We start from the raw sequence: 52062 nt of genomic DNA, 5'->3' as shown, positions 1-52062 counted from the left end.
ATTTTGTGACCTGGTCATAGAAGGCCACCAGGTTGGTCTGACAGGACCTGCCTCTAATGTACCCATGTTGGTTGCCCCTAAGCATAATCTCCCCTGCCGGCCCCTCGTGGACATGAGCCAGGATAATTCTCTCAAAAAGCTACCCAGGATTGAGGTAAGACTAGTCTCCTTACCTCATTGAAATCCACCCTCTGGAAGTCCAGGGTTGTTGCCTTGATGCAGGCCTTTGACACCCTGTGCTGGATGGTGAATTCCAGTAGGCAACGGTCGCTATCACCCAGGTGGTCGAGCACCTGCAGTCCCCTCACCAGGTCATTGCCTGTGGCCAGGACCAGGTCCAACAAGGCATTTCCCCTGGTGGGACTGTGCACCTCCTGGGTTAGATAAATGCCCAATAGGCAGAATAAACTCTGGCCCCTAAGTGCATCTTTATTTGATGTGGTATTTTCTCTGAAAGTAGACCTAGCTCCTTAAAATTTCAGGGGCACCTCCTATTTGAACATCTTCTCCTATTCAACATCTTCATCAGTGACTTGGGTGAGGGGGTAGAAAGCACACCTGTTCAAGTTTGCACGACACTAAGATGTGGGGTGAAGTGGGTACGTTAGTAGGAAGGAACATGCCGCAGGCAGATCTAGACAGGTTACAGGGGTGGGCAGATGGGAACAGGATGGGGGGGTCAACACTGACAAGTGCAAGGTGCTGCACCTGGAGAGGAAGAACCAGCAGCACACCTACAGGCTGGGGAACTCCCTTCTCTAAAGCACAGTAGCAGAAAGGGATCTTGGAGTCGTTATTGATGCCAAAATGAACATGGGCCGACAGGGTGGGGACACAGTCGGGAGTCCAACTATACCTTGTCGTGCATCCACAGATGCATCTCAAGCAGGTCCAAGGAGGTGATCCTCCCCCTCTATGCGACACTGGCCAGGCCGCAGTTGGTGTACTGAGTCCAGTTCTGGGTCCCGCACTTCAGGAGGGATGTGGACAACATGGAGAGGGTCCAAAGGAGGGCTACCTGCATAATAGGGGGCAACAGGGCAGGCCCTTTGAGGAGAGGCTACAGGGCCTGAACCTGTTCAGCCTCCACAAGAGTAGGCTGAGGGGGGATCCAGTGGCCTGTTACAAACTAGTCAAGGGGGACCAGCAGGCATTGGGAGAGTCCCTGCTCCCCCGAGCACTCCCGGGAGTTACAAGAAACAACAGACACAAGCTAGCGGAGGGTAGTTTCACTAGGAGGCTCTACTTCACTGTCAGGGCGGCTAGGATCTGGAACCAACTTCCAAGAGAAGTGGTGCTGGCTCCTACCCTGGGGGTCTTTAGAAAAAGGCTGGACGAACATCTGGCCAGGGTCGTTTGACCCCAGTACTCTTTCCTCCCATGGCAGGAGGTCGGACGAGATGATCTCCTCAGGTCCTTCTTACCTGACCAACTATGAAACTATGAAGGAATACAATGGATGACCAGCTTCTTCCAGAGAGCCCAGCCCTTATGAATCATCCCAGTTGCAGCATCTCTGGATGATTTGGAAGGATTTTTTTGAGGTGACTGCTTGACTTTTTGAAAGGCTCTTGGTTGGAGTCTTCTCAGGAGTCTTGACTGCAGGTTTTTCTGGAGTCTTGTCTGCTTTTGTAAAGAAAGCGTCCAAGAAAGTTTGGACAGATGTTCTCCAGGGAGATGAGCGATGCAGCGAACTTGTTCATTGGCGTTGTGTCGGATTAAGTGTCGTGAAGTTGAAACTCATGTCAGAAAGTCGAAACAGGATGTCAGTGTATAAAGGTCGTAAGTGCCCTTCTCTGGAGAGGGTCCAGAGAAGGGCCACTTGTATGGTCAAGGGCCTGCAGACCAAGCCCTACGAGGAGAGACTAGAGAAACTGGACCTTTTCAGCCTCCGCAAGAGAAGGTTGAGAGGTGACCTTGTGGCTGCCTATAAGTTCATCAAGGGGGCACAGAAGGGAATTGGTGAGGATTTATTCACCAAGGCGCCCCCGGGGGCTACAAGAAACAATGGCCACAAGCTAGCAGAGAGCAGATTTAAATTGGACATTAGGAAGAACTTCTTCACAGTTCGAGTGGCCAAGGTCTGGAACGAGCTCCCAAGGGAGGTGGTGCTCTCCCCTACCCTGGGGGTCTTCAAGAGGAGGTTAGATGAGCATCTAGCTGGGGTCATCTAGACCCAGCACTCTTTCCTGCCTATGCAGGGGGTTGGACTCGATGATCTGTTGAGGTCCCTTCCAACCCTAACATCTATGAATCTATGAATCTATGAATCTCACGGCTCCCGTTTGGAATCTGAATCTGCTCCTTCCCGGGACTGACATCTCCGATCTCTTGGGGGATGCATGCCAACCACCAGGACTGACCAATGGTCCCTGAAGAGATGTTCTCTCCACTGTCCCTCCCAGGGAGGGGAGAAGGGGCCTTCAACTCAGGTTCAGAGATGGGTTGGAGTCCTACAAGGCAGAGGGTGGAATTAGACCTTGGGTCTTCCATACTTTTGAGATCATAGAGGTGTCAGGCTAGATAGGGAAGTCACACCTGATCCAACCCCCCCCCACCCCCCTGCTGCAGCCCAGACAAGGGTTTGTCCAATCTACACAACAGCCTCAACTTCCTTAGTCAGGCTGCCTTAGGGTTTAGGAGGCAGGGGTCAGAGACAGAGGTCATGGCGGGGTCCAATAGATGAAGACACGAGTGTATGGAGCTGTACCTAGAAAAAAGGGAGGAAGTGACATCATTCCACCTACTCCACAAGGGTGGGGGCCTTTATTGATTGGCATTGATGGATCCCCAATCTATGGGGCTGTACAGGCTGGTCCATCTCCTGTACCACCTACAAGGTCCACCACAATCTATAACCATCACATGGAGGGACAAGACACTTTTTCCTGGTGTGGGGGATGTTGGGTAGGGCATCAGTTGTTCCTTATGGTGTCCTCAATCCACTTCTTGAACCTGCAGACACTGGTATAGACACCAGGATAGTTGGGGTCCCCGCAGACCTGAGGTCCCCAGGAAACAATGCCTTGGAGCTTCCCATTGCAGACCAGAGGTCCTCCAGAATCACCCTATGGGGGTAGAAAAAGAAAGGAGAGAGGGCATCAGTGATATAGGCCCAAGTGCCAAGAGAAACCCCCATATGGCCACATGAATGATGAGAGATTTTTCTGGCTGGAGAGAAAGAGCCAGGTTGGAAAAGGGGCATCTTGAAGGAAGAAGAGAAGGAGAAACACCACCTGGTTTCCAGAACACACAGAGGATTATCTCAGTGGTGCTAGGAGCTGTCACGTGTGGAAAGGGCTACAAAATGGCTTCCCTAGCTTAGCCCTTTCCATTGGGTCTTGCTCTCTTTAGTTCCTCACTAGGTTTCCCCAGAGGCTGAGGTGGGCGGGGGTGGTGAGGGACATCCTCTCGCAGCTAGCAGAGAGGTTCCCGGGAGCCTCCAGGAAGGCCTTTTCCTATATCTCATAGACAAACCAGCCATAACTTGGTGGCTCAGTTGGTTGGGATGGACACAAGACGTGGCCGAATCAGCACAGAGCCTGAGGCAATGTCCTCACCACCTTCCCACAATGCTCTGCTCACCTCCACCCCTGGCCTGCCTGGTTCTTTTCACCCCAGAGTCAAGCTGAGATAGCCCCTACCTTGTCCTTGCAAGGACAAAGAGGATGCTCTTAACGTCCCATGCCAAGATGCGCCTTCTTTCAAGCTACTTAGACATTGCATCATAAGGAGCTGATAAACCAACCCAGCCCATAATAACCCCTCCACTCATTCCCTGCTCTCCTCCCCCAGCTCCTGAGAAGTCAAAGTTCACTCCCAGTGCTGCCATGCCTTTGCAAGACCTGTGGTCCTTGATGCTTTTCTTCAACCCCCAGCTCCAAGAGTCCTGAGACTGGGACAAATCCAAGGTCCATGCATTGGTTTTGCTATCCTCTTTCTGGCTGAGATATACGATAATATTGTGTGCCTTAGTTTCCCTGACTAGTTTCTCTCAGGGGAAAGAAGGGACTGCAGGACTGGATGGTCTCTTCTGGTACTGGAAACTATGAGTTTAGGAAGAGGTGGAGTTAAAGGTGGACACACCCATTAGGCACAAGTAATGGCACACGTAAGTGGGGCATATATGGGGAGAACAGTGAAGGGCGCACATCAGAGGACTGCATCCAATTGACCAATGGGAGGGGCTGCATGCTAGGAATCCCTGCTGGGGGAAGACTGTGTAAGGAGCTGAGAGGGGTGGAAAAGAGAAATCCCTCCCAGCCCCCCAAAATTCGTCCAGAATCTCCCCAATTCTCCTCTTCCCCATCCCAGTTGCTTCCACGACCCTCCAGGACATCCGCATCCCATGCCAACCCACTCACCTGGCATGCATCCACCTTACCCCCGCTGGCACACACTATGTTTTGGTTGAAAAGGTTGGGGTAGATGACGTGGCACACCTCTGGGCGAATGATGGTGAGATTGGCACACTGAAGGATGTTTGGGTAGCTTACTGGAAAGAAACAGAATACTTTGCTTACAAAGTCATCCAGGTTTCTCAAAAAGTCCTGAGACACATTCAAATTAAAGCTAAAAAAAATCATAGAATCATAGAAAACGAGGGTTGGGCCTCAGGAAGTCACATCTAGGCCAATCCCCTGCTCAAACCAAGACAACCCCCAGCTAGATCATCCCAGCTATAGATTTGCTACACATTTTCAAGCACTTCATAGCTGGATGGACATTTTTGTAGCTGGACAGTCATTTTTATGATGTGATAATTATTGTGCATCTCTGGCTGGTCTCATTTTGCACATGTGGCCACACTACATTTATTGCATGCTTAACCAATGAGGTACCTAATACAGGCAATGTGTAGCACAGGCCTGAAATTTGAATTTATAGCCAGAAAAATAACCCTGCAGAAGAATGAGTTACATTTGACAGCTTGTCGGACTTTATACCAACCCTGCAGCAGTCCAATAAAAGATACTCACCCCACCCACAAAAAATTTTGCCTCTCACTTAAAAAAGAAGACACTGAAAATCATAATATTACAGAATAGAGGAGGTATTTTTTGGCAATCAAAGAGTTGGCATTATTTAATCTGGAGAAGAGACAACTATGGGGGGATTGAATAACAGCTTTCAACTACCTGAAGGGTGGTTGGAAAGAGGATGGAGCTGGACTGTTCTCAGTGGGGGCAGACGACAGAACAAGGAGCAATGGGCTGCAGCTGCAACAAGGGAAGCTGAGGTTGGATATTAGGGAAAAACTCTCTCATTAAGAGGCTGATGAAGCACTGGAACAGGCTCTCCAGAGAGGTGGTGTGATTTCCATCTTTGGAGGTTTTAAAGACCCAGCTAGACAAACCCTTGTCTGGGATGATGTAGTTGGAGCTGGTCCTGCTTTGGGCAGAGGTTGTACCAGATGCAACTTCATAAGGTCCCTTCCAACCTGAATTTTCTATGATTCTAATTTTTTTTTAAATCAACGCCAGTTGAACAAAATCTTTTTTTTTTTATTGAATAAAAAACTATACCCTTCTCCTGGTTCTTATTTCATTTTTTTTAATCAGTTGTCAAGTAAGTCAAGAGATCACTTGCCTGCATGACTTATAAGCAAGAATGAACCACCTGTTACTTACACACTATACTTATCAGCAGTGCATGTATCACGTCTCTTAGCACGTTGATGACTTGCATAAACCCTTTATAAATAAAAGATCTGGGGAAGAGGAGAAACACCAGGTGCTTTCCTGCGGAAATTGCAACATTTTCCTCAAAAAAAGAAAAACCTCCATATATGATCCGTTTCTTAATATTTTAACCCCTCCTCCTCCCTGCCCCTCCAAAAAAACCCCACTGGATGCTTGGGTTTTATCTTGGGGTTTTTTGGTGTTGTTTTGGGGGGCATCCTGCTGTTGTCTGGGGAGGTTGTTGGCAACTAGGAAAGGGTTGTTTTGCTTTGATTTGGGGATTTGGGAGGTTTTATAACCAAAATTTACTCTGGTTTCTCAGGAACAATGGGTCTGATTAGGGGGTGGGGGGGAGATTTTTTTATTGGTATTTTAACACCTTTTTATTTTATATTAATTGTACTATAGTAATATAGTGATCTATACCATACATTGATATTTATATTAATTGTTATGTAATTTATACTGTGCCTTAATATTTATATTTATATTAATTGTAATATATTGTATACAATTGTGTATGTAATTGTATATATATCTATGAACTGTGGAGGTCCCTTCCAGCCCTACTTCTCTATGACTCTAGGATTATGGATTTGTATAGGATGGTTTGGATGGGGCTGATCCTACCTGAGGCAGGGGACATATATATTATAATTATATATATTATGATATACAATAATTAACATATTATAATATATTAATAAATGTATTTGTGTATTAATACATGTATTTGTTATTTACTTTACATTATATTCACATTATTTACATTACATTTACATTAATAAATGTAAATAATGCATTAATAAATATATGCAGTTAATGTATTAATAATATATATTTATTGTGGGATTTATAATAAATTATTATATATGAATGATGTTAATATGTATTCATATACAATACTTATAAATAATTATTAATGCAATGTAAAGTGTAGTATAGGATCAGTCCAGTCTTAGTCTCTAGTCTTAGTATGTAGCCTTATATAATAGAATCATATTATATATAATAAAACTCTGCCTTTCCAAGACAAGTTGTGAATTATACACCAGGGTATGTTGCATATGAGATAATACAGTAGGTTTCTCTCTCAGGTTGTTCCAACCCTTCTTGCTGCTAAGTCCCCATCCTAACCCCAAAAGCAGACGCCCATTACTGTACCTTCTGGGCTGGTGGTAGTACCCCATCCCGACACCTGACAGACCATGCCTGGAACAGGGCAGCTGGCAGCAAGTGCAAGGGACTGGACATTTTTGTTGATTTGAACTGGCCTGCACAGCTTGACCAGCATGATATCATTGTCTTTGGATCGGGGCTTGTAGTCGGGATGACGGATTAATCTGCAGGGCAATCTCAGCTGCTCTGTCCAGTCCACACCTTTGAGGTTGTGCTCTCCAAGGCGTATGCTGATGAGGCTGTAGCAGAAGACATAGTTAGACACTCAGGGAGCAAGAGCGGTGGTGGGGCTGGGGGGAGTGTGCTATAGGCAAGTACTGGCTTCAGGACTAGATGCAGGAATCATAGAGAAGTTGGGCTAGAAGGGACTTCTAGAGGTCATAGTGATCATTATACAGTCATAGAGAAGTGGAGTTGGAAGGGACCTCCAGAGGTCACAATTAGTCCAATCAACCCCCTGCCTTAGACAGGATCATTCCCTTCCAAACCATTCTATGCAAATCCATAATCACGGAGTCATAGAGAAGTAGTTCTAGAAGGGACTTTTGAGGTCATAGACTCATATTCATAGAGTCATAAAGAAGTCAGGCTGGAAGGGACTTCCAGAAGTCACATCTGGTCCAACCCTCTGCCTGAGGCAGGAACTTTCCCTTCCAAATCATCCTATGCAAATCCATAATCACAGAATCATAGAGTAGTGCTAGAAGGGACCTGTGAGGTCATAGACTCATAGTCATAAAGAAGTCAGGCTGGAAGGTACCTCCAGAAGTCACATCTGGTCCAACCCCTTGCCTGAGGCAGGGACATTCCCGTCCAAACCATGCTATTGAAATCAGGAATCAGTCATAGAGGGACCTTTGAGGTCACAGACTCATAGTCATAGAGTCATAGAGAAGTCAGGCTGGAAGGGACCTCTGGAGATCACATCTAGTTCAACCCCTTGTTGAGGCAGGATCAGCCCCATCCAATCTATCCTATGCAAATCCATAATCCTAGAATTATAGAGTCATAGAGAAATAGGACTGGAAGGGGCCTCCAGAGTTTCTAGAGTCATAGTCATAGAGTCATATAGTAAAGGTCACGTCCCAAGCTACAGAGGAAGGCAAACCACCCCCGTGCCGCCTCCCCAGAAACACACCCAGTCTGTACCAATCTCACTGGTGGGGGGCAACCTTCCTGACCCCAAATCTGGCATCAGTCTGATCCTGAGCACAGGAGTAAGGCCCTCCAGCCAGGACCCTCTGGGGTTGAGTCCCAGCAGGAGCGTTCAGTCACCACCCCTGTGGAAGAATGCCATCCCAGTATCTTCCCAGACTCTTCTATTAGGTTTTTTCCTTGCCATTGTTTTTTCACCTGTCTGTCAATTTGGTTGCCACAGTTATGGCAGGTAGGAGGCTCTCTATTGTGGTAGCACTGAGTCACGGCATGGGGGCAGGGGCTCAACTCATGCCACTCACTTAAGTGACCACTGGTGCCCTTTAAATTGACTGGTCTGCATCCAACACGTGGCCTGTATTGGCTCTCAAAGGTGATGTCAAAAAGTCTATATAAGCTCAGACTCCCCAGGGGGAGGGGGCTTCAGCCACGATAAGGTCACACTCAGCAACTGGAACATCTGCAACTCTCTCTGTCAGGATGCTGAAGTGAGTAAACTACCTGAAACCTATCTAGATATCAACCAGCTACTAACCTGCCACTGTCTGCTCTAAGACTTTTCTGTGATACTTCCTTATCCTATACCCTTCCCCAAGCCTACCCTCTTTAACCAATAAAGCTCTCCAGTATTACAAGCATGGTGAACTTGCAGGGAGAGGGATCGGGGCATGCCTGTAAGCTCCCTAGGCTCGGATAATTAAGGGAGGCTACTATCTCTGATTCAGACTGAGGGAAGCACCCCAAGTTCTTGCAGGGGGTCAAACACCCTCAAGGCCTGTGTACCCCAGGGGGCACAAGGCCCAAATACAGACCAGCACCCCTGAGTGGGGGCAGTGGTTCCCCCAGGCTTGCTCATGTGCTCGAGCAAGGGGGTGGGCCAGACATTAGGCACCCCAGGGGAGGCACTCAGAGCTTGGTTGGTGGTTGGTCGCAGTGAGGTCTGTGGCTCAGCACCCACTCTACTGGCCTGCCACACCCCCAGCCTGGGTTAGTGCCAACACCCAATGCCTTTGAGAAAGGCTTAAAACCCACCTGACACATGGAGAAGACAATGGGGAGCAACCAGCAAAGCTCAAACACCTAGGAGATCACCCTAGTAGATCACAGGCATCATGATACCTAGATCATCCTCCACCAGTGGTCTCCAACCTCTCCTTGAACTACTCCAGTGATGGAGAGTCCACAACTCCCTTGGGCATAGGCTAACCTACATCATCCCCCTCCACTTGTTGTCCAAGGTCTTTTTGAACCCCCACCAGCAATGGAGAGCCCACAGCTCTTCTAGGTGTAGACCTAGACCTCATCCCTGACCAGTAGCTGTCCAAGCTCTTTTTTAACCCCTCCGGTGATGGAGAATCCACAACTCCCCTAAATGTAGGCCTAGACCTCACCCCTGATACATGGCTGTCCAAGCTCTTCTTGAACCCCACCAGTGATGGAGAGTCCACCATTTCCATATAAGTCTATTCTACTGCCTATTTTCCTGTGTACTCCAGCTGACCCATGGGAGGGTTTCTACCCTCCAGGTTGTCCTCCTGGTCAGATGTGAATGGTATTTTGAGGCTCAAAACATACCAGTTGTGGAAATGGGAAAAGTTAAGGGGATGGACAGAAAGAGGTTGAGGGAAAACACCAGAAAAGCCAGAGCAAATAACATGGGGAAAATGAGGCAGAAAGGTCCTTGGAAAAGGGGCGGGGCTAAAGCACAGGGTAGGGGCAGAGTTAAGGGTACGTGCCAAAGGGGTGGGGTCACAGGTGTTCCTACAAGACCATGTAGTGCTGTGGTCTCAACCATGAGATCTGGGGGGAGGGAGAAGCCCTGAAGGAGGTTCTATGCCCTGATGCTATGATGAATGCATGCGTGGTATCGGTGAGTACATGTGCACACACATGCATGCACGCACGCATACACACACTCAGCCGTACATTCACTGTCACCCTCTTCCAGTACACACACATACACACTTAGCCACGCACATTGACCATCACCTGCTTCCAGTACACACACACAGAGCCATACATATTCACCATCACCCTCTTTCAGCACACACACATACACATGTGCACGCACATGCATGCACACACTTACCGACTGGTGTAGCAGTGTCCAGCTGTGACCACCCACTGGTTGGACACCAGAGACCCCCCACAGTGCAGCTGGCCCCTTGTGAATAGGGCAGCCTGCCAAGGCTGGGTGTGGGGCTGACAGGGTCTGCCATTCACTACCCGGGTGCTGTTGTGAACATCTGCAACACACAAGCACAAAGACATTTGTGCTCATACTATATTTGTATCCACCCACAACTGTACAAGGCTATACACAGACACACCCACAGGTGCAGCAAATCATATACATTCACAGGCAAGCTCTCCCCCCAAACATGTTAGTGGTGTGTACACCAACATGACACTCACCTGCAGATGCCAGGGGCAATACCAGTAGAACCAGTAGCCACACATCAGTACAGGTGTTAGACAACATTGGGGGATGGCTTCCTCTTCAAGGTCACTGTGGGAGGCACAGGAAGCGGGGGTTAATGGAAAAGGAGCTGTAGAATCTCATCATTAAGCCCTACCCACTAAGACACACCTCCACAATCCTTCACTCTGATTGGTTCACACCAACCTCCAGCTAACCAATAGGAGGTTGGATGAGTGATAACATAGCTGGGTCTATCCAATGCCCCCTACTGTTGTTCCCCACATGTGTGTCCCCAAAGCTGTTTGGGGGCCACCAGTTGCTCAGTCACTGGTGGGATTGGGAGATGGGGTAGAGTAGGGGATCCTGCAGGACCTGTAGGGGCTTTGACAAGGATGGGAGGAGGCACCCAGGAGGACAAGGCCCATCCTCATGCGAAGGGGTGGGTGGATCTGGCTTCCCAATAGTCAGACTGGGCCAGATTCTACCTTCACTGGTATTTACCCCACGTTGTCCCTCCTGATTTATACCCAGGTGGCTGAGAAAGAACTGATTTCCCCAGAGTCAAGAACAGAATCACTCCTCATTTATACCAGGGGGCATAACTGGATCCGCCCCACCAAGACAACCCCAAGCCCTGCCATACAGAACCACCCAACTAGGCCACACATGGCATCTTGACCTCACCCCTCCTGGGATTCATGAACCACCAAAAAGGACCAAAAGAGGGGCAGAAGATGTTGACTAGTATAAGTCTCCCCCCTTACCTGCAGTTCTGGCATTGAGGACCACGTGAGCTCAGTGTAGAGGTGAGATCTCTGGTGGCTTCCCAAGACTTCAGTCTTCTCAGCTTCACGGGACACTGGGACAATGCCACAGTGTGTCTAAGGTCTGCAGAGAACGTCCCAATGGCTCAGATGAGTTCACCAAAACAAAAAATCAGGAAGATGATATTCCTATCACCGGATGCCCCGCACTCCTTTCTCCACCCCCAGGCACCACCTTTTATCTCTACCCAACATCCCCACCTGGGGCAACAGGAAGTATAAGCTGGTAAATTCACCAGTGACACCTGAATATTTGCAACCAGGAAGCAGCCACAGCCTTGTCCTTATCAGGTGCTGAAGGTCAACCACAGCCAATGCGGGTCTGAAGGCCAAGAGCCTCCTGGAAATTGTCCTACAAAATACCACATTATCTCACAGACAACATGCAGCCCGCAGAAGGCACATACATTGCCTTTGAAAGGCAGAACAAAGGCGGGAAGGCCTTCCACAAAGCTTGGGAGATCAGAGGGTGGTCAAGGAATGTGATTCTAGAGAACAAGTGAGCAACCTGATGGAGGGGAAGCCTGGAGGCAGAGCTTGAGACATAAATACCCCATCAGGAGACCCTAGGTGGGAGAGGCACTGATGGAGCAGAAGGTCAACTTTGGGGCCAGGTCCAGAAAGGATGATATGGGTCCACAAATCCAGAGCAGAGCAGGGAGAGTCCAGATCAGCCTCCCAGCAGAAGCAGGAAACCAAACTCGTTTGAAAATCGAGCATGAAAAGGATTACATTGCAGTTGACTGAGCTTAGACTGCATGACACGTGAGCTCCTTCCCAGCCTGCATGTGCCATTGGGCATTAGCTCAGCACCGGAACATTTGCAACTGGCCCTCTTCTGCCGACTCATGCACGGGCCTCATTCCTTCTGGGCAACACCTGGATGGAGATGATTAGATCTCAGCGGGTCCATCCTGGGAGGCAGATCTGACATGTCAAGACCTTTTTCAGCCCTGAAAAACCTCAGGAAAATCCCTCCCCCACCTCCAGCCCCAACAATTCCTAAATTCTTCATGGAATAAAACTTCCTTCAACAAACTCATTTCCCCACCACTCAGGGTTTCTCCTTCTCAACTAAAATCTCAGTATTTTGCCCTGCTTTCAGCTTTCTCTTGGTTTCCTCCTGCTGGCTATGCTCCCATGATTCCATGCACCTCTTCTCCATTGACCTCCAGTCTCTTTCATAGGATTATAGGGAAGTCAGACTGGAAGGGACCTCACGAGATGGCATCTATTCCCTTCCCTGCTCAAGATAGGATCAGCCCTGACTAAGCCATCTCAACTAAGTGTTTGTCCAATGTTCTTTTGAGGATCTCCAAGAATAGAGACTTCACCACTGCTCTAGCCAGCCTGTAGCAATGCTTGATCCCCTCCTCCCCCTCAGAGTCAGGAAGTTCCTCCTCATCCAACCTCAGTTTCCCCAACATGAAGCTTGACACCATTGCTCCTAGTCCTGTCCCCATCTCCATCCTGTCATTGCCCTCCAGGGACTTGAAGATTGTGATCAAATCCACCCCCACTCAGCCTTCTCTTCTCTAGACTCAATAACCTTAGATCTTTCAGCCTTTCCCATCAGGCCTTCTTCCCCAGCCTCAAACATATTTTTTTTGCTCCAGACTGGGCCCTTTCCCATGTGTCCACCTCCTTCTTGAAGTCTGAGGCTCAAAACTGGACACAGGACTCCAGGGGAGGTCTCACCAGGGCTGAATCTACTCTTCCATAAATTCTTCTTCCCAGGAGAAGAAACTGGCTCCTTTCAACCCATTCCTCTCTAAAGGACCCAAACAAGCCTGAACCAAGAGCATCAAGAGGCAACATCCAGCTGTGAATCAGACCCTGTTGCTGGTGACCAAGCCCTCTGAAACCCAGTGTGGCAAACAGGCCAACCAGGCAGGTCTTCAGCATGGCACTCCTGGGTGGTGCCCAGAAGTTATGCCATTAATCTCTTGAGAAATGCAGAATTGACACATGGGGCCACAATTGAGCAATTCCATTGCTAGAAGAAGCTAGGAGAGGCCCAGAGCTGAATCCTGGGGCTGGGGAACTGACTCAGTGATACTGTTTTGGGTGTTTTTCATGGTCCCACCCAAAAAGGTTGGGTCAGCAGGTTGTTTTGGGGGGGCAGGGAATGACATCAACACAACAACAGCGGCATTCCTCAGGGGAGAAAAAAGGAAAGAGTCCCCAGAGGGTCCAGTTTCCTTCCAGACCCAGATCCAGTTGCAATGAAAACCTCCAACAGGGGGGATGAATCAAATGCCTGAGTTTGCAGAGAGCCTGGAATTGTTCCTAGATTAGCAGGGTATCCAACGCAAGGGGCCATTGCAAGCATCTGCTATGATCTCCAGGATAAGATTGGCCCACAGACCTTCACTTTGCCTCCCCCAGTCAGGGCCAACCTCTCAGTGAAATAGAAGTGTTGACTGTCCTGGATTACAGGTTTTTCATATGCAGCCTCTGAAATGGTCCCCATCCCACCGAGCACAAGCCAGCACTGGCTTGGGAATTCATACAGCACCTGGCACGGTCTCCATCCCATCTGGAGCACGGGCCAGCTCTGGCTATGGGTCTGTACATCCCCCGATGCAAGACCCCAACCTCAGTCTGCCCAACTGTGGTACTAACATGGATTTCCCAGTTCTTGGCCTGATTATGATGATACATCTAGGACTGAACTTTTCTTGACCTCCCACAGGCTGCTACCTGCTAATTGGTCCTTGGCAATTAGGTGAGTGAGTGATTCATGATCATTCATGAACTATCAATAGTTTTTTTGCTTGTTGGCGAAGAGATCTCCACACCCCCACCTTAGGTTCCCAGCTTTTTCAATTATTTGGGATGGGAGTGAGATCTTGGGAGTTGGGGAGGGTGTGGGAGGGCTGGAAGCCTGGGTTATTGCCCAGATCTTGGAGAGGAGCAGGGTCATCAGGGTTAAATCAAGGGGTGGAGCTGGGATATTTCAGTTCAGCCGGAAAACCAACAAAGCAATTGTTCCTTATTACCAGACATGTGTCGATACTCAGGAAACCAACCAGCTCCTCTCCGATGCAGCAATCCTTCCCCATCCAACCCATTTCCTCACCCAGCATCACCTCCCTGCTTTCCTAAAAACTCCTCCCAAAGCCCCTGTCTGAAACAGGTAGAGCCGACTGCATGGGGAAACCGAGGCACACCCAGCCACCTGGAGCCCTCCTGATGGACAGGAGAGGCTGCCGTCACCTGCCCACCACACCCAAGTATTGTAAAAGCCCTGGATTAAGAGTCAGGAACTTGAGACCGCTTCTGCTGATATAACCTTTCTACCAGCTAGAGATCCCCAAGTTCAGAAATTATAGGCTTCCAATGAATGACAAGGACTAACAATCAACTTTATTTGTGGAGCAGTAGACAGCCTTCACAAGGCCTTTTTTTGCCTTTAGTTAGCTAGCTTACCTTAGGGACTGTCTTCCAATTCCCAACCTCCATAGTCTAAGGAAAGGAGCATCTCTAAACTACAACTTCAGTCACCACGCTACCAAGGGCTAGGTTCAGAGTTAAGGGCTCAACTATTTCTCTCTCTCAGCTGACACCAGGAAGCCACATTTCCCCCAAGCATTCCCAAGTGAGCTAACTTCCCCTCTCGCAAGCAACGGTCAACTAGGAGATGAGAGGAACAAACACACCACCTTTGAACAGGGATAATCTGGGTCTCCAAATTCCTAGCCACTGCTGGGAGCCCAATAGGCAATATCTGGCCCACAAACCATATATTTAACTTCCCTGCCTTAGAGGAAAACTTCAGAGTGAATGGCCCACCCCAGCCAGCTAGTAACAGCTCTCTGAGTTTCCTCCCAGATGCATGAAGGGTACAACTTGATGTGGGGAGCTAGGCTCTGGTGGACAATTGAAAAGTATCTAGTAGTGGGTACCAGTGCTACTTTGAAGGGTCTACTACCTATGCTAAGCAAAATGGTGGAGTTTGGGTAAGGCGGACCAATCTGGAGATCGGCAAGCTCCTTGCCACCAAGGGGCACTGTCACTTCTCCTTGCTACCAGTGGTGTTGCTAGTACCAGTGCTGCTCTTTCTCCACTAGGAAGCAGGAGACTGGAAATGAGGAATCAGGATCACAGAGGCAATGGGCATAGCTTTCTTCTGTCCTACAGCAACTTCGCTGGGCTGGCCATGTCATCCGGATGCCTGACTCCAGGCTCCCCAAGTAAGTCTAATCCTCCCACCTCTGTCATTGAATCATAGAGAATGTGGGTTGGAATGAACCTCAGCAGGACCAGCCCCAACTATATCATCCCAGCCAAGGCTTTGTCTAGCCAGGTCTTCAACACTTCCAAGGTGGAGACTCCACAATAGGGCTGTGAGAAAAGGCAGCATTCCAGTTCGACTTGCCTTTTGATGTTTTGATGGAACAGCATTTCATTTTAAAAGTTGTTGCAATTCGAAACTGCTGTTCCATTTCGTTTTATCGAAACAGTTTTGACGTTTTGCCCACAGGCCATACTGGGGAAGATTGAAACAGCCTATACCTTTGTCATTTCTGGCCTGATTTGGATGAAACTTGCAGGAATGGTAGCCCCTGTTGAGGCCACAAAGCCTGCCAAGCTTCAGGGAGATAGGTGCAGGGGTTTCAGGGAAACTGCACCTCGAGCTGCAGACAAGCAAAACTCATGACATGGGTGACACTTTGTGAGTTAAGGCGCAGCAGGGTGAAAGTTGCAGGCGTGCTAGCCCCTGCTGTGCCCACAAAGTCAGCCAGCTGTCGAGGAGATCGGTACTTCTGGGTTCTGGGGCCCTGCACCTCTGGCTGCTGACAGGCAAAACTCGTGACATGGGTGGGTGACACTGTGTGTGTTAAGGTGCACCCTCACTCAACTGACACCAAGGCAGAAAGCAGGGCAGGTCAAACAATGCTGCCGTTTATGCAGTTTTTCCATCCCTCCCCCCGAGCACTGGGATTGGAAGGGACCTCAGGAAAGGATGACAGTCACTGGCCAGATACACAGTCAATAATGAGAGGGCTTCTGCCCCCACCCCCCGCCCCGCGGCCCTTCTCCCTCCCTCTCCTTACTTTAGTTTCTGTTTCCTGCAGGCAAGCCCAGCTTGAGCTTTGAAACTTGAAACGTTTCAAAATTTTCAAAACATTTTTACTTGCCTCATTTTGCTTCGAGGCTGTTTTGGAGCTCTCCATTTCATTTCAGTGTCACTGTTTTGAGCTCAAAATGGGTCAAAACAGTGTTGAAACAAAACTGTCAGCGAAATTTCGCACAGCCCTACTCCACAACCTCTCTGGGTAGCCCGTTCCAGTGTTTTACTACCATCCTAATGAGAAAGTTTTTTCTAATATCTAACCTCAACTTCCCTTGCTGCAACTGGACACTGTTGTTCTGTCATCTGCCACCACTAAGAACAGTCCAGCTCAGTCCTCTTTGGAACTGCCATACAGTCAAGGCATAGGCTCAAAAGGGCAGAGACATCCCTTCAAGGATGTCCTCAAGGCCAGCTTGAAAAAAATGCAACACTGACATCAAGTTGTGGAAGTCTATCATCCACAACTGGCCCAAATGGAACAAGAGTCCGCTGCAGGGATCTCAGTACTTTGAAACCTCATGACGACAACAGGAGATGGAAAAGTAGGAGAGGCAGAAGCAACATGTTGCAGACTGAAGGAAGAATCTGGAGCCACCCACCCTGCACTGAAACAAGTGCTAGAGTTGCCACAGAGTCTGTCAATCCTAGATTGGCCTCATCAGCCATCTTTGGACCCTCAGATAAGACGATCATGGAACACAATAGTCCCTGACTACATGGGGTTACTGAGAAACTATGGGGTTTTCCCAGGCTTCTTGGCTTTGCCGGTTGCCCCCTCTCCACCTCCGTCATCCATCCAATCCCCCATCCCTCCTCCATCCGTCAGTCCACTCACTCCTGTTGACAGCTATCCAGACAGCCAGCCACCCCACCCCACCCCACCCCACCCCATAATACTTCCATCCACCCATTTGGAGGGGGTAGTGTGGCACAGGGCAAATACTAAGAGGTTATATTATAGATTTGCCTGAGACAGTTTGGACTGGGATGATCCTGCCTCAGACAGAGGGTCAGACAAGATGTAATCTCTGGAGGTCCCTCCCAGCCCTGCTTCTCCATGACTCTATTTCTATAACTCTATGTCCTCTGGAGATCCCTTCCAGACTGACTTCTCAATGGCTGCAATTCTATGGTCTCTGGAGGACCCTTCCAGCCCTGTCCAAGCCATTATATCCAAATCCATCATCTAAACTCTTTGGAAAACTACTGTTGGCCCTGAAATAACACTAGACATCACATCCAGACCTGCCACAGGGAAAGCAAGGGGACCATGCCAATGTCCTGGTGCTGTAGAAGGCTCTGAAAATACCTTCAAGAGATCCCAGGCAGAGGCCATGCCCTCTGCTGAACCCTCCCCCACACCCCTAGTCCATACCAATCTGACCATGAGGTAAAATTCCTCCCTAATCTCCAATGCAGTGTTGGTCTGAGCCCAAGCAGAGTGCCAACCTTCTAGCCAGGAGCCTCCTGCTTTGAGTCCCAGCAGGAGCATTGGCACAGCCCAGTTGCCATCAAACTTCATCCCTCCTCTAACAGCAATGTTCTTCCAGTCTAAGTCTACTTGGCTGCAGCTTTCTACCCCAGCCTGGGCTGCAGGCAACACCCAATGCTGGTGAGGAGGGAGAAATAAATCCCTGACGTATGTAGCTACAGAAGGTGTGGGGGCAGGGGGGAATTCCTTCCTGGCCCCACGTGGCAACCGGCAAAGCCCTAAAGCCTGGGACATCCCCATAGTAGAACATCAGCATCATGACACCTAGGTCATCTCCACCCAGTGGCTGTCCAACCTCTACAGTAACAGAGAGCCCACAACTCCCCTAGATGTAGACCTAGCTACACCTAGATTATCCCCAACTAGTGGTTGTCCAGCCTTTTCATGAACCCCTCCAGTGATGGAGAGTCCTCAACTCCCCCAGGTGTAGGCCTAGACCTCACCCCTGACCAGTAGCTGTCCCAGATCTTCTTGAACACCTCCAGTGATGGCAAGTGCACAACTCCCCTAAGTGTAGGCCTAACTACACCTAGATCATCTCCCACCAGTGGATGCCCAGCCTCTTCTTGGACAGCCACTGGTTGGGCATGAGCCGCGCCTGCCCCAGCTGGGATCAGGAGCTCTTCCCCTGGTGGAGCCCCCTTGGAGTTACGGAACATGTGAGAACTGGGCACCTGCTGTATGACCTTCATTATGTCCTGGCCGGACCAGGGATGTCGTCAGGAGCTGTTAATCATTCACTGCCTGTTATCTCTGAAACGGCCATGGGACCAGCACCCAGCACCAGACTGCCATGGCGATGATGGGCACTGCACCGTGCCTGCTGGTGTTCCTGCTACTCCCAGCCTTCCTGGGAGGTGAGTGTGGAAGAAAGAAGGGGGTGTATGTGTAAGGGGTGAGTGTGCAAGTGTAAGTGTGCAGGGGTGAGAGCACGAGCATTGAGTGAGCACCAGTGGCTGAGCTGGGCATGCAAGGTGGTGGGTTTGTGAGTGCCTGGGGTGAGGGAGTGTGCAAGAGGTGTGTGCAAGTGCCTCAGGGTGACTTTATATGGGTGCCTGAGAGTGTGGGTGTATGCGAGTGTGCAAGTGTGTAGATCCTTTGTGGAGTATGTATGGAGTGCCTGTGTGAGTGTGCAAGACAGAGAATGTGTGCAAGTAGGAGAGAGTGGTAGAGTATGCAGGGGCTGAGAACACAGGTTGTGTGCATGTTCAGGGTCCATGCATCTTTCTCAGTGTCTGACAGCGTGTAGCAGTGAGTGAGCATGTGTACATACGTGTAACAGTATATGAGGTTGAGTACACAAGTTGTGTATGAGTGCGTGTTGGTCAGTGTCCGTGTGCATGTGAGTATGTATGACAGTATATGAAGCTACATACCCCGATTGTGCATGTGTTGATTAGTCTGATATTGTGTAGAGGCGTGTGAGTGTGTATGTGCATGGATGTGATGATGTATGGGGTTGAGTACACAGGCTGTGTGTGTGTGTGTGTGTGTGTGTGTGTGTGTGTGTATGGGGATGCATGTGTTTTGGTCAATGTCTGATGGTGTGGAGAGATGAGTGAGCAAGTGTGTAACTGTATGGGGTTGAGTACACAGTCTGTGTAAGGGTGAGTGTTGGTCAGTGTCTGTATGTATGCAAGTGTGAAAGCGTGTGATAGTGTACGTACCCAAGTACTCAGGTTATGTGTGCATGTGGGGGGGTGCATGTGTATTGATCAGTGTCTGACCATATGTAGGAGTGAGTGAGCAGGTGAGACCTCTGTGTGTGTGTGTGTGTGTGTGTGTGTGTGTGTGTGTGTGTGTGTGTGTGTTGGTCAGTATCTGACTGTGTAGTGGTGAGTGTGTGTGTGAGTGTGAAACAGAGTACCCAGGTAGTGTGTGTATGGGGGTGCATGTGATTTCATCAGGGTCTGACTGAGTGTGTAGGGGAGAGTCAGTGTGTGTGTACATGCGTGTCACAGACAGAGTGTGCATATGGGGGTCCATGGGGGCCAGTGGACAACTATTTCTCTGCAGGGGGTGTGGGAGTGCATAGGGGCATGTAAGTGTGTACAAGTGTCTTGGGGAGGAGTGTGCAGGTGTGTAGGGAGGTAGGTTGAGGCAAGTGTGTACCAATGGAGGGGGGTAAATGTGTAAAGTTGCCGTGAGTGCAAGGCAGTGTGAGTGAGCATGCAAGCGTGTGAAAGTGACTGAACTAGAGTATGGGAAAGTGCATTGAGTGGTGTGTGTGTGTGTGTGTGTGTGTGTGTGTGTGTGTGTGTACACACAGTGAGTGCAGCTGTGTGTGCTGGATAGGAGAGGTAACATCTCTTGGCGTGTGTCCTTAAAAGCATGTCTGGCCCACATGTGGGTGTGTGGGAAGGGGATTGTGTTGGCGGGGAGAGGGGGTAGGCACTGCTGCATTGCAAGTGTGTGAAGGTGACTGGATGTCATTTCTGTAGGGGGGTGTAGAGCCAGGAGGGGCAGGAATGGTTAAAGGGGATATGTGTGTGTGTGTGTGTGTGTGTGTGTGTGTGTGTGTGTGTGTGTGTGTGTGTGTGTGTGTGCGCACACATGTGCATACATGCATATATATGTGAGCTCTGAACACTTGTGTTCTGTGTGCCTGTCCCTGCTGCCCTCTGGTGAGACGGAGCACACCCTGGTGTGTGTGTCCATCCCAGAGTGTTGGGTTCTCGGGGGGCAGGGGAGGGCACATGTGTTCTGTATGTGTACCTCAGACACCTGGGGATGGTGTTTTCTGGTGTGTGGGTGGGTGGGAAGGGGAACACCTGGGTTCTGTGTCTATCTCAGACACCGAGGGGAGGTGGGGAGTGTGTGTATCATCCAAATAATTGAACTGTGTGTGTACCTTGGACACATGGTGAGTGTGTGAGAGAAAGAGAGAGAGAGGGAAAGAGAGAGAGAGGGAAAGAGAGAGAGTTGCCCGGACAATTGGGCTTTGTGTGTGTAATTTTGACAACTGGGGTGGGGTGGCACCCAGACGTACGTGTGTGTGTGTGTCTTGAACACATGAGAGGTGTGGGTCTGTGTGTGTGTGCACATGTGCATATGTCTTGGACAGCTCAGGAGCGTGTGTGCGCCCCCTGTTCCCACATAATACCTCCATGGGTGGGGCAGGGGGGTGCCCTGACCCTTCCCACCCCTCCTCCACTGACCTCCCCTCCCTGCACAGGGCTTCGGCGGGAGGATCGGGTCCTGGGAGGCTCAGAGTGCCAGGAGGGCGCCCACCCCTGGCTGGTGCTGCTCTACTACTTTGACAAGCACTACTGCTCTGGCGCCCTCCTGAACCAAAACTGGGTGCTCACAGCTGCCCATTGCTCCATGAGGTGAGGACTTGCTGGGCAGGAGGTGGGGAGGGCACCCAGGGGCCATACACAGTTCCCATCTCAGAGCTGGGTGAAAGCAGGGGTGAGAACTCAGGTACCTCACCCCATGGTCACCCTTCATCCACCAATCCTCACACACCTCCATCCATCCACCCACCATCCTTCTTCACACCTGCATCCATCCAGCCTCTCACCTCCATCTGTCACCCACCCACCCACGCATCCTCCCACCTCCATCCATCCATATCAATCCTTCCATCCACCTACTCATCCTCCCACCTCCATCTATCCATCCCAAGATGCCACTTCCACCCACTCATCAACCCATCCACCCATCCTCATGCCCCCTCCATCCGTCTATCCATTCATTTAACCATGCCCCTATATTTCCCATCCCCCATCCCCACACACTCCTCCATCAATCCATCCATCCATCCCAACATGCCTCTTCAGTGCATCCATCCAATGTGGCCCCCTCCATCCACCCATCCATCCAATGTAATCAACCATCTTCACACACCTCCATCATCCACCTCTCACACCTCCTGTGACAGGCCAGTATGGAGTGCTCCTGCATTGAGCCACCCACCACACTGCACCCAACCACCTTCCAGGCTCTGAGTGCCTCCCTGGAGGAGCCTCACATCTGGTCAACCCCCTTCCTGGAGCACACCTGCAAGCCCGGGGGTAACATTGCCACCTGTGCCCCATGGGAAACACAGGCCTAGTAGTCCTTGAGGGTACTTGACTCACTGCAAGAACTTGGGATGCTTCCCTCAGTCTGAAGCACAAGTAGCGGTCTCCCTTAGTCAGCTGAACTAAAGGGAACCCCAAGGCATAATCTAGGCCCCTCTCCCAGTAAGTCTCCCATGCTAGGGACAGAGGAAAATTTTATTGGTTACAAGGAGTAGGTTTGGAATAGGGTACAGGGTAGAGAACTATCAGAGAAATACCTTAGAGCAAACAGTGGCATGGCAGCCTTTGATCATGCATCTGAGTTACTGCAAGCTATGTATCTAGTTGGATCTCAGGTAGCTTACTCACAAGGATCATCCAGAGGCAGGTGGAGATTCCCTCTGGAGGCAGGCAGTTTATTGATCATGAGTTTCAAGAGAAAGAGAGAGAGAGAGAGAGAGTTTCAAATGGTCCAACTTCTCTGAGAGTTTTCATCATGGCTGCTGGCCCTCCTGGGCAGTCCTTCACTTATATAGCCCTTATGACCTCATTTACCTGGTCCAATGAAGGCCAGCAACTGTTGGCTGCCAGCCAACCAAATTGAAATGCATCACTGGTTGCCTGATAGATTGTCAGGGTCTTTAGCCCCCTTCCTGTAATCTTGGCATTGCTTAAAACAATAGGGAGTTTAAGCCCCCCACCCAGGTGTGTGTGGCCAGTCACATAGGCAGAGGGAGCCGGTTTCCCCTCCTTCAGGAATGTATCCAGCTCAGATTATAACTCAGGGTTACCTCAACCAGATGGGGCCAGAGGTGTCTGCCCTCTGCAGTGACTGTGGTAACCAAATTGTCAGGAAACAGAGTTTGGGGAGAGACAGAGATGGTATTCTGCCACACCATCCATCCATCCATCCATCCTGATACACACCTCTCCATCCACCCACTCATCCATCCCAACATGCCTCATACATCTATCCATCCACCCACCTTCATACACCCCCTCCATCTGTCTGTCCAACCTTCCATTCATCCATTCCCTTTACACCTTCCATCCATCCACTCACACACCTCCATCCACCCATCCTTCCTTCCCCAAACACCCCTCTCCAGATCACCCTACCACATCCACCCCAACGCACCCACTCCATAGAGCTGTCCACCACTCCTCACATATCCAGCTATCCTCCTACATTTCCCATCCACCCATCCCAACATGGCCCTGCCACCTACCCAGTCTCCCCTCTGTCCCTCCATTCACCAATCCACACATCCCTCCATCCATCCTCACACACCTTCATCCACCCCTACACCCACTTCACCATCCACCCACTCAGCCATACATCAACCCACATATACACCCTCCATGCACCCATCCATCCATCGGCCCATCCTCATACACTTTCTTCATCTGTCCATCCATCCATTTTTCCATGTATCCATTCCCCTACAGGTTTCCTATCCATCCATCCATCCCCACAATCCTCATCTATCCATCCATCCATCATGACAATCCTCACCCATCCATGACCTGGGATGCCCAGATGGCTGGGAGGTCTTGGGACCAGGGCGATTTGGGGAGGGCCTGAACTTCTACATCTGTTTCCTAGACATATCCAGGTGCGTCTAGGTGAGCACAACATCTCCATGTCATCGGGGTATGAGCAGTTCTCGATGGTCCAGGAAGCCATCATCCACCCAGGCTTTGTCGATGGGACGAGCGGGCTTCGCAGCTATGAGAATGACATCATGCTCCTGCGGTTGAACCCCCCTGCTGTTTACACATCCTATGTGCAGCCCACTGACCTACCCACGCTCTGCCCCCTGCCCACGGGCACCACCTGCACCGTGATGGGCTGGGGAACCACCAGTAGTCCAGAGGGTAACAGCAGGGCACTAAGGGGGCTGAGGAAGGAAAGCTGGGGGCTGTGGGTCAGGATGAGGGGCACCAAAGGGGAGAGGGTCTTTGGGCTGAGAATGAGAGGCACCAGGAGGGCAGTTTGGGGCAGGGGGCGGTAGGTTGAGAGTGAAGGGTACAAGCAGGTCTGGGTAGGGGACAGGGAGCTGTGGGGTGGGAGTCTGGGGCACCAGCAGGGCTGGGGCAGGGAACATCCAGGTTCATTTGACCTCTCCCCTTGCAGAGACCTACCCCAACGTGCCCCAGTGCCTGGACATCACCACAGTGCCCCTGGCCCAGTGCCAGGCCACCTACCCAGAGAAGGTCACTGAGAACATGCTGTGTGCCGGGGGTGCCCAGGAGGGCAAGGACTCCTGCCAGGTCAGGGAAGGGAAAGGGGGCTGATGGTCATGTGTCCATGCCAAGCCGTGGTCCCATGCACTGTACCATGGCTGGGCCCTCGGGCACACCTGTGGCCCAGTGTGGCTGATGGGGCCTGGTCTCCACAGGGTGACTCCGGAGGCCCCCTGCTGTGTAACGGGAAGCTCTACGGCCTCGTCTCATGGGGTGACTTCCCATGTGGGAAGCTCGGCCAGCCGGGGATCTACACCAACGTCTGCTGCTACCTTGACTGGATCCGCACCACCATGGGGGCATGACGATGCCCAGCCCCAATCTCTGTGTAATAAAGGCCTTCTCTCAGCTCTGCCGGTGTCATTCACTCCTGACCCACAGCTTCCTACCCCCCAGCCCTGCCAGTGCCCCTTGCTCCCAACGTGCAGCCCCTGCCCCCAAGCTGTGCTGGTACCCCTCACTCCCAACCCACAGCCCCCCGGACACCCTTCAAACCCCGCTGCTGCCCCTGACTCCTGACCTGCAGCCCCCTTGCCCCCCCAGCCCTGCCATTGCCCCTTATTCCTGACTCACAGCCCCCGGCCCCTCCAGCCCTGCGGTGCCTCTAACTCTCAACCCCACAGTTCCTGGCATTCCCTTTCCCAGCTGGGAAGTGCCCAGATAAACCAGTCCCTCCCCAATCAAACTAGCCCCCCTCGCCCTGCCTCTTGCTCACCGCCAAGGTCTCCAATACCCCCCCACCCCCAACAGTCCTGGCATGGAAGCATTAACCACCCCCCACTTCACCCACTGCAACATGGAGTCCCCCTCCAAGCCACTAACAGAAATTACCTCTCCATGTGAACATTGCTAACCCAGATTAACAAAGGGCCTGCCCAGGTCCAGCCTAATCAGCTTCCAAACCAAATAAAGCTGAAGTGAAATGGGTTCCAATTGGTGTTCTCATGAAAATTGACCCCATTTGCTATGGTCATGGAATTAATCTGGATTATCTCCCCCCAACATGCACACACCCCTGGTGTCCTTTGAGGTAATCCAGATTCACTCCATCTGGCCACAAAGTTAATCAGGATCGTACCCCTCTGTGTGGCCATGGAGTTAATCTGGATTAACTCCCCTGTGTGTAGGCTGACCCAGTGGCTACCAAACCCCTCTGGTGGTTGCTGGGAGAGATGGAGAGGAGACAAACTGGGTGATCTAACCTTTTATTCCCAAGGCAATGAGAGATCGAAGGGATTCAGCAAGAAAGGACTGGATCTCAGAGGCAGGAAGCTTTTGGTGGGAAGTGGGGGGTGGGGTAGAGGTCTGCAGGTCAGGAGGAAACCAAGGTGAGGGGGCTGCAGTCAGGCGTGAGGGGCACCGTCAGGGCAGCGGAGGCAAGGGAGTTGTGGATTCAATGCTAGTTATTCCCAATGATGCTCCGGATCCAGGGTATGTAATTGCAGACCCGGGTGTAGACCCCGGGGTGTTGGGGCTGCCCGCACACCATCGGGCCCCAGGATACGATGCCCTGAAGGACGTCGTCACATGTGAGGGGGCCTCCTGAGTCACCCTGTGAAGAGACTGGTGTCAGTGTCACAAGGAGGCACCTCTCTCCCTCCTTTCTTCCATCCATCCATGCCCGTAGATACCCATCCATCCATCCTCATACACATCCCTCCATCCATCGCCTTGGACACCCCTCAGCCCCCCACCTCCATTTATCCACCCATCCATCCCCATGGATACCCCTCCATCCAGCCCTGTTGAAACTCCTCGCCCAGCTAGACACTTCTATCCAGCCGGCCATCCCCACGTGCACCCCCATGCCCATCCTTCATCCATCCCCATACGTGCACCCCTTCCTCTGTCCAGCCATTCATCCCCCTACATGCCCCTCATTCCATCCAGCCATCCACCCCTCCCTCCAGCCATCCCCATACATATCCCTCCGCCCACCTCCCCACCCATTCATCCGTCCCCATGCATACTGCCCCACTCATCCATCCACCCCATACACACCCTTTCTCCCATCCAGCCATCAAACCACCCAATAGGGGCTCTTCAGGACGTAGGGAAGCCAAGGTGACCCCCATGCCCACAGACCGCAATGCCTTTATGCCAATACACACCATATCCCCCACTGCTCATGCCCTCTCTGTTCCCTCCAATCATTTATCTCATCCTTCTACTTGCTATTAAAACAGACCTTTTGGAGGACCTGCTTGTGGGTGGGATGATCTCCACAACCTTCCCTGGGTTCCCAAAATGCCTTCAAGCATCATCAGGCTCCCCCTTGCCCTGCTTCATCTTCTAAGGGCAGAGACCAACTGCCCATTTCCCACCATGCCAGGGAGAAGTGCCCCACCACCTAGGGGCATTGGCTGGTAGAGATCTATTGCTCCACTCCCCGTGCATCGCCCCCCTTGTGGAGGGCCCTGGCACTGTCCCCAGTACCTGGCAGGAGTCAATGCGACGTCCCGGCATGCCGGCACAGATCATGTTGCTAGTGAAGAGCTGGGGGTAGGACTCGTGACAGCTCCTGTTAGGCAGGATCTGGATCTCGGCACAGTGCAGGACCGTGGGAAACCTGACTGTGGGGCAGAGGAAGACAGTGGAGGTGGGGCCAAGGTGGGGAGGGGTGGGGCCAACCCCAGAAACCCTCCAATGGAGCAAGTCTTCATGAACATCACAGTCAAGATGATGCTGGAGTGACTCCAGATTGATACTGGGCAACTTTCATGATGATATTGGAGTGACTCTGGACTGACATGGGGTATGGCTGATAATGGAGTGACTCCAGATAGATAGCTTTAATGGTGATAATGCAGTGACTTCAGCATTATCCTTTTGCATCATTTGATGTCAATTTGGAGTCACTCTGATATCACCATAACCCCTTACCCAAGATCAATCTGGAGTAATTACAGATTGATAGCAGTATAATGGTGATATTGGAGCAACTCCCAATTGACATGTGGGTATGGATCATAATGGGTTTACTCCAGATTGATACCAGATGAAGTACAAGGATGATACTGCAGTGACTCTAGATTGACACCAGGTAAGGTGTGAACAGGAAAGTCAAGTGAATTTAGATCGATCTGGTGTACAGCTCATAACAAAGTAACTCCAAACTGACCTTGGGTAAGGTGCAATGGGGATATCAGAGTGACTCAAGATTGATGTGGGGTACAAATGCAAATGGACCGACTCCAGATTAATATCAGAAAAGATGGAAGGATAATACTGGAGTGAGTCCAAATTGACACAGGTCAGGGTGATACTGGAATAACTTTGGATTGACACCAGCTGAGGTGTAAGGATAATACTGGAGTGAATCCAAATAGACACAGGGTCAGGATGAAACTGGAGTGGCTCCAGATTAACTTCAAATAAGTGTATACTGGAGTGAGTCCAAATTGGCACAAATCAAGGCAATACTGGAGTGATTCTAGATCGACACCAGTGACTCTGTATTGACACCCTGGGCTCCAAGGAGCTGGGGTGTAGGCCTCACTGGTCCCCAGGGCTCCCCCTTCCCCCTCCCCCACACTGCCCCTACCTCCAGGGCTGCGTGTGGTGCCCCAGCCAGACACGATGCAGGACTCCCCAGGGTTCGGGCAGCTCCGGGGCAGGGTCACGGGCCACACACTCTTGCTGCGGGCCACAGGGCCTGACAGCTGCAGCAACATGATGTCATTGTCCAGGGTCTTCTTGTTGTAGCAGGGGTGGGGGACCACGCGGGTCACGTTGAACTTCTGCTCCATGGCCCCCGCCTGCCGCAGCCTGTACTTCCCCAGGACCACGGTCAGCTCCCTGGGCATGGGAGAGATGCAACCGGGCAGCATGGGTCACACACGGACACAATGCGCACGCACCCCCCCAGGCGCCCAACACACACACACACACCCACACACCCAGGCGCCCAACACACACCCACACACCCAGGAGCCCAACACCCCCCCCGGCACCTAACACCCCCCAGGCGCCCAACACACACACACACACACCCAGGCGCCCAACACACACACCCACACACCCAACACCCCCCCCCGGCACCTAACACCCCCCAGGCGCCCAACACACACACACAAGCACCCAACACACACACACACACACACACACACACACAGGCACCCAACACACACACACACCCAGGCACCTAGCACCCGACACACACACACACACGCACACACACGGCGCCGAACACACACACCCACACCCCCAAGCGCCCAACACACACACATACAACCCCCAGGCACCCAACACCCCCCCCCCGGCACCTAACACCCCCCCAGGCGCCCAACACACACACACACAAGCACCCAGGCACCTAGCACCCGACACACACACACACGGCGCCCAACACACACCCCCAGGCACCCAACCCACACACACACACCCAGGCGCCCAACCCACACACACACACACACACACACACACACACACACACCCAGGCGCCCAACACACACACATACACACACACACACACCCAGGCACCCAACCCAGGCACCCAACCCACACACACACCCAGATGCCCAACACACACTGACACAGGTGCCCAACACACACACAGACACACACACAGGCGCCCAACACACACAAACACACACAGGCACCCAACACACCCCCCCCCAGGTGCCCAACACACACAGAACCAGGCACCCAACACACACACACACACACGCGCACGCCCAACACACAACCCCCAGGTGCCCAACACACACACACACAAGCACCCAACACACATACACACACACACGGCACCCAACACACACCCCCAGGCCCCAAACACCCCCCCCAGGCGCCCAACACACACACACACACGCCCCCCCAGGCGCCCAACACACACACACACACGGGCGCCCAACACACACCCCCCAGGCGCCCAACACACACACACCCAAGCACCCAACACACACACACCCACACACACGGCACCCAACACACCCCCCCAGGCCCCCAACACACACACACACACACACACACACACACACCCCTAGGCGCCCAACACACACAGACACACACACCCAGGCGCCCAACACACACCCAGGCACCCAACCCCCCCCCCACACACACACACCCCCAGGCGCCCAACACACACAGAACCAGGCGCCCAACACACACACACACACACAGAGGCACCCAACACACACACACACACCCAGGCGCCCAACACCCCCCCCAGGCACCCAACACACACACACACACACACACACAGGCACCCAACACACACACACACACACACAGACCCAGGCGCCCAACACACAGACCCCCAAGCGCCCAACACACACACACACAACCAGGCACCCAACACACACGCACACACGCACGCACGCACATCCAGGCACCCAACACCCCCCCTAGGTGCTCAACACACACACACACACACACACACCCAGGCACCCAACACACACAGGCACAGGCACCCAACACACACAGGCACAGGCACCCAGGCCCCCAACACACAGACACACACACACACACACACACACCCCCGGGTGCCAACCACACACACACACCCCCAGGCCCCCAACACACACACACACACACCCGGGCCCCAACACACACACACACACGGTGCCCTACACACATGCACGCACACCCCTGGCACACCCCACACACACACGCGCACACCCCCGGCACCCCACGCACACACACATGCGCATACCCCCAGTGCCCCCCCACACACACACCCCCGGCGCCCCACACACACACACACACACCCCTGGCGCCCGACACACAATGCACACTCACCCCAGATGCCCAACACACACACACAGGTGCCCAACACACACACCCCCACACACCCCAGGTGCACCACACACACACACACACACACACCCATGTGCCCAACACACACACATGGTTCCCCACACATGCGCGTGCACACCCCTGGCACCCCCCACACACACATGCACACACCCCCGGCACCCCACGCACACACACATGCTCACACCCCCGGTGCCCCCCCCACACACACACCCCTGGTGCCCCCCACACACACACGCACACACCCCTGGCACCCGACACACACACACCCCTGGCACCCCACACAATGGACACTCACCCCAGATGCCCAACACACACACATACAGGTGCCCAACACCCCCCCCACACACCCCAGGTGCCCCCCACACGCCCCCACACACCCCCGGCGCCCCCCCCACACACACATGCACACACCCCTGGCACCCCCCCACACACGCACACACCCCTGGCGTCCCACACACACACACCCCTGGCACTCCACAAACAAAGCACACCCACCCCAGATGCCCAACACACACACACACACACACAGGTGCCCAACACACACACACCCAGAGCCACACACACACACACACACACACACACACACAAACCCCAGGTGCCCAACACACACCCACAGACACCCAGGTGCCTAACACACACCCACACACACACACACGCACCCCCAGGTGCCCAACACACACACACGCACACCCCCAGAGCCCCCCCCCACACACACACACCCCCACAGACACCCAGGTACCTAACACACACCCACAGACACACACACACACACACACACACCCAGGTGCCCAACATACACACGCACACCCCCGGTGCCCCCACACACACAACCCTGGCGCCCCCCCCCACACACGCACACACACACCCGGCCCCCACACACAACACACACCCACCCCAGATGCCCAAGACACACACAGACACCCAGGCACCCAACCCACACACACCCCCGACGGCCAACACACACACACACACACACACACACACACACACACACACAACACACCTCTGGTGCCCCACACACACCCCAGGTGCCCCCGCACACACACACACACAGACCCCTCCAGGCACCCAACACACACAGACACAGACACACCCAGGTGCCCACACACACACACACACACACACACACACACACACAGGTGCCCAACGCACACATGCACACACACACACACCCCAGGTGACCAATACACACACACACACAGACACCTAGGTGCCCCCCCACACACACACACAGACACACACACACGGCACCCCCCCACACCCCTCCCAGGTGCCCAACACACACAGGTGCCCAGCGCACGGACACACACACACACACCCCAAGGTGCCCAACACACACACACACACACACACACACACAGCGGCCCCCACACACACACACACAGCCCAGGTGCCCAACACACACACACACACACACACACACACACACAGACACCCAGGTGTCCAACACACACACACACACACATACGGCGCCCCCCCCCCACACACACACAGGTGCCCAACACACACACAGAGACACCCACCCCCTGGTGCCCAACACACATAACCACCCACCCACCCCAGGTGCCCAACACACACGCACGCACACACCCGCCGGCATCCAACCCCCCTCCCCGCCGGCACCCAACACACAATGCAGGAGCCCAACATATACAAACCAGGTGCCTGACATGCACACAAACAGAACTCAGGTGCTTGACACACCCATACTCACACTCACACACACACACACACACACACACACACACACACACACACAGAACCCAAGCACCTGACACTCACACAAACCAGGCACCTGATATGCATGCATATACACACACACAACCTAGGCACCTGCCACACACACACACATGCAAAACCCAAGTGCCTTACACACACTAAACCTAGGTGGCTCACACACACACACACACACACACACACACACACACACACACAACCCAGGCATTCAGGACACACCCACTCACAGAACCCAGATCCTTGGGATACATACACACACACACACACACACACACACACACACACGCATTCACACACATATGTATGTCCATCCCTGAACTAGACCGGAGGCCCTGATCCTGGCCCCTCCCTCTTCCCTTCCCACAATCCCCAGCTCACCCCACATTGCAGTGTGCAGCCGTCAGCACCCAGGACGGGCTCACCAGGGTCCCGCCACAGCTCACAATGCCAGTGACATAGGCCTGCCAGGGCCGGGAGTTGAGGACGCAGGGGTACCCATTGATGATCCGGTCTACACTGTCCTGATATGCGGCTGCAACAAATGGTGGAAGGGGGTGAGGCAGGGCAGGTTAGTGCAGGATAGGGGTGGTGCCCCCATCCATCCCCCCGCTTCCATACACACCCCCCTGTGGCCCCAGGAGGGGAGCCCTTGGAGCACAAGCAGGTGTACTGGCAGCTCCAGTAAAAATTGTAGTGTTGGGCTATGCCATGAAGTGCCATCTCCTGAAGTCATGGGAGGTTGCTTTCCCCTTCCCCCTCGATCTATCCTTCCATCCATCCTCTAGGCCCATCCATCCATTCATCCATCCTCTACACCCCTTCATCCACCTATCCATCGAACCACCCACCCCTCCCCTGCAAAGCATACATCCGTCCATTCATCCATCCCTTCCACCCCTCTGTCCCATGGCCTATGTCTGTCCATGCATCCATCCATCCTCCCACCCACCCACCCCTTACATGGCCTACATTCATCCATCCCCTACACCCTTCCAATCATCTACCTGTCCTTCTGTCCTCTACACCCCTCCATCAACCCATCCCCTCCACCCTTCCATCAATTCAATCAACCCACCCACCCCTACATCCCCTCCCCATCCATCCATCCATCCCATATGACCAGAGTATTTCCCTTACCAAACAACTCATACAAAAAAACCGCTCACAGAGGAGGGCACCTCAGAAGCTGGGAGAGACACAAACATATGCCCTAGTACCTGCAGATGCCAGCAGCAGGATGAGGCCCAGCAGCTCCATGGCACCAGCACAGGTACAGATGCCTTGCTCTTGGGAGTGGAAGAGAGGGTCAAAAAGGGTCTCATTAGTGTGCAATTAGCCCCCTAGGTATGGGGGCAAGACCTCTCCCCCCATGCAGCCCTGAGGCCTCCAGCCCCCACAGCCAACCAGCAACCTGCTCCTCCTTCCTTCCCCAGCTACCACCCCCATGAAACCAACCTCCCACCCACCCCTACACACACTTCTCCATCCATCCATGCACCCACCCATCTAAACACCTCCCATCTATCTAAACACCCGTACAAACACTTCCGTCCATCCATCCATCCACCCATCCATCCACACACCTCCACATCCACTTACCCATATATCTCCCACCCACCCATTCCCATAAAAACACTCCATCTATCCATCCATCAAACCCTAGGCTTGGAAGTTACCCTACAGAGACTCTAGCTCCATCAGATGTTCAGAAAATCTGGTCCATGATGCCATGTCTTGCCCCTTATGGCAGGCATGAAGGGACAGTGGTTTTCCTTCACCTGCATGGCTGCGTATCTGGTACCTGGGATCCACATCCTGTCCCCTCCTCTTCTCCAAGCCCAGCCATTCCACCTCCCAGGATCTTCCTCATCATCTGCTTCTGGGTCTTCTCCAGTTCCTCCTTGAAATCCAGAGCCCAGACAAGTCCATCAACCCCCCAGCAGAGCTCTCTGGTGCTGAGTTGAGTGGTAACATCCCTAACCAGATCTCATGGACCAGACTCAGTGCAGCCCCAAATGACCTTTGCTTCTAGCATCCTTGGGTTAGAAGATGTCTCCAGAGTCTTTGGATCCAGTGTCTGATGGGTGCTTGCATCCAATGCTGGCTCACATGGAGGTTGTGACTGCCCAGAATCCCCCAGGCCCTCCCCCATTGATTCTCTTGCTCTCCTGGTCCTCACCCACTCTGGGGTGGGTGAGTTTTCTCCACTCTGTCTCTCCAGCCCACCTCTCCAATCCTTTGAGGCCCTTCTCTGGTCTACTCCCATCTCCCCTTGTCTCTGCAAGTTTGGTGTCACTTGCAACCCAGATAAGGGAATCATGGGAAAGCCAGGCTGGGTGGGTCCTCACAAGGTCAAATCTAGTCCAACCCCTTGGCTCAGACAGGGTTAATCCTACCTAGAGCAAGTCAGTCAAGCTGTCCAACCTGCTCCAAGGGTAGAGACTCCACCCTTCTCTTGGCAGCTTGTCCCTGTACTGAACCACCCTGAGAGCCAGAAAGTCCATCATCTCCAGCCTCAGTTTCCCACTGCTGTAATGTCAGCCCATTGCTCCTTTTTCCATACTCTGTGGTCCATTTCCATCCTTCATAGAACACCTCCTTGGGGATTGGAAAACTAGGATGAAAAGCTCCTCCCTTGCACCCCCCAGCCTTCCTTTCTCCAGACTCCATCATCCCAGTTCTTCCAGCTTGTCCTCCTGTTTCCCAGATGTCCAATTGCTTTGGTCACTCCCCATTGGGCTCTTTCCAATCTCTTCACCTCTTTCTTGCAATGCAGAGCCCCAAACTGGGGGAGGCGTCTCCATTGTCAACCAGAGCGAATGAAGCACCTCCAGTCATTAATAAACATGCCCTTTAGCACCAGATTCAGAAAAGACCTCAGTGGAGACCCCTCCAAGGCCACCTATCACTGCGATATCCTTCTGCATATGGTTCCTCTCTGATGGCAATTGTCCTGTACCCATCAGGTACATATCACCCAGCCCTGGTTTCTCCACCCCACTCATGAGACCATCACACACTAAGCCTCCATGAAGTCCATGTCTAGGTTCTACCTTGCCTTGTCCACCTAGCGAGACACATGGTGGACAAAAGAAACCAAGTTCAGGGCAAGGTCAGGTCTCAAATCCTTGCTGGCTTCTTCGTGCTTCTCCCACACACAGGAACTCATTCAAAGATGATTCCCAAGGGCATCTGAGTATTCAAGTCCAGTCACCCAGGTTGTAAAGCCCAAGTCCTTCTCTGTAGGGGCAGGCACTGTGCCAGCACCACTCCAGCCCTCCAGGCCTGTGTCCTACACCCAGGACTTGGAAAGGTTCTTGCCAGTGGCCCCAGGGTTTCATCACCTGGCTCCTCCTGGGAGGGATTTCATCAGACTCATTCTGGTTCATCCAGGGGTGGGTCTGAGGTGCATTTGGAAGAGCAGGATCTGTGGCCACCACCTCCTTAAACCAGTCTACTTTGTTCACTAGGTGGACACGGTTTGTTTTTCTTTTCAAGCTTCAAGCAAAAGTAAGAATCCCTGGGCACACCCCTCCAGCCAATCATTCCTCCATTCCCCCCCACACACACATCCCCTCCATCCATCCCTCACTGTAAACACCCACCCATCCCTGTACCCACCCATCCATCCCCCTGATGCACTCTCAAGCTCTCTCTCTCCATACAATCACCATGCATTCTTCTGTATGTACTCTCCCTCCATTCATCTCTCTGTTATCCAACTTTCCCTTGACTTCCTCAAACAACTCTGCTCCCTTCACTTTCTAAACTTCCTCCCCATGCACTTACCCTTCATCCATCCACCTCTTCCCTCTCCATGCATTTTTCCTCCTTCACCTCTTCCAACTCAACCTTGTATATGCCCATCCACCATCAGATAACTTCTCCAGCCTTTATTCAGAGCCTGGGCTATCTATCCATCTGGCCACCCATTCATTTATGCATCTCTTCTTAGACAGGCACTCCAACCACATCAGCATTCTTCCACCTCCAATCACTCATTGCATCCATCCATTCAAACCCACACACTGCTTTCCTTCACCTCTCTCTCCCTCTCATTCAGATTTCTATAGCACCCAAGTGGTTTAGACACCCCAGCCTCCATACCTATAACAGGAGGGATTGGTCTGAGCTCCTGGAGGTTCACACCAAGGTCATCAGCTCATGCCCATCTCCCAACATCTCATCGACTCTTAAGATCCAAAGCCCAAGAGAGTGGCAGCGTCCCTTCTCTGCCTCACCCAGTGGCCTGGAGAATCATGGGTAAGTCAGGGCAAAGAAATGTGTGAATGTAATTGGGTCTGGGTGGAGCTGGATAAAGGGTTAGCCAGGAGTGGGCGGAGGGCAGAGATGTGCAAGTGGTGTTGACACGGGTGAGCAAGGGCAGAGTTATGGCTGTGTGGGTAAGAAGGACAGAGGCCTTACTTCTGCTAGAAGGGCAGAGCTAAGGTCACCCAGGGGCAGGAACTTGGGACATTAAGATTCCTCCTGGGGTAGAAGGCAGGGGTTCCATTAAGACCACCCAGGGTGGGAGAGGGGAGGTCGTTAGAGTCACTCTGGTGTGGGGGAAGGGGCAAAGGAAGCCTGCAGGGCAGAGCCAAGAACCCCGAAGGGGAACGCTGGCAGGAGAGGAGGCCTCGCTCCTAGATAATCCCTGGGGACAAGACGCGAGACAACACCCTGCAGAGCTTCAGGCTGGCTCATCGCCCACATGCTCCTCCTACTGTGTCAGCATCCTAGGGCCATGTGCAGCCGGGAAGGCACTTGGCTCTCTGCCTAAGCCGGGACACAAGACACAAGATGGGAGGGAACGTGCAGGTGCCAGAAAGAACAGTGACTCATGAGTGGAGATGATGATAAACAGCTTCCAAGCACAGCAAGGAATCCAGGCATCCAGGTTCCAAACCTGCACCCTCCTGTAACCCACCAGACCCCAGTCTGTCCCAAAGCAGGTATCCAGGCTGTAACCCACTAGACCCCAGTACCCTCCCAGAATGGGAAGAGCACCCAGGTGTCTGGGCTCCCAGCTCCCTCAAACTCACTGGATCTCACTCTTCTCCCAGATCTTGCATAGAACCACGTGTCCAGGTTCCTACCCCTCTCCGCCCCACTCCCTCCCCATCCTAGCAAGATACCTACAGCTGTAATGGTGTCCCTCACACCCACCCCTACACAACCCGTGTGTGACCCTATGAACTTGCATATACACACCCCTAACACTGCCCCCAACCCATACTTTAATCACCTGATCTGTGCCCCCTACATGACCTAAGCTCTGTCCTCAGTCACCCACACCAATCCCACTCACCAACCTCTTCCTCTCCACCCCTTCCCAGCCAACCCTTTATCGGGCTCCACCCAGAAGTGGTCATGCTCACATTCCTTTGCTATGACTTACCCATGTTCCCCCAAACCATTGGATGAGACCAGGAAGGAAGTCGTCACCCGCTCAGGCTCATATCTTAAAAGCCAGCCAGATACCAGGTTATGGGCACAGGTTGATGACCTTGGCGTGAACCTCCAGGAGCTCCAACATATCCCTCCTGTTTCAGGTATAGGGACTGGGGTGTCTAAGTCTCTTAGGTGCTTTGGAAATCTGAATGTGAAGGAGGAAGAGATGGAGAAAGACAGTGTAGAAGGATGGAAGGAAAGGGGTCTATTGGGGCTGGAAGGTTGAGTGTCAAGATGGATCCATAGCAGATATGGTGAAGGGAGGGAGGGGTGGGGGAGACAGGTGGGAGGAAATGTTTGAGGGTGGATGGCTGCGTACAAGGTCATAGTCATAGAGAAGCAGGGCTGGAAGGGACTTGCAGAGGTCATCTGAGGTCAGGGCAGAAGTGAATGAGGAAGGCCATACCGAAAGAAGGGGTTGGGTGGATGAATGGATAGTGCATGCAGGAAATGGAGGAAGGGTTTGTGTAGGGATGGATGTAGAGGTGTATATTGGGTGGGAGAATGGAGGCATGCATAAGGATGTGGGGTGTTATAAGGGGAACACTGGATGGATGGATGTTAGTGATGAAGAGGTGGATGGAGGGATCGATGGATATGCATTGGGAAAAGAATCAATGGAGAGAGGGAGGAAGGGAAGGAAGGACAGATGGGTGTGTGAAGGAGAGATAGGAAGGGTCCCCCCTAGAGCAGGGTGGCTGAGAGCAGAGCCAATCCCCTAACAGGACCCTTTTTATCTATCTGCCTACCAGAGCACATATCTGCCTCATCCACCACTGCTATGAAGCTGCTGGGCCTTGCTCTGCTGCTAGCGTCTGCAGGTACTAAGGAAAGCGTGTCTGTGTCCGGGACACCTGGGCTCTCTGCATCCGTATGTCCCTGCTGCTCCCTGCTGGAAGGGACAAGCTTTGCTCTGTGTGGCATGGGGAATGGATGGAGTGTACCGGGGACAGGGTAGATTGATGGAGGGATGGAAGGAAGGAGGGAAGGAAGGGATAAGGTGTAGGGGATGGATAGAGTAAATGGGGATAAAGGGAGAGGGTGGATGGATGAAGGGGTGTGTACAGGGATGGATGGATGGGGTAGGTGAGTGGAGGGGTATGTATGACAACAGATGGATGGATAGATGCATTAAAGGGGTAGAAGGGTATGTATGGAGAGAGGAAGGGATGGAGACAGCTGGTTGTATAGAGAATATGTATGGGGTGGATGGAAGGATGTATGGATGGAGGGAGGGAGAAATGGAGGGATGCATGTCTGTCTATGGGGATGGAGGGATGGCAAGAAGGATGTGGATGGAGGAGTGGGGCCGAGGCGGGCATCTCCCACAACTCTGAGACCTGGGACTTGATGGCCAAGCCCAGACCCCACAATGCTCCCCCAAAACCCCCAATACCAGGCCTCCCCTCTCCCTCCACGTGCCCCCCCCGGCTCACAGGGCCCCCTGCTGACCTGCTCCCCACCCTACATTGTAGCCACAGCCCAGGATGGAGGCGACAAAGTCATTGAGGGGTACCCGTGCCAGCCCAACTCCCAGCCCTGGCAGGCCTACCTCCAGGGCTCCACGTTCTGCGGAGGTGTGCTCCTGAACCGCCACTGGGTGCTGACCGCTGCTCACTGCAAGATGGCGTGAGTGTCACTGCCACCCCTGCTAGAGGGGTTCGGCCCTGCTCGGGGGGGGGGGGGTGCATGCATGCGTGTGCGTCCATGCATGCTGGACACCGCCTGGTTTCTGTGCGTGCACATGTGCGTGCATGCATGCATATACACTCATGTGTGGGTGTGTCCCTGCCACCCTGTGCTCCATGCATCTCTCTCTCCCTATCCCAGGGCACAGCTTGTGCGCCTAGGTGTCCACAACCGGCGCCTCCCCAGCCGCACGGAGCAGCGCCGTAGGGTCATCAAGACGATTGTCCACCCCAACTACAACCCCAAAACCTACAACAATGACATCATGCTGATGCGGCTTCAGCGTCCAGTGGTCATGACCAAAAGTGTACAGCCCGTGGCCCTGCCCCGTGCCTGCCCCCGTGCTGGGCAGTCCTGCCTTGTATCTGGCTGGGGCACCACACACAGCCCTGGAGGTAAGAGCAGGGTCAGAGGGGAACAGGCTGAATCCTGGCATGGTGTCAGTCTGGAGTCAGTCCATTGACATGGGGTCAAAGCAATAATAGACTGACTCTGGATTATCCCCCTTATCCCCATATCTATCCAGACTCACTTCATTGACATCAGGTAGGCTTGAATGGCCACAATCCTGAGTCACTCAAGATTCAGCCATGTCCAATATTGATCAGGAGGCACTCCATTGACATGGGGCAACAATCTGGAGTCACACCAGCATCTCCTTGCCCCATGTCCATTAGGAATCACTTTGGTATGGTCATTACACACTTACCTGGCATCTCTTCCGAGTCACTCCAAGATCATTTTAACCTGGCATCAGAGTTACTCTGCTTATACAGGCTATGAGCAATAATGGAATTGCGATTATCCCCATTACACCCACAGCAATCCAGAGTCACGCTAGTATTGCCCTTGTGGCCCACCTGGCATCATCCTTGCATTACTCCAGTATCATTTCTTACCCCGTGTCAATTAGGAGTCACTTCAGTATCGGCATTACACCCCACTGCAACCTAGAGTTACTCCATTATTGCCCTTACCATGGATCAATCAGAAGTCACTCTATCTTGATTATCACATTTTACTGGTGTCAACCCAGAATCACTCCATTGACAAAGAGTAAGAGCAATAATGGAGTGACTCCTGATCATCTTCATTACCCACTTGTCAATCCAGAGTTGCTCCATTATTAGCTTTACCCACCCCCACCTGGTGTCAATCTAGAGTGACTTCATTATCTTTACTGTGGGTTAATCTACAGACACTCTGTTTTCACCATCATGCTTTACCTAGTGCCAAGCCAAAGTCACTCCAGTATTGTCCTTACCTGGCATCAACCTGGAGTCACTGCAGTATCGTCCTTGCTCCCCATTACAATCCAGAGTCACTCCATTATTATCCTTTCTAATGGCCAATCAGGAGTCACTCCATTTTCACCATCACATGTTTCATCACAGTGTCAATCCAGAGTCACTCCAGTATTATCACCCCCTGGGACCGATCTGGAATCATTCCAGTATCAACATCATACCGTAGTTGGCGTCAACCTGGAATCACTCCATCAGCACAGGACAACAGCAGTACTGGAGTGACTCCTAATTACCAACCTTGAGCCAGCATCTATCTAGTGTCACTTCATTATCACCATTTGCACCATACCTGGTGCCAATCTGGAGTCAATCCAGAATCATCCATGCCACAGGTTAATCAGGAGTCCATTTGCATTATCACATCTACTTGGAGGCAATCTAGAATCACTCTGCTATCACCCCTACCCGGCACCAATCTGGAGTCACTCCAGTATCATCCTGACCTGGAACCATCCAGAGTCCCTCCCCACTGGGATCTCCCAAGGCTCTGCCTCCCTCTCCCCCACTGGAGGCCAATCTAGAGTGAACCCCAGGCTCTGTCTGGTCCCTAACCAACTGCTTTGCCTCTCTTCCCACAGCTACATACCCCAACATCCTACAGTGTGCCCAGCTCCAGATCCTCTCCAATGAGTTCTGCCGTAAGGCATATGGTGCATGGTTCACACCCAACATGATGTGCGCCGGCATCCCAGGGCGCCGTGTTGATAGCTGCCAGGTACTGGGGGCAGTGCTGGAACCCACCAACAGAAGGCAACAGGGAGCAGCCTTGCACACCAGCAACCCCTGGTGGTGGTTCTGCTCCCTGGCACACTATGGGGGTGTGGGTTCAGGGATGGGATGGAGGGCCAGAGAGAGAACCCTCTTTGTGACATGGATGCTTTCTCCCTACAGGGCGACTCCGGAGGTCCCCTTACGTGTGGCAGGGTCCTTCAGGGCATTGTGTCCTGGGGCCCACCAGTCTGTGGGCGGCCCAATGAACCTGGTGTCTACACCCAGGTGTGTAACTACCTGTCCTGGATGCAGGACATCATAAATAGGAACTAGCAATCGTGTCCATGCTGGTTCCACCCACTCCTGCCCCACAGCCCTCCAGTATTCAGGCCAGTGTCCCTCACTCCAAATCCAAAAAATTCTCTGCCCCCAGTACCCATGCTAGTGCTCCTCACTCCTGACCTACAGCCCTCTGCCCCTCACAGGGCCTGGGGGGGAATCCAACACTGCCTTTTGTCCCATAAAAATATATATACATACATATATTTTCACTCTGGATCCTGGTGATTGACTCCTATAACCCTTTCAATCTCTCATTGTCTTGATGAATAAATGGATAGAGCACCCAGGTCTCCTCATCTTTCTGTCCGGAGGATGAAAACAATGATAACCCAAAACCAATAAAACAGCATACAGAAAGAAAGTTTAACAATTTCTTTGCCTCCATTTTCCTGAGCAGGGACTGGATCAGCCCGCCCGCCAGGACCCCCTCAGGCCCCGGGGGAGGCGCACCCAGGCCTAGGGTCAGTGAGGATCTAGTCAGGGAATTTCTGGAGGGACTGGATGTATTTAAATCAGCAGGTCCTGACGATCTCCACCCCAGAGCACTGAGGGAATTAGCAGAGGTCATTGAGGGACCCTGGCATGCCTTTATGAGCACTCGTGGTGCTCTGGTGTGGTGCCAGAGGACTGGAAAAGGGCCAATGTGGTTTACATTTTCAAAAAGGGGAGGAAGGAGGACCCAAGAAACCATAGACCAATCAGTCTTACCTCTATCCTGGATAAGCTTTTTGAGAGAATTATCCTGGTGCATGTCTGCAAGGGGCCGGCAGGGGAGGTTATGCTTAGGGGCAACCAACATGGGTTCATTAGAGGCAGGTCCTGTCAGACCAACCTGGTGGCCTTCTATGACCAGGTCACAAAATCCTTAGACGCAGGTGTTGCAGTGGACATAGTCTTTCTGGACTTTAGGAAGGCCTTCGACACTGTCTCCCACCCCATTCTCATTAAAAAACTAGGGGACTGTACCATCGACACCTACACAGTGAGATGGGTCACTACTTGGCTGGAAGGCGGCACCCAGAGAGTGGTGGTGGACAGGTCATTTTCAACTTGGAGGGATGTGGGCAGTGAGGTCCCCCAGGGCTCAGTCCTCGGACCCATGCTGTTCAACATCTTCATCAGCGACTTGGACAAAGGGGTAAAAAGCACCCTATTCAAATTCACAGATGACACTAAGATGTGGGGAGAAGTGGGCACACTAGAAGGGAGGAATAGGCTGCAATCAGACCTAGACAGGTTACAGGGGTGGGCAGATGAGAACACGATGGGTTTCAACACTGACAAGTGCAAGGTGCTGCACCTGGGGAGGAAGAACCAGAAGCACACCTAAAGGCTGGGGAACTCCCTTCTCATCAGCGCAGAGGCAGAAAAGGATCTTGGGGTCATTATTGATTCCAGAATGAACATAGGTCGACAGGGTGGGGACGCGGTCAGGAAGGCCAACCGCACCTTGTCATGCATCCACAGATGCATCTCGAGCAGGTCCAAGGAGGTGATCCTCCCCCTCTGTGCGGCACTGGTCAGGCCGCAGGTGGAGTACTGCGTCCAGTTCTGGGCACCACACTTCAGGAGGGATGTGGACAACTTGATGCGGGTCCAGAGGAGGGCCACCCACATAGTCAGGGGGCAGTAGGGCAGGCCCTACAAGGAGAGGCTGTGGGACCTGACCCTGTTCAGCCTCCACAAGAGAAGGCTGAGGGGGATCTAGTGGCCTGTTACAAACTAGTCAGGGGGGACCAGCAGGCATTGGGGGAGTCCCTGCTCCCCCGAGCACTACCAGGAGTGACTAGAAATAACGATCACAAGCTGGCGGAGGATAGATTCAGACTAGATATCAGGAGGTGCTACTTCACTGTCAGGGCGGCTAGGATCTGGAACCAACTTCCAAGAGAAGTGGTGCTGGCTCCTACCCTGGGGGTCTTTAAGAGGAGGCTGGATGAACACCTCGCCGGGGTCATTTGACCCCAGCGCTCTTTCCTGCAATGACAGGGGGTCAGACTTGATGATCTGCTCGGGTCCCTTCCGACCCTACTAACTATGAAACTATGAAAGCAGAAAACCCCTAAAAAAACCCCAAGAAAAGCTCCCCAAGACCCCCCCCCAAAAAAACCAAGAAAATCAAAAACAATACAACCCTGTAGAAAAACAACCAGCATTGCCCAAGGACCAAATAAATTATACCAATAAGCAACAAACCAACATGCAAAAGAAAACTCACAAAAAATCCCAAGAAACAACCAATTAAAAAAACTGCTGATGTATCCCCAAAACCAAGCAAAAAAAACCCATATAACCAACAAAATTCATAATGTTAAAAAAATCACCTAATAAAAGTTCTACAAGAAGCCCACAAATAAGCAAAAAACCACCAAAAAAGCCACTGAAAACCCCAAACCCCAGAAAAGAAGCAACAGAAATTCTATATGGCCCCCCAAAGCCAAGTGACCAAACCAAGCAATGAACAAAAAGCAAGACTCAACCACCAAATCACTGACCAAATTAACCAGGGGGCAGGAGAGGAGGGGTCAACTGACTCCATGGCTCATGACCATGTCCTCGATTCCTGCTAATCTCTCCACTCCTCAGGCATTAATGCTGACCTCTTTTTGTTAATGGCCTTAGGGGTCATGATGACATCTTCTAGCCCATATGGTGGGCCATAAGGCACCCCAAAGAGCTCTTTCCCCTCCAGCCTCTTCTCAAAACCCACCAGCAATGGAGACTCTACCATGTCCCCATTCAGCTGGGAACTGAGAGAACCCAGGCATCTGGGAACCCAATCCCCTGTTCTACAATGAGCACTGGAAGGGACTTCCAGGATCATCTAATCCAACCACATCTCCAGACCCAGGAGTCAGTGTACAAACCATCCTAGACTCCACTCCATGCATCCTGTTTTGGAAACCCACCAGTGCTGGAGAGTCCACCATGTCCCAGAGCAACTGGTTCTGCTGGATCTGGGGATAACCTAAGTGTCCAAACTCCTAACCCCCTTTTCTAGGATAAATTGTAGAACATGAGGGTTTTAAGGGGCCTCAGGAGGTCACATCTAGTCCAACCCCCTGCTTCAAGCAGCACCAGCCCCAGCTACATCATCTAAGCCAAGGCTTTGTCTAGCTGGGTCTTCAAAACCTCCAAGAATAGAGACTCCATAATTTCTCTGGGTACCATGTTCCAGTGCATTGGAAGGGACCTCAATGGCCATTAAATCCAACCATCTGCCCAAATTCAGGAGTCTGCTTATAAACCATCCCAGATGGGCCCCACTCCCCATCCAGCCTCTTCTGGAAACCCCACTGGTGATGGAGATTCCACCACATCCCCATGTCCTACTGCCCCACTTGGGTTTCCAAGGATGTGTCCTTGTGAGATTTTATTTCCATTCTTTGGTTGTAGGTTAAACCAACAGTGCTCAACCTATATACCCCCCTCCCAGTCTTTCAGCATGGTCTATGGCTGGAGTAACCACTCTCCTGGAAGTCCAGAGCCAGAAGGAGAGATGCTGACAGAATAAAAAGCCAAGAGAACATCTCATCATGGCACTACATAAATGCATGGCATGCCTACACCTGGAATCATGCGTCTCATTCTACTTCAACCCCACACACCTAAATGGAGGTAATAGAGGTAGGAAAGGTCAAGAGAAGGGCAACCAGGCTGATAAGAGGGATAGAGAGGGGTCTATGGAAGAGAACAAGGAGACTAGAGCTTTTCAGCTTCAAGAAGAGTCCACCTTGCTGGGAGAAAGGACACAGGTCTATAAAATATTCCCTGGGATAAAGAAAGTCCAGAGGGGTTTTCTATACCCCATCTTTCACCATAGCTTCCTCACAGGGAGCAGATGAGAGGAACTTCTTCCCCCTCCTGGCCAGCAGGCAGAGAAGGTGAACATGGAGAAATTCATGGCAGATAAATCCATCTGAGTATTCAGTGAGATAATAAGGCTCTGAAATAGCAGTCCCATGGACCTCTGGGTGCTTGGAGCTGTACCCAGAGAGGGTGGATCAGAGAGGAAAGGCCCTGTATAAATACATGCCCCCACCACCCTCAATAGGATCTACCATACTCTGAGCCCCTGGGAGAGACAAGGCACCAGTGGGTCTGGTCTAAGGAGCTCCGATGTGCCAGTTCTCAGAGGTTTGTTCCTAAAGGAATGAGCTGGGGTGCAGCTGCCAAGTCAAAGGGGAGGGAACATGCCTGGACAACCCAATCCAAAACAGTCAATTCAGGCAGGGAAGAGATACTGCCAAGGCCACATCCTGAGCCAATGCCCTAAGTCATGCCTCTCCCATCCTATCACCCCCACACAGCCTGGAAGGTGTTACCTGAGATATCCCCACCCCACCCCCCCAAGAACTGAGGCCAGATAAAAAGTGGAGTGGGAACAAGAAGGGCAGGGAGGAAGGCAAAGTGATTCTGCAGGGCAGGGGCAAGAGAGGGAAAGAGCCCAGGAGTCCAGGCTTCTAGCTTTGAGCAAAGGGTCTCAAGGTACCAGACCCTATTCCCCCAACAGGTATGGGGGTAGAACCCAGGAGACCACTGCTTTAATCCACCAGATCTCAGCTGTGTTCCAGAGCTGGGAAAGAACCCAGGCATCTGGGCTCCCAGCCTCTCCCTTACCCCCATTGCCCTAACCAATAGGCCCTACTCTCCTCCCAAAGCCGAGACAGAGCCCAGGCATCAGAGCCTCTACTTCCCCAGCTCTATCACAGCCCCACTCCCCTCCTAGAACCAGGATGAACCCAGGCATCTGGGCTCCCATTCCCCCCTACTCTAACCCCTCCGACTCCACTCCCCTTCACAGAGTAGGGAGAGAAGCCAGCAGTTGGTGGGTACCAGTCGGCATTCTGTATACTCCTCTTCTGAACGTTTCTTTCTCCTTTGGGTTTTCAAGACAAAAATCAAGCAATAAAATTCTCCCCAGGAAATGGGAATGGAGGGGGCTGGAAAAATAGGACTTCTTCCCCCACAAAATATGTTTAAAAACAAGAGGGAAAAAGAGAATGGATTGTTTCTCAGAGGGAAAACATCACCCACATCTTCCCACCCTGTTCCGGATTTCACTCCTGCTTTCCAGCCAGCCCCTAGGTTTTGGCACCCTGCAGCAACAATTTTGGGGGTAGATTTAGAGCAGCATTTCTGGGTCATGCAAGCAGGATCAAAACAGAAGCCAGTACTCAAGGAGGGACTGAGTGTCATGTGAGAACCAGCCTGACACTTTATACAAGGGATGGTGACACCAGCCAGCTCCACCCAATGCCAACTGTGTCTGCACATTTCTTTGCCTTGATTCGACCACCCAGATCCACCCCATGGCAAAAGTTTCCATCCCATGAGGAAAGGATCCACACCCTCAGCTTTCAGACTGAAAGGCAGAACTGAAACCAGGGTGATGCATAGAGTCTTGGGGACAAGGAGCAGAAACATCCTCCCTGCTGCTGAAGGTAGGGGAAATGGTATGTCTGAATCCCCTCAGGGGGCTGTGAAAGAGTTGATGAGAAAGCAGGGTGAAAGAGAGAGGATGGATGGAAGACATAGGGAGGAAGCATGAATGAATAGAGGAGGGATATGTAGGAATGGCTAGAGAGATAGGAATGGAGGTTTATTCCATTTAAGTGACTATCTAGGGGTAGATGGATGGATGGACAGAGGAATATGGATGGAGGAAGGAGGGTTGGAAGTGCCTGTATGGATTGATGAGTGGAGAAAATTGTATGTATGAAGATGGATGGAGTGGGGAATGATAGCAGATGGATGGAGGGAGGCAAGGATGGAGGGACTTGGGAGTTAGGAAGAGGGGGCAATGAATGATGAAAGGATGTGTGAGGAGATCTGTACAGAGAGATGGGCAGATGGAAGGGTTCGTGGTGTGGGAGGGATGGAGAAGCAGATATGGGAGGGAAAAAGGGCTAGAAGGATGGGACAATGGAAGGATGGATGGAGTAGCAACCAGAATTAGGGATAACAAAAAGTCCTTTTTCAAATACATAGGGAGTAAGAAGGTGGCACCAGGTAATGTGGGGCCCCTACAGGACAGACTGGGCAATCTGGTGATTGCAGCAAATGAAAAAGCTGATCTCTTCAACTAATTCTTTGCCTCTGTATTCCTGAACAGGGTCCGGGACATCTCCCCCACTAGGATTACAAATGGACCCAGGAGAGGTACCGCCATGTCTAGGGTCAGGGACAACCTAGTTAGGAAACTTTTGGAGGGGCTGGATGTGTTTAAATCATCAAGTCCAGATGCTCTTCCCCCCAGGTTGCTGAGGGAATTGGTGGGGGTCATAGCGGGGGCCCTGGCATGGCTCTATGAGCACTTGTGGGGCTCTGGCCAGGTCCCAGAGGACTGGAAAAGGGCTAACGTGGTCCCCATTTACAAAAAGGGGAGAAAGGAAGACCTGGCAATTATAGGCCAGTCAGCCTTACCTCAGTCCTTGCAAAGACCTTTGAGAAAATTATCAAGGAGCACATCTGCAAGGGCCCAGCAGGGGATGTAATGCTCAGGGGCAACCAACATGGGTTCACTGAGGGCAGATCCTGCCTGACTAACCTGGTTTCCTTTTATGATCAGGTCACAAAGTCCCTGGACAAGGGCGTCGAGGTGGATGTAGTCTTCCTGGACTTTAAGAAGGCCTTTGACACTGTTTCTCACCACATTCTCTTAAAAATACTAGGTGACCGTGGCATTGATGCCCACAAAGTCAGATGGGTGGCAAATTGGCTTGATGGTCACACCCAGAGAGTGGTGATGGACGGGTCATTTTTGACCTGGAGGGATGTGGGCAATGGGGTCCCCCCAGGCTCGGTCCTGGGGCCTGTACTGTTCAACATCTTTATCAGCGGTCTGGATGTGGGTGTGGAAAGCACACTGTCCAAATTCACTGACGACACCAAGTTGTGGGGCTAGGTGGACACGCTGAAGGGGAGGGACAGAAGCCAGCTAGATCTAGACAGGTTACAGGGGTGGGCAGATAAGAATAGGATGGAGTTCAACGCAGACAAGTGCAAGGCGCTGAATCTAGGGAGAAGGAACCAGCAACACACCTATGGGCTGGGGAATGCCTTTCTTGTCAACATGGTGCCAGAGAGGGATCTTGGAGTCATTGTTGACTCCAGGATGAACATGAGCCACCAGCAAGACTAACCAGACCTTGTCATGCATCCATAGATGCATCACAAGCAGGTCCAAGGACGTGATCCTTCCCCACTATGCAGTGTTAGTCAGGCCGCAGTTGGAGTACTGCATCTAGTTCTGGGCGCCGCACTCCAGGAGGGATGTGGCCAGCATTGAGCGGGTCCAGAGGAGGGCCACTCTCATGGTCAAGGGGCAGCGGGTCAGGCTCTATGAAGAGAGGCTGAAGGGCCTGAACCTATTCAGCCTCCACAAGAGAAGGCTGAGAGGGGATCTGTTGGCCATTTACAAACTCACCAGGGGGACCAGTGGGAATTGAGGGAGGCTGTTCCCCCGGGCACCACCCGGGGTTACTAGGAATAACAGCCACAAATTGTTAGAGAAGGTTCAGGCTGGACATCAGGAGGCATTACGTTACAGTTAGGGCTGCCAGGCTCTGGAATGGGCTCCCAAGGGAGGTGGTGCTCTCTCCTACCGTGGGGGTCTTCAAGAGGAGGCTGGATAGATATTTGGCTGGGGTGTTATGACCCCAGCACTCATTTCTGCCTGGGGCATGGGGCCAGACTTGTTGATCTGTTTAGGTCCCTTCTGACCCCAAGCACTATGAAACTATGAGTGTATAGGGATGGATGGATGGGTGGAGTGTATAGGGAGGAACGGAGGGAGGAGTTTGGGGGTTAAGCAGAGGGGGCAGTGAATGACAAGAGGATGCAAGAAGAGACCTGTACAGAGGAATGGACAGACGGATGGGTTTGTGGTGAAGGGAGGATGAAGGAGCAGATATGGGAGGAAAGAAGGCCTAGAAGGATGGATGACTGTGACTGGAGGAAGAAAGGGATGCATAGGGGGTGGATAGACAGAGAGATGGTAGAAGGTTGAGGGATGTGTATGGGTTCTGTAAGGGACTGGGATGTAGGCAGCCTGGCCTAGTAAGTCACTCGAGAAGAGGAGGAACAAACCCATAGGCCCTGTCTGGGAATGGAAATCAGGGAACAAGCAACTGGATCTAAATGGGCAGTTTCAAGGCTGGGTCAGAGTTCAGGAAGCTGAGATCAACCCAGCAGAACCAAGGCAGTATCTCACCAAAGCCAACCTGAGTCAGTACCAGGGCAGCAAGCTCCAGGCCAGCCAACAGATGAGACTCATTGGTAGCTGCACTCCCAGCAGCCAATCAGGAAGCCAGACACTTGTCTACCTGGGGTTGGACCATCCATCAAAACCCCAGGCAGGGGTGGCTGCCTAAACAATTCACCCAGGACTACCTGGTATGGGTCCCTGATAGGACAGAAGCAGCAACATTGGCCCAGCCCAGTCCCCACCCCCAGCCTGGGCTGCAACCAATACCCAATGCCTCTGAGGGAGCCTTAACCACCCCCCACCCCGACACCTGTAGCAGAAAGGGGGCGGGGCAACCAAAGGCTTGTAGGCCGGCATTGTTACACCTAGATCATCCCCAATCAGTGACTGTCCAACCTCTCCTTGAGCCCTTCCAGTGACGGAGTCAGAACATTCCTCCTCCTCTTCACCCTCAGTATCCCCTTCTGCATCTCTTCTCCAGACTCACTGGAGGGGTGCAAAAACTACAGAGCTCAGCCAAGAGCTATGGCCACGAAAGGCCAAACAGGACTCTGCCATTGTGGTGGCCATCTTGGCAGCCAGTGTTTCCATGCTTCCGTTTCAGCAAACAAAATAGCTTCCTTGCTTGAAACGCTCAACCTGATTTAGGAGGTGGGGGCGTAATTTGGAGGGGGAAAAATGTGTGAAAACATATGGTACGTCTTCCTCTAGTTACCACTCCTCTCCCATGGCCGAAAATCTGAAGGTCCACCTGGGCAAGGGGAGAAAGCAGGACCTGGAGGTGATGAAAGCCATTGTGCATGAGGTTGATGACCACTGGACCAATAACAACATCATGCTGAAGCTGGCAGTGCCCGTGAAATACACACGGAGCATGAAGTGTGGGTCTCTGCCCAGTGTCTGCATCCACAAAACATAACCCCCTGCCTTGTGGCTGGATGGGGCACAGCCTGCAGATCTGGATGTAGGGGACAGGACAGGAAGGGGAGTGGGTCATGCCCTGGAGGATCATCCAGCACTCTCTCTGCAACCCAGAGGTTACCCACCAGGTCCCTCCACTACCCCCATGACCTTGGCTAGTGTCATATCTGGAGTCACTCCAGTATCACCTCCACCACCTTACCTGTTGTGACTCCAGAATAAATCCAATGCCACCATTACCTTTGCTGATGTTGATCTGGAGACAATCCATTAATGTCCTCACCTGGAGTCAATTCAGAGTCACTTCAGTGTCATTGTTCCCTGGTACCAATTCAAAGTCATTCCAGTTTCACCATTACACCTTACCTGGTGTGAAACCAGAGTCACTCTGGTATCACCATTACCTTTGCTGATGTTAATCTGGAGTCATTCCTTAATCATCTTCTCCTGCCAAACCAGAGTCACTCTAGTATCACTGTCCTCCAGTGACAATTCAGAGTCTCTCCTGTCTCACCATTACACCTTATTCAGTGTGAATCCAGAGTCACTCCAGTCTCACCACTACTTTTGTTGATGTTAATTCACAATGACCAGTCAAAATTTGCCTAAAAACCCAACCAGAACAACTAACCACTCCAAAAAATAACTGAAAAAAGCTAACAAGTTCCACAATGACCTTACCCCTAGCACCTTGGAACAGTAGTGGCTATGTAGCAGTATTTTTGCCTACCATGTGGGAGACGCGAGTTCAAGTCCCAGCTTGGGTAACTTGGGGTGAGTGAGCTAACAAGAAGCAAATCTTTTTCAACCTCAGCAAGAGGAGGCTGAGGGGGGACCTGGTGGCTGCCTACAAGCTCATCAGGGAAGATCAACAACAAATATGCAGAGCCCTTTTCTCCCCAGCACCACCTGGGGTGACGAGGAACAATGGTCATAAGCTGATGGAGAATAGGTTTAGGTTGGAGATTAGAAGGCAATATTTTACAGTTAGGGTGGCCAAAATCTGGAACCAACTTCCCAGGGAAGTGGTCCTCGCCCCTACCTTGGGCAAATTCAAGAGGAGGTTGGATGCTCACCTGTCTGGGGTCTTGTGAACCCAGCATTCATTCCTGCCTGTGGCAGGGGGTCAGGCTAGATGATCTGTTCAGGTCCCTCCTGACCCTAGCTATTATGAAACTATGAAACCCCCACAAAAAAAAAAAAAACCCAGCTCCTCAAAGAACAACTAGTATTAATTTTTTAAGAATCCCCCAAATCAACCAATCGCCAAAACACCCAACCAACCAAGTTCCAGAAGAGCCCCAAAATACCCAACTCCTCAAAAAACAACAAAAATCCCTTAAGAACCCCAAACCCAATCAAACCAACCAAACAACCACCAAACCCCCCCCCCAAACCAATCAGGTTCTAGAAGAACCCCCAAAAATAACCAATAAAAATTCTTTTAAAATGCCAAACCAATCAATCAACCAAGTTCCAAAAAAAACAACTCCCCAAAAACCAGCCAATCAAAATCTAAGAACTCCAAACCAACCAACCACCAAAACACCCAACCAATCAAGTTCCAGAATCCTCAAAAACCCAATTCCCCAAAGAACAGTCAATCAAAATCCCTTAAGAACCCCAAACCAATCAAGCACCCATCCAAAACCCCAACCAACCAACCAAGTTCCGGAAGGACCCCCATGAAAACCAACCAATAAAAATTCCTTAAGAACCCCAAACTCAACAAAACCAACCAATCCCCCCATAAAAAAACCCAACAAGCTCCTTAAGAAACCCCCAGGAATCCATTCCATTATAATGTTACCCTGATGCCAATCTGAAGCCACCCCAGTTGTCCCCTAGTTTCAA

General features: G+C 52.0%; 4 protein-coding genes across 4 annotated transcripts; 2 read left to right on the top strand and 2 right to left on the bottom strand.

The window, feature by feature from the left end:
* Positions 1–2766: 2766 nt before the first annotated feature.
* Positions 2767–10497, bottom strand: LOC102570129 (kallikrein-14). The gene is made up of 4 exons (XM_059718134.1): positions 10431–10497; positions 6846–7124; positions 4365–4495; positions 2767–3068 (listed from the first exon to the last, which is right to left on the bottom strand). The coding sequence occupies exons 1-4, from the start codon at positions 10495–10497 to the stop codon at positions 2916–2918; spliced, it is 630 nt and encodes a 209-aa protein (XP_059574117.1). The 3' UTR covers positions 2767–2915.
* Positions 10498–18591: 8094 nt separating this feature from the next.
* On the top strand, positions 18592–24436 carry LOC102573139 (trypsin). Its single transcript, XM_019490875.2, has 5 exons — positions 18592–18690; positions 21009–21162; positions 23444–23715; positions 23975–24111; positions 24240–24436. Exons 1-5 carry the CDS (start codon positions 18627–18629, stop codon positions 24387–24389), a joined length of 777 nt encoding a protein of 258 aa, XP_019346420.1. The 5' UTR covers positions 18592–18626; the 3' UTR covers positions 24390–24436.
* An 837-nt stretch (positions 24437–25273) lies between these two features.
* On the bottom strand, positions 25274–36660 carry LOC132243171 (trypsin-like). The gene is made up of 6 exons (XM_006276758.4): positions 35686–36660; positions 32796–32864; positions 31957–32110; positions 27629–27882; positions 26521–26657; positions 25274–25636 (listed from the first exon to the last, which is right to left on the bottom strand). Exons 2-6 carry the CDS (start codon positions 32833–32835, stop codon positions 25484–25486), a joined length of 738 nt encoding a protein of 245 aa, XP_006276820.3. The 5' UTR covers positions 32836–32864; positions 35686–36660; the 3' UTR covers positions 25274–25483.
* Positions 35838–41361, top strand: LOC109283976 (trypsin). The gene is made up of 5 exons (XM_019490864.2): positions 35838–35841; positions 38505–38658; positions 38860–39113; positions 40604–40740; positions 40917–41361. Exons 1-5 carry the CDS (start codon positions 35838–35840, stop codon positions 41067–41069), a joined length of 702 nt encoding a protein of 233 aa, XP_019346409.1. The 3' UTR covers positions 41070–41361.
* Positions 41362–52062: the final 10701 nt, after the last annotated feature.

Source organism: Alligator mississippiensis, chromosome 15, assembly GCF_030867095.1.
Source record: "Alligator mississippiensis isolate rAllMis1 chromosome 15, rAllMis1, whole genome shotgun sequence".
NCBI lineage: Eukaryota > Metazoa > Chordata > Crocodylia > Alligatoridae > Alligator > Alligator mississippiensis.
This window is presented reverse-complemented; position numbering and strand designations above follow the sequence as displayed.

Coding starts and splice junctions, on each gene's coding strand:
- LOC102570129 (XM_059718134.1), bottom strand. CDS start 10,497: ATGTTGTCTAACACCTGTACTGATGTGTGGCTACTGGTTCTACTGGTA. Junction 4,496..6,845: donor TACTACCACCAGCCCAGAAG/GTACAGTAATGG, acceptor GTTTCTTTCCAG/TAAGCTACCCAAACATCCTT. Junction 3,069..4,364: donor GTAAGGTGGATGCATGCCAG/GTGAGTGGGTTG, acceptor CTACCCCCATAG/GGTGATTCTGGAGGACCTCT.
- LOC102573139 (XM_019490875.2), top strand. CDS start 18,627: ATGGCGATGATGGGCACTGCACCGTGCCTGCTGGTGTTCCTGCTACTC. Junction 18,691..21,008: donor ACTCCCAGCCTTCCTGGGAG/GTGAGTGTGGAA, acceptor CTCCCTGCACAG/GGCTTCGGCGGGAGGATCGG. Junction 24,112..24,239: donor AGGGCAAGGACTCCTGCCAG/GTCAGGGAAGGG, acceptor TGGTCTCCACAG/GGTGACTCCGGAGGCCCCCT.
- LOC132243171 (XM_006276758.4), bottom strand. CDS start 32,835: ATGGAGCTGCTGGGCCTCATCCTGCTGCTGGCATCTGCAG. Junction 32,111..32,795: donor CCTGCTGCTGGCATCTGCAG/GTACTAGGGCAT, acceptor CATTTGTTGCAG/CCGCATATCAGGACAGTGTA. Junction 26,658..27,628: donor CACCACACGCAGCCCTGGAG/GTAGGGGCAGTG, acceptor TCTGCCCCACAG/TCAGGTTTCCCACGGTCCTG.
- LOC109283976 (XM_019490864.2), top strand. Junction 38,659..38,859: donor GCTGCTCACTGCAAGATGGC/GTGAGTGTCACT, acceptor TCCCTATCCCAG/GGCACAGCTTGTGCGCCTAG. Junction 40,741..40,916: donor GCCGTGTTGATAGCTGCCAG/GTACTGGGGGCA, acceptor TTCTCCCTACAG/GGCGACTCCGGAGGTCCCCT.